This window comes from Puma concolor, chromosome A1, assembly GCF_028749965.1.
Source record: "Puma concolor isolate L17-30 chromosome A1, mPumCon1.1.hap2, whole genome shotgun sequence".
Classification (NCBI taxonomy): domain Eukaryota; kingdom Metazoa; phylum Chordata; class Mammalia; order Carnivora; family Felidae; genus Puma; species Puma concolor.
This window is the reverse complement of record NC_141667.1, coordinates 119,924,617-119,996,705: the sequence shown is the minus strand read 5'-3', so window position 1 is coordinate 119,996,705 and position 72,089 is coordinate 119,924,617.

Below are 72,089 nucleotides of genomic sequence, written 5' to 3'. Positions count from 1 at the left end.
GAATCACAGGTTTACTTCATCTTTCTTTTTTCGTCTCCCCAGCAACATGAGAAATGTGACAGCCACAATTGGGCAGCCATCTGTGAGCTTGATGGAAAGCATTGTGTGGTCTGGTATGTCTTTATACGGAAACATTAATTAATAGAATTCACTCTGGGTTCACCAACATTTAATTAACTAGATTAAACAAATTTCTATTGATTATAAAAAGTATGACAGCACCAAATTAAAGGGACTACTTGATTGTTACAATTATAAAGGCTCCATTTCATGATGATGGCTGTCTGCTAAAACCCCAAAGATGCAGTCAGGGACAAGTGAATCCATTGGAAATGACCATCACGGTTGCAAGTCTTTTTATTTCTTTTGAAGCACTCATGATGCTTCTGTGGGGGCTACATAATTATGCTGAGTGACTGGAATTGTCACTGGAATTATGCTGGGTGTGATGGAATTGGAGCAACTGATATGCTGCTTCATTTTCACCTTCCTAATTTGGCTTCCATTTAGAAATATGCAGGTGAAGGGACATTTTCTCCTAATAACTTCTCCTGAAGTTGGTGGATTTTCTGATTAAAAAAATAAAGCAGACTACTTGTAGAAAATTGGCAAAATACAGCGAAAAGTACAAAAGAAATTAAAATAACACATAATGGCTAGCATATATTGAGCACTTAATACATGCCAAGTAGAGTCCTAATGCTTTATTTTGAAAATTTTATGAATCAAATTCTCACAACATCCCTATGAAAGTGTCATTATTATTATTCACCCTGCATAGTTAAGAAATTGAAGATGTGAAAGGTAAAGTAACTTTTCCAAAATAACACAAAAAAATTACTCATAACTCCACTTTCCAAAGATAAGAACTCTTAATATTTTAATAGTTTCCCTCCCATTCATATATCTTTTCTATCACGACTAGTTGGGCAAGTTTAATACTTTATTTCTGTCCATTTTACAGCAAAATTTAGAAAGGAGATTAATAATTCCTGTTACAGAGATAACAAAACAGACTCAGTTTGATTAATATGCTCAAGGTAATACAAGTACTGTCAGAGTCAAGAATTTAACCCATGTACCTCTGACACTAAAACATACAGCCTTTCCAATATATATCACGGCCCTACTTTTGCAATATTAAAGTTACATCAGTGCTAAGATTTAAGTCTTATGCTTCTAAACACCAAGACTACACTCTGTTCATTAGGTCACTCCCACTTAAAGATTCACATTGTGTGGGGTCAAACTAGGTCTACCACCATGGGACACATTTCCCCCACACACATAGTATAGAAAAGACATCAAATAAAAGAGGGTATTATTCTAATATTGAAATTACTAGGATGAAAGTCTGAAATTTGGTTGACAAATTGTTTATTTAGTATTATTCATCTCATTTGCTTTGAAAGGCATCACCTTCAGTGCTCCCATTCACCACCACAGAGTAGTTGGAAAACTCCTTTTAGAGAAACTGTGTCCATGTGTTTTAAGAGGCTTAAGAATCTTTTCTTTTAAAAAAGCATTTCCTTTCTTAAAAAAAATTATTTATTTAAATTAAAGTTAGTTAATATACAGTATCATATTGGTTTCAGGAGTAGAACCCAGTGATTCATCACTTACCTATAACACCCCGTGCTCATCCCAACAAGTGTCCTCCTTAATGCCCATCACTCATCCAGCCCATCACGCCACCCAACACCCCTTCAGAAACCCTCAGTTTGTTCCCTGTATTTCAGAGTCTCTTATGCTTTGCCTCCCTGTCTTTATCTTATTTTTCCTTCCCTTCTCCTATGTTCATCTGTTTTGGTTCTTAAATTTCACATGAGTGAAATCATGTTATTTGTCTTTCTCTGACTTTTTTCACTTAACATTCTACACTCTAGTTCCATCCATTGTTGCAATGGCAAGATTTCATTCTTTTTGATCATTGAGTAATATTCCATGCTGTGTGTGTGTGTGTGTGTGTGTGTGTGTGTGTGTGTGTGTGTGTATCTCACATCTTTTTTATCCATTCTTCAGTCGACGGACATTTAGGCTCTTTCCATAATATGACTGCTGTGGATATCACTGCTATAAACAAGGGGGTACATGTGTCCCTTCTAATCAGTACTTTTGTATCCTTTGAATAAATACTTAGTAGTGCAATTGCTGAGTCATAGAGTATACTGAAAACTATAGAAAGCTTATGAAAGAAATTGAAGAAGACACAAAGAAATAGAAAAATATCCCATGCTCATATATTAGAAGAACAAATATTGTCAAAATGTCTATACTACCCAAAGCAATCTACATATTCAATGCAATCCCTATCAAAATAACACCAGCATTCTTCACAGAGCTAGAACAAACAATTCTAAAATTCATATGGAACCAGAAAACACCCTGAATAACCAAAGTAATGTTGAAAAGATAACCAAAGCTGGAGGCATCACAATTCTGGACTTCAAGGTGTAATACAAACCTGTAATCAAGACAATATGATACTAGCACAAAAACAGACACATGGATCAGCAGAACAGCATAGAGAACCCAGAAATGGACTCACAAATGTGTGGCCAACTAATCTTCAACAAAGCAGGAAAGAATATCTCCAAAAGACAGTCTCTTTAGCAAATGGTGCTGGGAAGACTAGACAGAAGAATGAAACTGGGCCACTTTCTTATACCATACACAAAAATATATTCAAAATGGATCCAAGGCCTAATTGTGAGATAGGAAACTATCAAAATTCTACAGGAAAAGACAGTCAGCAACCTCTCTGACCTCAGCCACTGCAACTTCTTACTACACATGTCCCTGGAGGCAAGGGAAACAAAAGCAAAAATGAACTATTGGGACCTCATCAAGATAAAAACTCCTGCATGGTGAAGGAAACAATTAACAAAACTAAAAGGCAATTGATGGAATGGGAAAAGATATTTACAAATGACATTATTGGACAAAGTGTTAGTATCCAAAATCTATAAAGAACTTCTCAAACTCGACACCCAAAAAAACAAATAATCCAGTGAAGAAATAAAAAGAAGACATGACTAGATACTTTTCCAAAGAAGTCATCCAGACGGCTAACAGACACATGAAAAGATGTGCAACATCACTCTTCATCAAGGAAATACTAATCCAAACCATGATGAGATACCACCTCACACCTGTCAGAATGGCTAAAATGAACAACTCAGGAAATAAGAGATGTTAATGAGGATTTGGAGAAAGGGGCGCACTTTTGCACTGTTGGTGGGAATGCAAACTGGTACAGCCACTCTGGATAATAGTATGGAGGTTCCTCAAAAAATTTAAAAAAGAATCATTTCTGGGTCGCCAGGGTGGCTCAGTCGGTTAAGCATCCAACTTCCTCTCAGGTCATGATCTCGAAGTTTGTGGGTATGAGCCCCATATTGGGCTCTGTGCTGACAGCTCAGAGCCTGAAGCCTGTTTCAGAATCTGTGTCTCCCTCTCTCTCCGTTTCTCCCCCACTTGTGCTCTATCTCAAAAATAAACAGTAAAAAAAAATTTAATAAAATAAAAAAGAATCTTTTCTTAATTTTTGTTAGTTACACGTTTAGTTCTTCACACCTTAAGTCATAAGGTGTACATACACTTTATTCTGCTTCTTAAATTCGTATTACAATGACTTTATGAGTATTTCTCAATATTAAAGTTTTCTAAGAAAACCTTTCAATGTTGTAAAATTATGTAATATAGTACAAAACCTGATATAATAGAGACATAATAGAGATTTAGAAAACATTTGTTGAGTGAATAAATGAATAGGGAAGTACTAAGAATTATTTCATAGGATTTTCTTAATTTGTAACTATGATAAATTACACTGTCATGAATGATGGAATGTTGAATGCATACAACTCTTTCTACTATATTTGGAAATTTCACTGAAAATGATACTGAAGGGATTTTTATGGCATAAACTTAGACCAAAAGGATAAAGAGAATAATACAAGAGATGATAGGAATAAACTTTGGGAAGTAGGAAAGTAAAAGGATGAGTAACAGCTGAGTTAATATATATGCAAATGTGAAATAAACTGGCAGTAGGAAAAATGGAAAAGCAAACCAATCCACAATGTAGACTTCACCAAAGATTCAGAAAATGGTGGCACCAGGTACCTCTTCTGCAAGTAGAAGTGAAGATCCTACCACAGACATAGTGGTTGGTTCAAAGATCCAACTGTGTACTTCCAGGTGACTGCCCTTCTCACTCTAACCAAAGATTGTATAGTAATTCTCTGGAAGGGGAGAAACAGGGAGGCTGTAGACTAGGTGGGTATCAGGAGGATGTACCATAATGAATACACACAATTTAGCCAGTTGTAGAGAACTCAGCAGAGAAGTCCATTACCTGGAAAGAGGAAATGAATATATTTGTGGGCTCATTCTCTTCCCTTGTCTTTCACTGGTCAAGGCAAGAGAGCCCCTTGGTCTCAGGTCCTGTTTTGTTAAAGGGATTGCCAAGCATAAGCACTCACACACACACAAAATATTTATTATGAGACATGGGCATCTCTGTCACTCAGCCCTGGCACAGAGCAACCCTGAACCCTCAACAGTTGCCCTTGTAGCTAACACCACACAGGCTCCGGGGAAATACTTCTCTGCAACTCTTACCCTGTTTATCATCTTTATGCAGAAGTCCATGGTGGGCCACTGCTGATGTAAGGATACAGTGCAGAGTATGACAAAACTTATCAGTAGACACACTTAGGTCAGAGAATGTAAGGGATCATTCTTCTCAGACAGCAAGAGTGGAATGGACTCTTACATGACAAATAATTATTTTCTGGATATGCTAACCATCCATTTTCCTTTGGTACCTATTCTGCATTCTTTAAGTACCTAAAAATTAATGCAGCATTTACAAGATTAATACATAGCGGTTCAAAGACATCTTGCAATAGTAAACAATATTACTTTTAAATTTGTGCCAACTCCATGTAGATCTGAATGTAACACATATGAAATATGTAGCTGATTGTTTACCTTGGCAACTAGATTAAGTTTGAGCCCTTCCAATGATAATAGTTTTGTTTAATAAAAATATTTAGTGATTTAAAGAACAAACATGGTTTCCAGAAGGGAGGTGGGTAGGGGAAAGGGTGAAATAGATGAAGGGGATAATAAGTTATCATGATGAGCACTGAGTAATGAATAGAATTGTTAAATCACTCTATTGTACACCTGAAACTAATAAAACACTGTATGTTAATTATATTTGAATAAAAAAAAGTTTTTAACTAAATTTTCTAATTTAATAAAGGTCTAAAGAAATATGTTAAGATGAGTAAATTTAATATTGATATTAATTCGTGTTTTGTTTTTAATTTTAACATAAAAATATAAATGTATATTACTTACTTTAAATAAAAGTTTTTAAAAACCTAAGTGAAAAATAATTTATTTTCCATCTCTTTACTTTTTTGACAAAATAGACTTGAGTTGTGTATAACTGAATAAACCTTATTTTTTAATCTTTTAAAACACTCATATCAGTTCACCCCAAGTTATATAAAAATCTTGATTATAAAAGATCTTGCTGAAATAAAACAAAAAAAGTATATTAATTCATAAATTATATATATATATCATTATTTTTAAAACTCCACAAAACATCACTAGTCCATCAACAAAATACCAAGATGTGTCGTGATTCTTAAATTCAGTATTTTGATATTTTATCAGTGTTAATTCATATAAGTAATACAGTTTGATTCATATTTTTCAACCCTGTCACTATAAAGGTATGCCTGTAAAGGTAGGAGATTTAACTTATTTGTTGTATTTTTTCCAAGGTTTATTGAGATATAATTGATATACATCAGGGGCCCCTGGGTGGCTCAGTCAGTTCAGCATCTGACTCTTGATTTTGGCTCAGGTCATGACCTCATGATTTTGAGACAAAGCCCCAGTTGGGGCTCCACACTGGGTATGGAGGCTGCTTGGGATTCTCTCTCTCCCTCTCCCTCTCTCTGTCCCCTGCTCATGCACATGCACCTTCTCTGCAGCAGGTACAATGGAGGCCAGGCCAAGCCCAGCCTCACCCTGAAGGAAGTTCACATAGGCGGTGGACTCTCAGTGGCAGACACAGCTAAAAGCCTTGGGTGGATGAGGCCAAATGAATTTAGGAAGACATTTGAATGGATATACTTGCTAAAGATGTTCTGCTACTCAAGGAAAAATAGACAGTATCATGTGATCTGACCCCTAACATGTCAAATCTGATCCAGCCCACCTAGTCCAGAAGCCCAAGAAATGAAGTATCATATCTCTGTGTCTACCAATATTCTGTATGTGACATTCTTACTCAATTGACCTCCACCCACACCCATCACAAGTGCACACTAGCTCCACTGGGGATATGGCAATTTGAAGTCCCAGGTCTTTTCAGGTCAGGGTAGAGCACTCTGGTTGGGATGAGAGATGACCTGAGAGTTGTGCCCCACAGTAGCTCATATGTCCTCAGCAGGGAACCTGAGTCATAGGAACAAAACCATCAGAACCAGCAGGGCCATCAGGGCAGGAAAATAGGGGAGATTCACTCAGATCCTACCAGATCTGTTTCCAAAACCACAAGAAAGAGTCTTGACCAGAGCGACGATGCATATTCCTTTACCAGGACTCCTGGCAGGGGTGGTATGAGTTCCACATTCTCAGACCTTTGTGTTTAACACACAATTTCCCTTAACCATTTCTTGCTTTAGCACTCTGTGTGTATGCTCCATCTAATTAAAGTGAGAAGTGCAGCACAGTGAAAGAGGGGTCTTTTAAAGGGGGGAGGCAGTAATAAACTCTCATAAAAGCCACCACTAACTACTCTACCGAAGAGGCATGAGCCATTATCAGACTGAGAGGGCACCGGGTGCCTCATGATGACTGATGGCCCTGTACCTACATTAGCCATTATTCTTGAAGACAACGTAGAACTCAAATGCCCAGGAGTTCTAGGATATGTACATATATATCCTGTCTGATATGGATGGGTCCATGATTTAGTGCTAACAAACATATCTCTAGGAGGAGAATAGATGTACTAATCGACAAAGATTTAAGCTGCAGAAAGAATCATCAATCTCCCCTGCTGTAATGGTCACTTTGCCTTCCTTTTTTGTAATGTGATTTTTCTAAAGATTTTTTTATTGCTTACTTTTCAGTTTTCACACATTATAATTCCAAGTTGAATTTCTTCTAAGTATATTGCAGGGTACTGCAAGCACAATGATTCAAGAGTGCTCTCATAAATTAATGCTAATTATTCTGTCACTATGTAGATCTATGTATCTACTTATCTACTTACCTACTTACATAAATAAACAGATGGTAGGTAGGTAGGTAGGTAGATATAGATAGAAATAATAGATCTGTAGATACAGACATTTTTAATTCAGGAGTTGAAAGGTATTCCTTTATCTAAGACAATGCATGTTTCCAGCCTCTATTTATTGAGCATTTAATAGTTCAGATCTCCTAGCTGAGCCTTAGCACATAGTGGGGTCTGATATATAGCTTCCATAAGGAATTAGAAAATGGATGGCAACTAAGGATTCAAATAGGATGCGAACACTTTACAAAGGCACGTGCCGTTTTTACAAAGCCGCTTTCACAAAGCCATGTTGACCACACAGATTTTTTGGTGTCATCATTCTTTTCTTTGTTTAAATTAAGAGGCAGAAGACATTTCCTGGGCCCTACTCAATCCCTGATTCCATTCAGAGGATGGAGTAGGGCTCAGGGCAGAGATAAATTAAAGTTCTGAGATCCCTTTTGTGTATAAAACTGGATCATTAGAAATTGTTCTTACATTGGGATATTAAAATATCCCTAACCTCAAAGTGCTCATGTCAAATAATAAAGCCTAATTAACTGCATTAAAATATAGTGTTTGATGCCATCAGGCTTTATTTCTCCTATGCATTTGTAGGCAAAGAGTGAGAAAATGCTGTAGGAATTAATACACACAAAGAATACTAGCAGAGGTTGGTATTCCTGAACCTCAGAAGAGAAAGGGCATTATTTCAGAACAGGGTGTACCAAGCAAAGTTCATAGGAGGTGACATCCAAATTAGATCTGAAGGATGAACGGGAGAAACGACATGAGCAAAGGCACATGAGCTTGTGTGAGTGACCATACTGAAGTGTCCATGCTGGGGAAGGGCCCAAATTAAGTATAGAAAAAAAAAATTGTGCAAGATTACAGAAGGAAGATTACTGAAGAATTAGAACTTTGTCCTGCTGGCAGAAAGGTGCCCTTGCAACTTTGGGAGCCAGTAGCAGGGAAGGTTTTAAGGAAGTGTGTTGACAATGATATGAGATAGGCCTAATAAAATCCTCAAGAATTATCTTTGATCTGGTTCTATGCTCACTAGTACAGTAGGTAATATTGATGGAGTTCTGAACAGGCCAAATACGGTGCTCAGTCCTCCTATCTCACTTAAGCTTTACAACTACACTATGAGCTTCACATTTTACAGCTCAGGGCACAAACAAAAGGTTTAGTAACTTGCCCAAATTACATGAGCAACTGGAGCAAGGATGGGAGTCAAAAATGTGTGACTCCAATGCCCATGCTCTTAAGCACAAAGCCGTCTTGCTGCCTTCAATCAGTCTTGTTAAAAAATGGCTATCCTGGGGCATCTGGGTGGCTCAGTTGGTTAAGTATCTGACTTCATCTCAGATCATGATCCCACAGTTTGTGAGTATGAGCCCCATATTGGGCTCTCTGGTGCCAGCATGGATTCACTTCGGAATCTCTGTCCCAATTTCTCTGCCCCTCCCCTGCTTGGGTGCACATGTACTCTCTCTCTCTTTCTCAAAAATAAACAAACATTAAAAGAACATTTTTTTAATGGCTACCCTGTAGCTTTCCTAAAGACAAAGGCTAGGCTAGCCAGCCAACTAGAACAGTGTCTTTTTGACAATGGTATGATACCACATTGCTTGTCATAACCCCATCACCACAGGATGGATAAATAAACAGTTCAAATCACAGCTCAATATCTGATTACTTACATAACCTTTCATCAGTTATTCAGTCTCTCTCTGCCTTAGCACATTTATCTGGAAAATGGAGATAATAGAATCTGGCTTTGGGAGTTGCTGTAAGTACAGGAACACATATAAAGTGTTTAGAAGACTGCCTGGCACACAGCATTTAATAAGTGTTTGCAACTATCATTATTTCTTTGGGGCCAATTTAATGAATTAGAAATACAGTTTTAAATTGGCTTCCTATGCAGTTTGGGTAGAGGGCAAGAATGTGATGACTCTATTCTAGTCTGTTTGACATTTATATTTTCCCTTATAATATCAACCTCTAAATTTGGAGGGCTAACAATAATCCATATTGTGGCAATTTTACCAAAGAAAATGTCACTTTTGGAAGTCATTTGGAGCAGTCAGGCACCCCTACCCAAGTGACAATCACAATGTGTCATTCCAAGGACCTATCTGAAACTATGAAAATGGTCATGATTTACATTAATGGACCAATGAATGCTTAACTACAGAGGACATAGATATTCTGTAAAATTGAACTCAAACTGTCTTTCTGTTCATGATATTGGGCCTTCTCTTCCTTCTGTACCCCCTAGCTCCATCAGTTAGGTTTCTTGACCCCACCCAAAGGCTACATTCATCTTGATATTTTCTGACACATTTCCTTATTCATCCCTGTCTCGTAGGTGGTTTCCAATAGTAGTTATGTCAAAATACGTCTTTATACATTTTGTATCACTCTCCATGACTACCCAGTAACTTTTATTCCATATTAACTAAGAAAAGAGGGAGTTGAAAGCTCCTTTCCTCTCCTTGTCTCTTTTCCCCAAACTCTCTCTAAATAAATGTTCCAATCCTCCCTCGAATGCTTTTCTATTACAAGCCTGAACATTCCAGGTCTGATCTCCATGCCAACCCTTCCTTCCTCACTGCCAGTAGTCTCTCAGTTAGGTTCTAACCTCTTCTTCTCAACTTAATTCATCTATGGGAACAACTCAGATGAGTAAGTCAAAATAGGCTAGATATATGAGGCATTAACAAATTAATGCTGGGCTTCTGGGAAGATGGCGGCATAGGAGGATGCTGGGCTCACGGAGTCCTGCGGATCACTTAGATTCCACCCACACCTGCCTAAGTAACCCCGAAAATCGCAAGACCAGCAGAATGGATTCTCCGGAGCCACGCATAGACAAGAGGTCCAGGGAAGAGGGGTAGGAAGAGCAGAGAGGCGGTACGCGCTACATGGACTGGCGGGAGGGATCTGAGCGGGGGGCAGCCTGCCGGCAAAGCAGAGCCCCCGAGTCTGGCTTGCGAAAACGGAGGGGCCAGACGGAGTGTGTTTGGACAGCAAGTGGGACTTAACATCTGGAGGTTATAAGTTAACAGATCTGCTCAGAGAACGGGAGGGCTGGAGGACAACAGGAGGGAGAGTTGTTGAGCCCCTGACAGCAGAGCGCAGCTTGGTGGGGAACAAAGGCACTCGCCAGTGCCATCTCCCTCGCCCATCCCCCAGCCGAAACCACAAAGGGAACCAGTTCCTGTCAGGGAACTTGCTTGCACTGCGCAAACACCCAACTCTGTGCTTCTGTGGATCCATCCCTCCAGTGGGTCTGACTCCCTCCCAGTGCCACAGGGCACCTCCAGAAGCCCATCACCAAAGGAAAAGCTAGCTGAGCCTGCCCTTCCTACTCCTGTGCACCTGGCCAATCCACCCCAGCTAATACGCCAGATCCCCAGCACCACAAGCCTGGCAGTGTGCAAATAGCCCAGACGGGCCATGCCACCCCACAGTGAATCCCGCTCTTAGGAGAGGGGAATAGAAGGGGAATAGACTGGCCACACCAGTCTGACTGTGGCCCCACCGGTGGGCTGGGGGCAAACATCAGGTGTGACAGCGGCCCCTCCCACCAACGCAAGTTATTCAAGACAGCACAGGGGAAGTGCCCTGCAGTTCCACACCACTCCAGGGACTATCCAAAATGACAAAACAGAAGAATTCCCCTCAAAAAAACCTACAGGAAATAACGACAGCTAACGAACTGATCAAAAACGATTTAAACAATGTAACAGAAAGTGAATTTAGAATAATAGCCACGAAGTTAATTGTTGGGCTTGAAAACTGTATAAAGGACAGCAGAGACTCTATTGCTACAGAGATCAAGGGACTAAGGAACAGCCAGGAGGAGCTAAAAAATGCTATTAATGAGCTGCAAAATGAAATGGAGAGGACCACAGCTCAGATTGAAGAGGCAGAGGAGAGAATAGGTGAACTAGAAGATAAAATTATGGAAAAAGAAGAAGCTGAGAAAGAGAGATTAAAAAATCCAGGAGTATGAAGGGAGAATTAGAGAACTAAGTGATGCACTAAAGAGAAATAATCTATTCATAATTGGTATTCCAGAGGAAGAAGAGAGAGGGAAAGGTGCTGAAGGTGTACTTGAAGAAATAATAGCTGAGAACTTCCCTAAACTGGTGAAGGAAAAAGGCACTGAAATCCAAGAGGCACAGAGAACTCCCTTCAGATGTAACTTGAATAGATCTTCTGCACAACATATCATAGTGAAACTGGCAAAATACAGGGATAAAGAGAAAATTCTGAAAGCAGCTAGGGATAAACGTGTTCTAACATATAAAGGGAGACCTATAAGACTAGGGACAGATCTCTCTACTGAAACTTGGCAGGCCAGAAAGGAATGGCAGGAAATCTTCAATGTGATGAACAGAAAAAATATGCAGCTGAGACTCCTCTATCCAGCAAATCTGTCATTTAGAATAGAAGGAGAGATAAGGGTCTTCCTAAACAAACAAAAACTGAAGGAATTCATCACCACTAAACCAGCCCTACAAGAGATACTAAGGGGGATCCTGTGAGACAAAGTACCAGAGACATCACTACAAGCATGAAACCTACGGACATCACAATGACTCTAAACCCATATCTTTCTATAACACTGAATGTACATGGAATAATGCGCCAACCAAAAGACAGAGGGTATGAGAATGGATAAAAAAACAAGACCCATCTATTTGCTGTCTACAAGAGACTCATTTTAGACCTGAGGACACTTTCAGATTGAAAGTGAGGAGATGAAGAACTATTTACCATGCTACTGGAAGTCAAAAGAAAGCTGGACTAGCCATACTTATATCATACAAACTATACTTTAAAGGCTGTAACAAGAGATAAAGAAGGGCATTATATAATAATCACAGGGTCTATCCATCAAGAAGAACAAACAATTATAAATGTCTATGAGCTAAATACGGGAGCCCCCAAATATGCAAAACAATTACTCACAAACATAAGCAACCTTATTGCCAAGAATGTGGTCATTTCAGGGGACTTTAATACCCCCTTACAACAATGAATAGATCATCTAGACACATGGTCAATAAAGAAACAAGGGCCCTGAATGATACAGTCGATCAGATGGACTTGACAGATATATTTAGAACTCTGCATCCCAAAGCAACAGAATATACTTTCCTCTCGAGTGCACATGGAACATTCTCCAAGATAGATCACATACTGGGTCACAAAACAGCCCTTCATAAGTATACAAGAATTGAGATCATACCATGCATACTTTCAGACCACAATGCTATGAAGCTTGAAATCAACCACAGGAAAAAGTCTGGAAAACCTCCAAAAGCATGGAGGTTAAAGAATACCCCACTAAAGAATGAATGGGTCAGAGGAGAGGGAACATGGTGGTGTAGGAGGACCCTGGGCTCACCGCGCGTCCTGCTGATCACTTAGATTCCACCTACACCTGCCTAAATAACCCAGAAAACCGCCAGAGGATTAGCAGAACAGAGTCGCCGGAGCCAAGCGCAGACGAGAGGCCCACGGAAGAGGGTAGGAAGGGCGGCGAGGCGGTGCGCGCTCCACGGACTGGCGGGAGGGAGCCGGGGCGGAGGGGCGGCTCGCCGGCCAAGCAGAGCCCCGGAGTCTGGCTTGCAAAAAGCGGAGGGGCCTGACGGACTGTGTTCCGACAGCAAGCGCGACTTAGCGTCTGGGAGGTCATAAGTTAACAGCTCTGCTCAGAAAGCGGGAAGGCTGGAGGACAAAGGGAAGGAGAGCTGCTGAGCCCCCTGACGACAGAGCTCAGTTTGGTGGGGAACAAAGGCGCTCGCCAGCGCCATCTCCCCCGCCCATCCCCCAGCCAAAATCCCAAAGAGAACCAGTTCCTGCCAGGGAACTTGCTCGCTCCGCGCAAACACCCAACTCTGCGCTTCTGCGGAGCCAAACCTCCGGCAGCGGATCTGACTCCCTCCTGCTGCCACAGGGCCCCTCCTGAAGTGGATCACCTAAGGAGAAGCAAGCTAAGCCTGCCCCTCCTGCCCCTGTGCACCTTGCCTACCCACCCCAGCTAAGACGCCAGATCCCCAGCATCACAAGCCTGGCAGTGTGCAAGTAGCCCAGACAGGCCACCCTACCCCACAGTGAATCCCGCCCCTAGGAGAGGGGAAGAGAAGGCACACACCAGTCTGACTGTGGCCCCAGCGGTGGGCTGGGGGCAGACATCAGGTCTGACTGCGGCTCCGCCCACCAACTCCAGTTATACACCACAGCACAGGGGAAGTGCCCTGCAGGTCCTCACCACGCCAGGGACTATCCAAAATGACCAAGCGGAAGAATTCCCCTCAGAAGAATCTCCAGGAAATAACAACAGCTAATGAGCTGATCAAAAAGGATTTAAATAATATAACAGAAAGTGAATTTAGAATAATAGTCATAAAATTAATCGCTGGGCTTGAAAACAGTATAGCTGACAGCAGAGAATCTCTTGCTACAGAGATCAAGGGACTAAGGAACAGTCACGAGGAGCTGAAAAACGCTTTAAACGAAATGCATAACAAAATGGAAACCACCACGGCTCGGATTGAAGAGGCAGAGGAGAGAATAGGTGAACTAGAAGATAAAGTTATGGAAAAAGAGGAAGCTGAGAAAAAGAGAGATAAAAAAATCCAGGAGTATGAGCGGAAAATTAGAGAACTAAGTGATACACTAAAAAGAAATAATATATGCATAATTGGTATCCCAGAGGAGGAAGAGAGAGGGAAAGGTGCCGAAGGGGTACTTGAAGAAATAATAGCTGAGAACTTCCCTGAACTGGGGAAGGAAAAAGGCATTGAAACCCAAGAGGCACAGAGAACTCCCTTCAGACATAACTTGAATCGATCTTCTGCACGACATATCATAGTGAAACTGGCAAAATACAAGGATAAAGAGAAAATTCTGAAAGTAGCAAGGGGTAAACGTGCCCTCACATATAAAGGGAGACCTATAAGACTCGTGACTGATCTCTCTTTTGAAACTTGGCAGGCCAGAAAGAATTGGCACGAGATTTTCAGTGTGCTAGGCAGAAAAAATATGCAGCCGAGAATCCTTTATCCAGCAAGTCTGTCATTTAGAATCGAAGGAGAGATAAAGGTCTTCCCAAACAAACAAAAACTGAAGGAATTTGTCACCACTAAACCAGCCCTACAAGAGATCCTAAGGGGGACCCTGTGAGACAAAGTACCAGAGACATCACTACAAGCATAAAACATACAGACATCACAATGACTCTAAACCCATATCTTTCTATAATAACACTGAATGTAAATGGATTAAATGCGCCAACCAAAAGACATAGGGTATCAGAATGGATAAAAAAACAAGACCCATCTATTTGCTGTCTACAAGAGACTCATTTTAGACCTGAGGACACCTTTAGATTGAGAGTGAGGGGAGGGAGAACTATTTATCATGCTACTGGAAGCCAAAAGAAAGCTGGAGTAGCCATACTTATATCAGACAAACTAGACTTTAAATTAAAGGCTGTAACAAGAGATGAAGAAGGACATTATATAATAGTGACAGGGTCTATCCATCAGGAAGAGCTAACAATTATAAATGTCTATGCGCCAAATACCGGAGCACCCAAATATATAAAACAATTACTCATAAACATAAGCAACCTTATTGAGAAGAATGTGGTAATTGCAGGGGACTTTAACACCCCACTTACAGAAATGGATAGATCATCTAGACACATGGTCAATAAAGAAACAAGGGCCCTGAATGAGACATTGGATCAGATGGACTTGACAGATATATTTAGAACTCTGCATCCCAAAGCAACAGAATATACTTTCTTCTCGAGTGCACATGGAACATTCTCCAAGATAGATCATATACTGGGTCACAAAACAGCCCTTCATAAGTTTACAAGAATTGAAATCATACCATGCATACTTTCAGACCACTATGCTATGAAGCTTGAAGTCAACCACAGAAAAAAGTCTGGAAAACCTCCCAAAGCATGGAGGTTAAAGAACACCCTACTAACGAATGAGTGGGTCAACCAGGCAATTAGAGAAGAAATTAAAAAATATATGGAAACAAACGAAAATGAAAATACAACAATCCAAATGCTTTGGGACGCAGCGAAGGCAGTCCTGAGAGGAAAATACATTGCAATCCAGGCCTATCTCAAGAAACAAGAAAAATCCCAAATACAAAATCTAACAGCACACCTACAGGAAATAGAAGCAGAACAGCAAAGGCAGCCTAAACCCAGCAGAAGAAGAGAAATAATAAAGGTCAGAGCAGAAATCAACAATATAGAATCTAAAAAAACTGTAGAGCAGATCAACGAAACCAAGAGTTGGTTTTTTGAAAAAATAAACAAAATTGACAAACCTCTAGCCAGGCTTCTCAAAAAGAAAAGGGAGAACACCCAAATAGATAAAATCATGAATGAAAATGGAATTATTACAACCAATCCCTCAGAGATACAAACAATTATCAGGGAATACTATGAAAAATTATATGCCAACAAATTGGACAACCTGGAAGAAATGGACAAATTCCTGAACACCCACACTCTTCCAAAACTCAATCAGGAGGAAATAGAAAGCTTGAACAGACCCATCACCAGCGAAGAAATCGAATCGGTTATCAAAAATCTCCCAACAAATAAGAGTCCAGGACCAGATGGCTTCCCAGGGGAGTTCTACCAGACGTTTAAAGCAGAGATAATACCTATCCTTCTCAAGCTATTCCAAGAAATAGAAAGGGAAGGAAAACTTCCAGACTCATTCTATGAAGCCAGTATTACTTTGATTCCTAAACCAGACAGAGACCCAGTAAAAAAAGAGAACTACAGGCCAATATCCCTGATGAATATGGATGCAAAAATTCTCAATAAGATACTAGCAAATCGAATTCAACGGCATATAGAAAGAATTATTCAACATGATCAAGTGGGATTCATTCCTGGGATGCAGGGCTGGTTCAACATTCGCAAATCAATCAACGTGATACATCACATTAACAAAAAAAAAAAAAAGAGAAAAACCATATGATCCTGTCAATCGATGCAGAAAAGGCCTTTGACAAAATCCAGCACCCTTTCTTAATAAAAACCCTTGAGAAAGTCGGGATAGAAGGAACATACTTAAAGATCATAAAAGCCATTTATGAAAAGCCCACAGCTAACATCATCCTCAACAGGGAAAAACTGAGAGCTTTTTCCCTGAGATCAGGAACACGACAGGGATGCCCACTCTCACCGCTGTTGTTTAACATAGTGCTGGAAGTTCTAGCATCAGCAATCAGACAACAAAAGGAAATCAAAGGCATCAAAATTGGCAAAGATGAAGTCAAGCTTTCGCTTTTTGCAGATGACATGATATTATACATGGAAAATCCGATGGACTCCACCAAAAGTCTGCTAGAACTGATACATGAATTCAGCAAACTTGCAGGATACAAAATCAATGTACAGAAATCAGTTGCATTCTTATACACTAACAATGAAGCAACAGAAAGACAAATAAAGAAACTGATCCCATTCACAATTGCACCAAGCATCATAAAATACCTAGGAATAATTCTAACCAAAGATGTAAAGGATCTGTATGCTGAAAACTATAGAAAGCTTATGAAGGTAATTGAAGAAGATTTAAAGAAATGGAAAGACATTCCCTGCTCATGGATTGGAAGAATAAATATTGTCAAAATGTCAATACTACCCAAAGCTATCTACACATTCAATGCAATCCCAATCAAAATTGCACCAGCATTCTTCTCGAAGCTAGAACAAGCAATCCTAAAATTCATATGGAACCACAAAAGACCCCGAATAGCCAAAGTAATTTTGAAGAAGAAGACCAAAGCAGGAGGCATCACAATCCCAGTCTTTAGCCTCTACCACAAAGCTGTCATCATCAAGACAGCATGGTATTGGCACAAAAACAGACACATAGACCAATGGAATAGAATAGAAACCCCAGAACTAGACCCACAAATGTATGGCAAACTAATCTTTGACAAAGCAGGAAAGAATATCCAATGGAAAAAAGACAGTCTCTTTAACAAATGGTGCTGGGAGAACTGGACCGCAACATGCAGAAGAATGAAACTAGACCACTTTCTCACACCATTCACAAAAATAAACTCAAAATGGATAAAGGACCTGAATGTGAGACAGGAAACCATCAAAACCTTAGAGGAGAAAGCAGGAAAAGACCTCTCTGACCTCAGCCGTAGCAATCTCTTACTTGACACATCCCCAAAGGCAAGGGAATTAAAAGCAAAAGTGAATTACTGGGACCTTATGAAGACAAAAAGCTTCTGCACTGCAAAGGAAACAACCAACAAAACTAAAAGGCAACCAACGGAATGGGAAAAGATATTTGCAAATGACATGTCAGACAAAGGGCTAGTATCCAAAATCTATAAAGAGCTCACCAAACTCCACACCCGAAAAGCAAATAACCCAGTCAAGACATGGGCAGAAAACATGAATAGACACTTCTCTAAAGAAGACATCCGGATGGCCAACAGGCACATGAAAAGATGTTCAGCGTCGCTCCTTATCAGGGAAATACAAATCAAAACCACACTCAGGTATCACCTCACGCCAGTCAGAGTGGCCAAAATGAACAAATCAGGAGACTATAGATGCTGGAGAGGATGTGGAGAAATGGGAACCCTCTTGCACTGTTGGTGGGAATGCAAATTGGTGCAGCCGCTCTGGAAAGCAGTGTGGAGGTTCCTCAGAAAATTAAAAATAGACCTACCCTATGACCCAGCAATAGCACTGCTAGGAATTTATCCAAGGGACACAGGAGTACTGATGCATAGGGGCACTTGTACCCCAATGTTCATAGCAGCACTCTCAACAATAGCCAAATTATGGAAAGAGCCTAAATGTCCATCAACTGATGAATGGATAAAGAAATTGTGGTTTATATACACAATGGAATACTACGTGGCAATGAGAAAAAATGAAATATGGCCTTTTGTAGCAACGTGGATGGAACTGGAGAGTGTGATGCTAAGTGAAATAAGCCATACAGAGAAAGACAGATACCATATGGTTTCACTCTTATGTGGATCCTGAGAAACTTAACAGGAACCCATGGGGGAGGGGAAGGAAAAAAAAAAAAAAAGAGGTTAGAGTGGGAGAGAGCCAAAGCATAAGAGACTGTTGAGAACTGAGAACAAACTAAGGGTTGATGGGGGGTGGGAGGGAGTAGAGGGTGGGTGATGGGTATTGAGGAGGGCACCTTTTGGGATGAGCACTGGGTGTTGTATGGAAACCAATTTGACAATAAATTTCATATATAAAGAATGAATGGGTCAACCAGGCAATTAGAGAAGCATTTTAAAAATATTTGGAAACAAATGAAAATGAAATACAACAACCTAATAAAGCAGAGCAGCAAATACACCCCAAACCCAGCAGAAGAAGAGAAATAATAAAGGTCAGAGCAGAAATCAACAATATAGAATCTAAAAAAACTGTAGAGCAGATCGATGAAACCAAGAGTTGATTTTTGAAAAAATAAACAAAATTGATAAACCTCTAGCCAGGCTTCTGAAAAAGAAAATGGAGAGGACCCAAATAGATAGAATCATGAATGAAAATGGAATTATTACAACCAATCCCTCAGAAATACAAGCAATTTTCAGGGAATACTATGAAAAATTATATGCCAACAAATTGGACAACCTGGAAGAAATGGACAAATTACTAAGCACCCACACACTTCCAAAACTCAAACAGGAAGAAATAGAAAACTTGAACAGATCCAAAACCAGCAAAGAAATTGAATCAGTTATCAAAAATCTCCCAACAAATAAGAGTCCAGGACCAGATGGCTTCCCTGGGGAGTTCTACCAGACATTTAAATCAGAGATAATACCCATCCTTCTCAAGCTATTCCAAAATATAGAAAGGGAAGGAAAACTTCCAGACTCATTCTATGAAGCCAGTATTACTTTGATTCCTAAACCAGACAGAGACCCAGTAAACAAAGAGAACTGTAGGCCAATATCCCTGATGAATATGGATGCAAAAATTCTCGATAAGATACTAGCAAATCGAATTCAACAGCATAAAAAAAGAATTATTCACCATGATCAAGTGGGAGTCATTCCTGGGATGTAAGGCTGGTTCAACATTCACAAATCAATCAGCGTGATACATCACATTAATAAGAGAAAAGATAAGAACCATATGATCCTGCCAATTGATGCAGAAAAAGCATTTGACAAAATTCAGCATCCTTTCTTAACAAAAACCCTCAAGAAAGTCGGGTTAGAAGGAACATACTTAAACATCATGAAAGCCATTTATGAAAAGCCCACAGCTAATATCATCCTCAATGGGGAAAAACTTTCCCCAAAGCTTTCCCCCTGAGATCAGGAACACGAAGGGGTGTCCACTCTAACTGCTGTTGTTTAACATAGTGTTGGAAGTGCTAGCATCAGCAATCAGGCAACAAAAGGAAATCGAAGGCATCAAAATTGGCAAGGATGAGGTCAAGCTTTCACTTTTTGCAGATGACATGATATTATACATGGAAAATCCGATGGACTCCACCAAAAGTCTGTACAACTGATACATGATTTCAGCAAAGTCGCAGGATACAAAATCAATGTACAGAAATGAGTTTCATTCTTATACACCAATAGTGAAGCAACAGAAAGACAAATAAAGAAACTGATCCCATTCACAATTGCACCAAGAAACATAAAATACCTAGAAATAAATCTAACCAAAGATGTACAAGATCTGTATGCTGAAAACTATAGAAAGCTTAGGAAGGAAATTGAAGCAGATATAAAGAAAGGGAAAGACATTCCGTGCTCATGGATTGGAAGAATAAATATTGTCAAAATGTCAATACTACCCAAAGCTATCTACACATTCAATGCAATCCCAATCAAAATTGCACCAGCATTCTTCTCGAAGCTAGAACAAGCAATCCTAAAATTCATATGGAACCACAAAAGGCCCCGAATAGCCAAAGTAATTTTGAAGAAGAAGACCAAAGCAGGAGGCATCACAATCCCAGTCTTTAGCCTCTACCACAAAGCTGTCATCATCAAGACAGCATGGTATTGGCACAAAAACAGACACATAGACCAATGGAATAGAATAGAAACCCCAGAACTAGACCCACAAACGTATGGCAAACTAATCTTTGACAAAGCAGGAAAGAATATCCAATGGAAAAAAGACAGTCTCTTTAACAAATGGTGCTGGGAGAACTGGACAGCAACATGCAGAAGGTTGAAACTAGACCACTTTCTTACACCATTCACAAAAATAAACTCAAAATGGATAAAGAACCTGAAGGTGAGACAGGAAACCATCAAAACCCTAGAGGGGAAATCAGGAAAAGACCTCTCTGACCTCAGCCGCAGCAACTTCTTACTTGACACATCTCCAAAGGCAAGGGAATTAAAAGCAAAAATGAACTACTGGGACCTCATCAAAATAAAAAGCTTCTGCACTGCAAAGGAAACAATCAACAAAAATAAAAGGCAACTGACAGAATGGGAAAAGATATTTGCAAATGACATATTGGACAAAGGGCTAGTATCCAAAATCTATAAAGAACTCACCAAACTCCACACACGGAAAACAAATTATCAGTGAAGAAGTGGGAAGAAAACATGAATAGACACTTCTCTAAAGAAGACATCCAGATGGCCAACAGGCACATGAAAAGATGCTCAATGTCGCTCCTCATCCAGGAAATACAAATCAAAACCACATTCAGATATCATCTCACACCAGTCAGAGGGACCAAAATGAACAAATCAGGAGATTATAGATGCTGGAGAGGATATGGAGAAACGGGAACCCTCTTGCACTGTTGTTGGGAATGCAAACTGGTGCAGCCGCTCTGGAAAACAGGGTGGAGGTTCCTCAAAAAATTAAAAATAGACCTACCCTATGACCCAGCAGTAGCACTGCTAGGAATTTACCCAAGGGATACAGGAGTGCTGATGCATAGGGTCACTTGTACCCCAATGTTTATAGCAGCACTCTCAACAATAGCCAAATTATGGAAAGAGCCTCAATGTCCATCAACTGATGAAAGGATAAAGAAATTGTGGTTTATATACACAATGGAGTACTACGTGGCAATGAGAAAGAATGAAATATGGCCCTTTGTAGCCACGTGGATGGAACTGGAGAGTGTGATGCTAAGTGAAATAAGCCATACAGAGAAAGACAGATACCATATGGTTTCACTCTTATGTGGATCCTGAGAAACTTAACAGGAACCCATGGGGGAGGGGAAGGAAAAAAAAAAAGAGTTTAGAGTGGGAGAGAGCCAAAGCATAAGAGACTCTTGAAAACTGAGAACAAACTGAGGGTTGATGGGGGGTGGGAGGGAGGGTAGGGTAGGTGATGGGCATTGAAGAGGGCATCTTTTGGGATGAGCACTGGGTGTTGTATGGAAACCAATTTGACATTAAAATTCATATATTTAAATAAATAAATAAATAAACAAACAAACAAACAAATTAATGCTGAAATTTCAGGAGCTTTTAGAACCAAAAGTTTATTTCTCATTCACTCTAAGTCCAAAGAGTGTTTGGCAGGGGCTCAGCTCTCCAAGGTTTATCAGGGACCTAGGCTGACAATTTACAACATTTTATAATGCCACAATCTCATACATGGTTTCAGGAGTTCGCCAGGGCCAAAGAAGAGAGGAGCCAGAGTGTTATCAGGGCTGCTTCCTAGCATGCAAATGCATAGCCTCCTACTCACCCACCCATTCTGCACTTAAAAGGGCTTACATTTGGTTTCATGCTCTATTGTTGCTGTCTTGAAATTCATCATTTTCTAACAAAAGGCTTCACATTTTCATTTTGCAGCAGGCCCAAAAAATTAGGTACTCAATCCAGAAAGTTGCAGACGAACTCTTCTGGCTATTCCTTCCACCCACTGATCTACACCAATGGCCAACATGCAGGCCATGTATGGCCTTGATTTTTGCAAAGGTGGCTGGCAAATGTAGTTTTCTATACATTGGTTGCTCATGAGCAAATGTTATTTTCCCTGCCACATGAAATTGTCTAAGCAATAAGCCAAATTCCACAGAAAGCTACTATGCTAAGAGTTATACAGTCTGAAAAAGGAACAGTTTACATTTTATGCAGCCAAGCATGTTTAATAATTCCTGTACACCCAGGTTCTAGATGACATGGGAGAACATGGAAAGATAGGAAGTACTTGCTTTCTAGAACCTTATATTTTTGAGTAGCATTTTTCATGCTTTAATGCACATACAAATCTCCTGAGTGAAATGGAAATCCTAACTTGATAGCTTTGAGAAGGGGCCAATGACTCTGCATTTCTGATAAGCTCTGAAGTTCTTCCAATGTTACCAGCCTACAGAACCACACTTCAGATATCAAGGTTCTAGGTAATACCATGAAACATAAAGTAACAAGAAATCAATGCAATATATAATTAAAAGTACTTCTGCCAAATACTCATCCAGTAAACAAAAAAACATTAAGTTTGTTCTGATTATTGAAAGTATTACATAAGGGGCACCTGTGTGGCTCCATTGGTTAAACGTCCTACTTTGGCTCAAGTCATGATCTTGCGGTTCAGGAGTTCGAGTCCCACATCAGGCTCTGTGCTGACAGCTCAGAGCCTGGGGCCTGCTTCAGATTCTATGTCTCCCTCTATGTCCCTGTCCCTCCCCCTCTTGTGCTCTGTTTCTTTCTCTCAAAAATAAACAAACATTAAAAAATATTTTATGAAGTTTTTTCTGTTGGAGATATTTATCTTTGAGCAAATTCGTTTTCTTTGCATTTCCAATACGCTTGCATTATTAATTTGAGAAAGGAACAAAGGGCTCTTCTTATTTTCAGGTTTATTCTTGGTCTGCTTCCATAATTGATAGTGTCAAAGAAGTTGATTAACACTCCATTTGTGAAAACCCTCTCACCTCAGAATGCACGATTTGGCAAAATCTTCTCCAGCATCTATTCCCAGACAATAGCCTCTTTGTTCTGCTCAGCCATACTATAATGGGTATTGTGGGATCCCATGAGGCAGTGTTGGCAGGCAAGAGATTGGAAGGCGGGCTTATTTGGAATAGTAGCAGGAAGGATGTATTTTCACTTCAGTAGAAGGTGGCTAGTCAACAACCTGACTAGGCAGAGAAATATTCATCTTGTTTCTGCCCCAACTCTCAGCACCTAAAAAGTTGCAGCATTACGTTACTTGGCTAACTTCATGGTTTTAAAACAGAAAAGTCAAACGGTTTACGTAAGTACCAAGGTATAGTATAGTATCAAAGAATAAACAAAATTGAGAGAAGGCATCAGCATCGTGGTGGTGTGAATTATACCTTTTTTTTCCTCCCCTTTGATTTACAATGAATCCAACTTCCATTACCACAACAAAGTTCCTTTGTGCAGCACACCAGGACACTTAAGGGATCTAACCACTGGTGCTTCAAGAAGTGGGTGAACCGGACCCTGGAGCAGGCAGCAGAACGAAGGAAATGTGGTGGAGCTGCTGGGGCAGAGGCAGTGAGAGCAGAGAAAGCAGTGGCCAGCCAGGCACTGAGCCAGCAGGACCATTCTAGCAGGGGAGAGGAAACATGAAGGAATGAGTAGGAGTCTGCCCTGTAGGCCATGTGCCCTATAGCTGTAGGGACCAGTTGCTCTCTCAGGAGATACTATGTGAATCAGGGAAGAGAAAGGAAAGAGATATAGGCAGACAAAAAGAGATGAAGGACAGCATCTCCTGCTATGTGCCCCAAGGGCAAGAGGATCACCCACAGATCTTAGGAACTTGAGGATCCTCTATAGGGCCATGGGCACACTCAGTATATCAAGTGCTAAGTACATACTCACCCCACTTGTGCCACTGCCATTTCTTTTTTTCTCTTTCTTTTTTTTTTTTTTTTCAATATGCTGGCTCCCAATCTTAGCTGGGAGTCACCTCCCTTAAGAGAGACTAAACCCTTGTGTTACAGCACCATGCTCTGGAAAATAAGGGTAGGGCTATTATCAACCTGTAGAACTCTTCAAATCAAAGTAAACAAATATTAAAGCATTGTTTACAATAGCCAAGGTTTGAAAGCATCCTAAGTGTCCATTAATAGACAAGTAGATAAGGAAGATGTGGTATATGTACACACACGCTCAAGCACACACATGCTGAAATATTACACACATAAAAAAGGATGAGATTAGGCCATTTATGACCACACGGATGAACCTGGAGGGTATTATACTAAGCGAAGTAAGTCAGACTCAGAAAGACAAATAACATATGATTTCACTCATATGCAGAATCTGAAAGAATAAATGAGGAAAAAGACAAAAAAGCAGAATCAGACTTATAAATACAGAGAATAAACTGATGGTTGCTAGAGAGGAGGCAAGTGGAGGGATGGAAAAAGGGAGTGAAGTGGAGTGGGAGATAGAGGATTTGAGCTATGGAATGAAGTCACAGGAATACATAATATACTAGTCAGTGTTATAGTAGTGTTGTATGGTGATAGATGGTAGCTACGCTTGTGGTGAGCACAGTATAACATATGAAGAGATTAAATCATGATGTTGTACAACTAGAATTAATGTAACATTGTGTGTCAACTATACTTAAATTAAAAAAAAACAATTTTCATAATGAATCAACGTAAACAAAGCCTTCTCTAAGTAAGAAAGGTGTTCACTTCTTCAAATGTAGTGGCAGAGTCACTTCTCATCAAAAGTCATGGAAAAATCTTGGTAATATGTATCACAGAAAGAAAATGACAACTTTCCAACAATCAAACCCAAAGACCGGAAATAGTGTCATCTAATGAATAAACAACTAAAAAATAGCCGTTATGAAGAAATTTACCAAGCTACAAGAAAACTCAGAAAGGTGATACAATAATCTCAGGATAAAATTAATGAGCAGAAAAAGTACTTTACCAAAAAGATTAAAATTCTAAAAATGAACCACACAAATTCTGGAGCTGAAGAAATCAGTAAGATGAAAAATGCATTAGAATGCATTGGAAGGAGAGCTGATTATATGGACGAGAATTAATGAGCTTGAGGATACAAATATAGAAATGGTGGAAAGGGAGAACTAAAATTTTTCAGGTGGAAAAGGAAAACTAAAATTTTTTAAAGATGAACATTTTTAAAACCCTATGAGAACTGTCCGACTCCATTAGAAAAGCCAAGAAAAAAAATAATGGGCATCCCAGAAGAAGGAGAAGGGAACAATGGAGCAGAGAGCATATTTAAAGAAATAATAGCTGAGCATTTCCCAAATCTGGGGAAGAAACTGGATATACAAGTCTAGGAAGCTAATAGAACACCTTATTATCTGAATGCAAAAAGACCTTCTCTAAGACCTATTACATTTAAATTGTCTAAAGTCAATGATAAAGAAACAATTTTCACGGCAGTCAAGGGAAAATAAAATGGTAACCTATAAAGGTACCCACATTAAGCTATCAGCAGATTTACCAGTAGAAACTCTATAGAGCAGTAGAGAGAGGATGACATATTGAAAATACTGAAAGTTAAAAAAAAACCTGCCAGCCACATTTCCTTCTGGCAAAATTATGTATGGAGGAGAAATAAAGGATTTCCAGACAAAGAAATACTGAGGGAGTTCATCACTCTAGACCTACCTTACAAGAAATACTGGAAGGAACTCTTCAAGTTGAAACAAACACAAAAGTATATGAAACTCTGAGGTGATAAACAGTCAGAATTAGAAAACTTTAACTATTTTCTACAATAGCATATTAAACTCTGGGGTGTCTGGGTGGCTTCGGCAGTTCATCCCATTTCACCTCAGGTTCCCGATCTCACATTTGGTGAGTTTGAGCCCTGCATCAGGCTCTCTTCTGTCAGCACAGAGCCCACTTCAGATCTTCTGTCTCCCTCTCTCTCTGTCCCTCCCCCACTTAATGCCCTCTCTCTCCCTCTCAAAATTCAACATTAAAAAACAATATAATTAATAAATTAAGAGTATTAAACTCTTAATTATAGCATAAAATCTAAAGGAAAAGAATATTAAAAATAACTACTACAACTTAGTAACAAACTCATGCATAAAAACAGGTAATTTGTGACATCAAAAATATAAAAGGGGAAGAGTAAAAGGATGGAATATTTATAGGTGAATGAAGATAAACTGCTCTCAGCAGAAAAGGGACTATTTTATCCATGAAATGCTTTATGAAAACATAGCAACCACAAAGCAGAAATCTACAGCAGAGACAATAAAAAAAAAAAAAAAGGAGACTGAGCAAATCACCATAGAAAATCATCAGCTTACAAAGGTAGAAACAGAAGGGAAAACAAACAGTGGAGAAACAAAATAACCAAAAGGCAAAAGATAAAATGGCATTAGTAAATCTTTACATATTAATAATTACCCTAAACATGCGTGGATTTAACTCACCCATAAAAAGGCACAGTAGCTGTATGAATAAAAAACAAGACTCAAATATATTCTGTCTACAGGAGACTCATTCGAGCTCTAAAGACACACATAGATTCAAAGTGAAATGATGGAAGATGATATTCCAAGAAAATGGAAATGAAAAGAAGGCAGGTGTAGCCATGCTTACATCAGATGAAATAGACTTGAAGACAAAAAGAGTACAAGAAAACAGATCATGATATAATGATAAAGGGGTCAGTACATGAAGAAGATATAATCATTGTAAATATATACACTGCCAGCAGCCAAGCACCAAAATAAATTAAGCAATGAAAAACGGATCCTAAGAGAGAAATAGTCAATACAATAATTGTGAGGGACTTCAATATTCTGCTACCCATAATGGATAAACTTTACATATAGAAAATCAATAAGGAATTATTGGAACCACACTTTAGAACAAATTGACTTAATACACATACACAGAATATTCTATCCAACAGCAGCAGAATACACATTCTTCTCAAGTGCACATGGGACATTCTCCAGCAGAGATTCTATGAGAGGTCAAAAACCAAATCCTAGCAACTTTAAGAAGATTGAAAACTACCTTTTCTAAAAAAAATAGTATAAAAACTAGATATCAACAAAAAGAGTAAAATGAGAAGATCTACAGATATATGAAAACTAAACAATACACTTCTAAGTGACACTTGGGTCAAAAATATCAAAAGGGAAATTAAAAAAAATACCTTGAAACAATGAAAATGAAAGCATAATGTATCAAATATTATAAGATGTATCAAAAACAGCTCTGAGAAGAAAGTTATAGCAATAAACACATATATTAAAAAATTGGAAAGATCTCAACAACCTAACTTTACACATCAAGTTACCAGAAAAAAAAAAAAATTAAGCCAGAGTTGGCAGAAAGAAGAAAATAATAAGGATCTAAGGGGAAATAAGTGAAATAAAACCCAGAATAACAATAGAAAGGATAAATAAAACTAAGAGCTGGTTCTTTGAAAAGATAAACAAAACTGATCTTTAACTAGACTAAGAAAAAAAATTCAAACTTAGATAAGAAAGAGGATACATTTTACAACTGATATTACATAAAAATCATAAAAGACTAGTATGAACAATTATATGCCAACAAATGAACACATTTGTGGAAGCACAGAACCTACAAGACTGATTCAAGAAAAAAAATAGAAAATCTGAACAGATCAATAACAAGTAAAAAGATCCAAACAGTAATCAAAAGTGTTCCAACTCAGAAAGCTCCAGGACTAAATGGCTTTATTGGAGAATTCTACACCACCTTTAAAAAATAATTAACATCAATCCTCCTCAAACTCTTCCAAAAAATTCAACAGGAGGGAATACTTCCAAACTCATTCTATGATGAGGCCGGTGTTACTTTCAAATCAAAACCAGCTAAGGATAGCACAAGAAAACTATAGACTAGTATCTCTGATGGAGAAACGGGAACCCTCTTGCACTGTTGGTGGGAGTGCAAACTGGTGCAGCCACTCTGGAAAACAGGGTGGAGGTTCCTCAAAAAATTAAAAAATAGACCTACCCTATGACCCAGCAGTAGCACTGCTAGGAATTTACCCAAGGGATACAGGAGTGCTGATGCATAGGGTCACTTGTACCCAAAGGTTTATAGCAGCACTTTCAACAATAGCCAAATTATGGAAAGAGCCTTAATGTTCATCAACTGATGAATGGATAAAGAAATTGTGGTTTATATACACAGTGGAATACTACGTGGCAATGAGAAAGAATGAAATATGGCCTTGTGTAACAATGTGGACGGAAATGCTAAGTGTTATGCTAAGTGAAATAAGTCATACAGAGAAAGATACCATATGTTTTCACTCTTATGTGGATCCTGAGAAACTTAACAGAAGACCATGGGGGAGGGGAAGAAAAAAAAAGTTAGAGAGTGAGGGAGCCAAACCATAAAAGACTCTTAAAAACTGAGAATAAACTGAGGGCTGATGGGGAGTGGGAGGGAAGGGAGGGTGGGGGATGGACATTGAGGAGGTACCCGTTGGGAGGAGCACTGGGTGTTGTATGGAAACCAATTTGACAATAAATTTCATATTAAAAAGTTAACAATAAAAAAAATAAAATAAAATACTTATGAATAAGTTTAACCAAGGAAGTGAAAAATCTGTACAATGAAAATTGCAAAACTTTGCTGAAAGAAATGAAAGAATACAGAAACAAACGGAAAGACATCCTGTGCTCATGAATCAAAATAACTAATACTGTTAGAATTACCAAACTACCCAAAGCTATCTACAGACTCAACACAGTCTCCACCAAAATACCAAAGGCCTTCTTCACAGAAATAGAAAAAACAATCTAAAATTTGTATGTAACTACAAAAGACTCAACTAGTCAAAGATATCCTAATGTGGGTGGAAAAGCCAGAAATATCTCACATTGTCTTTTAAACTATACTACAAAGCTGTAATAATATAAATCGTATGGTACTGACACAAAAATAGACACACTAACTGATAGAACAGAAGAGAGTCCAGAATTAAACCTCAGCATACATGGTCAACTAATATTTGACAAGACAGCCAAGAATACCCAACGGGAAAAGGTAGTCCCTTGAACAAATGGTGCTGGGAAAACTGGAGAAACACATAAAGAACAATGAAATTGGACCCAAATTTCACACCACTCACAAAAATTAACTCAAAATAGATCAGAGTCTTAAACATAAGACCTGATAACATAAAATTCCTAGGAGAAAAAGAAGGAAGAATGTCGTTACTACTGGTCATAGCAATCTTGAGGTGGTTGGGGGCAGGGGGACATGATGCCAAAAGCACAAACAAAAGAAAAGTATCAACAAATGGGACTATATCAAACTCAAAAACTTCTGCACAGCAAATATATATGTGTGTGTGTGTGTATATATATATATGTACACACATATATATATATACATATATATGTGTATGTATACATACATACACATATATATGTATATATACACATATGCGCACACACACAGAATGAAAACACAACCTATAGAACAGGAGAAAATTTATGCAAACAAAAGTCAGATCAAGGGTTAAAATATATCAAGAACTCAGTCAATCTGATACCAATAACAATAAAATCTCACTTAAAAATAGGAAGAATTAAATATACATTTCTCCAAAAAGGACCAAAATGGCCAGCAGATGCATGAAGAGATGTTTGACATCATAATCAGGAAAATGCAAACCAAAACCAAAATCAGATATGACCCCACACCTATTAAAATGGTTCCTGTCCAGGGGCGCCTGGGTGGCGCAGTCGGTTGAGCGTCCAACTTCAGCCAGGTCACGATCTCGCGGTCCTTGAGTTTGAGCCCCGCGTCAGGCTCTGGGCTGGTGGCTCGGAGCCTGGAGCCTGTTTCCGATTCTGTGTCTCCCTCTCTCTCTGCCCCTCCCCCGTTCATGCTCTGTCTCTCTCTGTCCCAAAAATAAATAAATGTTGAAAAAAAAAATTTTTTTTTTTTAAAAATGGTTACTGTCCAGAAGACAACCAATGCTGATGAGAATGTGGTGAAAAGAGAATCCTTATACACTGTTAATAGGAATTTAAATTGGTCCAACCACTATGAAAAATAACGTGCAAGTTCCTCAAAACATTAAAAATAGATCTACCGGGGCGCCTGGGTGGCGCAGTCGGTTAAGCGTCCGACTTCAGCCAGGTCACGATCTCGCGGTCCGGGAGTTCGAGCCCCGCGTCAGGCTCTGGGCTGACGGCTCAGAGCCTGGAGCCTGTTTCCGATTCTGTGTCTCCCTCTCTCTCTGCCCCTCCCCCGTTCATGCTCTGTCTCTCTCTGTCCCCAAAATAAATAAACGTTGAAAAAAAAAATTTTTTTTTAAATAAAAAAATAAAAAAAAATAGATCTACCATATGATCTGGCAATCCCACTTTTGCGTATTTACCCAAAGAAATAACAACAGCATTTCAAAGAGATGTACACAGTCCTGTGTTTATTGCAGCATTATTTGTAACAGCCAAAGTGTGAAACCCAAATGCCCATCAAGAGATGATTAGATAAAAAAATGTGGTACATATACAAAATTTTTAAAACATGAAGTAATTCTCTAAAACAGCCCCCAATTTTTAGTAGAAAGAGCGATCAGTGAATGTTGTGAGCTAATAGCACCCTAGGCTTTTCTTCTAATGGACATTTCAAAGTATTTTTAAATTTTTTTTCATGTTATTTTTGAGATAGAGAGAGAGCACCAGTGGGAAAGGGGAGCTGAAGTTGGATGCTTAAGTGACTGAGCCACTCAGGTGTCCCTCAAAGTATCTCTTTTTCAATTGAGAGCTTAATATCCTGTCCATAAGTAATCATGATGCCCTGGAGAGCACTGTAGAGTTTACCAAGCATTTTTAACTGTATTACATCATTTCATAGTGAAGAAAACATTAGAAATAGGCAGGGACCATGAGATCTTTGTCATCGCTAAGGAAAGGGAAATGCCAAGATGTCTTTGCATAGGTTGCTACTTAAGCAACTTTAATTCAGACTAATTAATATGCCACCATGGCATGCCTGGGGGCAGCCTGCCATGAACCCTATCACCATGAATTCTATCACAGTGCTCAGGGATTCTCTGGTATTTGACCAAAAAGACTGGGGTTTCCCTAATAATGTCAACTGAAGCAAGTGGTACCTACCTGTCCGATTCCCATATCTTTTCTCCAATGATACAACGTCTTCTCAAGTTGGAAACTAACCCCACCAGTGATTAAAGGTGTTTATTCATGAAACTACTTTGGTTTCTCAATGCTGAGATCTACTCCGGGTGATAAGCATGCCACCAGAGTCCAGGTGTCAGAGTATAAAGCATCTCAGCTTTTACCAGAGGATTATTTTATGTTCATTACCCCTGCAAATGTGTGTGAAATATATACCACTGTGCTTTTTGTCAATACCATTTTCATCACCACCAAAGCCAATTTAATAAGCTCAGTTCATCAGCCCTATCCCTTTGAGTACTTCCTTTCCCAAAGGGAAATATAATCCATTTTTAACCATTCACATATTTAAAAGATTCTCTTATGTGCAGTCTCAGTTCATTACAAACAAAATACGTTTTATTCTTCTGTTCCATTGACTCTGGTTACACGCTGGATTGGATTGAAGATGCAGTGTCTTATCACATTTTTAGTCAGGATATAGTTTTCCTGAGTGCTCCCGAGGCTACCTGCACCTGTATTTCCTGCCTGCACTTTCCACAAATCAAAACCTGTCCGGGCTCAACAGCTCTGTCTACAGGGACAAGTAGAGCAAAGGGTTCAACAGTGACCTAGGAGGTAGATTAGCATAAAAAGGATATTTCATACCTGGGTAATTCATACAAAGGATACACCTTTCCCAACGATCATCACAGACATTTCTCCTGATTTTGCCTATATTGCTGTGAGTAATGTTTTAAGAGCAATGCTGGGAAAATTTTATCTTGCTTTTCTTGTCATTTGTCAATAGAAAATTAGGACATATTATAGTTCAGAATAACAATACCATAATCTGGAAAGACTGAAAACCGAGGGGGAAAATGCTGACTTTTTCATTGTTTTCCTCTCTAGTTTAGAGGGTGTATAATCCAATCAAACATGTCACTTTACTCAGGTTAACTCAGTTATGGTGGGCAGGGTCATTATTATTAAAATTACTAACTACCATCTGTTGAGCATTGCCTACATGCCAAGCACTGTGATAAACACTTTCATGCATGATCTCCACTAATGCTCACTACACCCCCAAAGTCACGATTATTAGTCCCATTTTAGAGATAAAACAATTGAGGGTTAGAGAAATTTAAAAAATTGATCAACAATTTAGCTTAACAATTCAAATAAAAAGCAGACCCTTCAGGTTTCAAGCCTCCAGTTCCACAACATTACATCCTTTTAATAAGTCAATATAGCAGAGTGTTAATATTTGGCATTGACTGGAAAGAGACCTGTTAGTGATCAGAAATTTTAGGAAGACCGTTTGAACTCTCCTGTATATACAGACATTCCTTTGAAAGTAACTAAGGGGAAAGAGATGTTACATATTGACAAGAATCTGGACAAAGGCAACAAGAACTCCATTTACAGAGAAGCTAATTTAAATAGTACTTTTCTTTGCAGTTTCTTCCTGGGTAGCTGAGTATGCTACAGAAAGCAAATGAAACTGACTATTCCACCTGGTAAAAGACACTGAGTATGTGTCCCAGTTAATTGAGTACACAGTTTATACTATATAAATACTGATCCCAGGTAATTTTTAAGGCCTAACAGTATCAGTTTGAGAGCAACATGACATTTTGCTACTCTACTGACAAATCACCCTTAAAAAAGCTTTAGCTTCTCCTTCACTTGCCCCAAGGACCCTATTTTGTTACATCAGTCATAAAAAGGAAGGAGTGCCAGGGGTGTGGATACTGATTTCAACTCGTCAATTACCCCTGAGGTAAAACTAAATTTTTCGAAGCTATAATTTGCCAAGTTTTTGTCTTAAGGGAGAAATACAAATTTATCTCTGTGCTGAGAGGAGCTCTCCATCGTATAAAGCAAGGTGTGCTGCCGTCCCTTTATCATGCAAATAAATGTAATGTAGAAGGCATTGCTATGTAATAAGGGAGACAATCCAATTCAATGTGGAGAGTCCATCATGATGTGGCTTTGGATTTCATCGCCCTGAACAGGTGATCTATGTATACTTAGTTTGAGATTTTGATTGATTTTTGTGTACAAAACATTTCATAGTTTGACTTCTACTGAAGACATTTATTTTATCTGCATGTGCTTTCCCACTCTGATATATACCAATAACTCTGGGTCCTTCTTTGTGAATTGATGGAATGATTTGAAAGTGACTAAACATGTCCAAAGGATGAAAAAAAAAACTATCTCAGAATAATGCTAACCATACTAAGTTTCCTTGCCCTTCTGCAGGTCTTGTGCAAGCACTGAGCACAAGGATTATATTACATTTTCCCAAAATATCTCTCTTGTAACTAGATACTTTCCTTGAACATGAGAACTTCTTCAGGACTTGAAGGAGTAAGGCTTCAGCTCTCCACCCTGAAAACCCAGTTCCCAAGTCACTTGATAGCTTCTTTTTCATCTGATGTATTACTTCCTCTCAGACATAATGCTTTTATGGCTAAGCCAAGATGAGAAATCCACCCAACACAATCTAGAGACCTAAAAATGCAGTCACTTAACAACCACCTACACACTTTTGTGTTAGGGTATATCACCTCCAAATCCTCACCTCCTTGTCTAGTGACACAAGAAAAAGGATAGAAAGTAAATTTCAAAACTCAGGCCAATACACAATTATTTCATTAGATATTTACTAGAAACCAGCACTGTGGTTGGCATTAAGAATATAACACAGAGGGTAGGTGATGGGCATTGAAGAGGACATCTTTTGGGATGAGCACTGGGTGTTGTATGGAAACCAATTTGACAATAAATTTCATATATTAAATATATATATATATATATATATATATATATATATATATATATATAACAGAGACAAACATAAAACTTAGAAAACTTAGGAAGTCTTAAACTTTATAAGTTTATATATTTGTATTTATTGGGAAAATATTTAGTCGAATACCATATAAAACTTATATTCTACAAGCATGAAAACAAACCAAATAAAGCTTGTTTGTATATGCATAATTAACAAATAGCGGTAAGTGCCAAGAAACAATGTAAACAGAGTGCAGTCTGCCAATTAAAGCAGGGTTTCTCCTCTAGAGTGGTTCTCAGAGACGATGTGAAAAGAAGAAAAAGCAAGCACATAAATACTAGAGGGGAAATGAATACCAGCAGAAGAAATGCTAAGGCTTTAAAGCTGGAAGGGCACGCTTGAGGACCTCAAAGTTAAGACTAACTGAAGCACAGGGGCACCTGGGTGACTCAGTCAGTTAACCATCCTACTTCGGCTCAGGTCATGATCTCGCGGTTCGTGAGTTTGAGCCTCCAGTCAGGCTCTGTGCTGACAGCTCAGAGCCTGGAGCCTGCTTCTGATTCTGTGACTCCCCCTCTCTCTCTGCCCCTCCTCCACTTGCACTCTGCTTCTCTCTCTTTCAAAAATAAATATACATTAGAAAAAAGATTTAAAGAATAATAAAGAGTAACTGGAGCACAAAGAATGAGGGGAAAATGGTTTCAAGTACAACAGCAAGTTCAGCAAGGGCCAAAGCATTAGGACCCTAGCAGCCACAGTGATACGGATTTCCTTCCAAGTCCAATGGGAAGCCATGAAAGAATATACTTTTAAGTAGGCAAGTGTATGACCAGACTCACGTTGCTAAACCATTGGTCTGGTTGCTACATGGAGAATATATTTAATAAAGGATCAGAAGTAGAAGTTCTCATCAATGTCTCAGTCAGAGCTAAATATGCATCATTGAGAGAATGACATTAGTTTCCTCTCCTAGTCTCCATGAATTCCAACTCTCCTTGGAGCCAACACTATAGAGCAGGTACAAAACGCTGAATGACTCTACTTTTCAACAGAGTGGGACAGACTACTACCTTCTAATGTTTTTCTATCTCTCTTTTAACCACTCACTTAAATGGCCAACTAACATAAAGAGACAGAATAAGACTGAAGTCCAAAACCAGGAATGAATTTCATGCTAATTTAACACTTATTAAATACCTACTACTAAGTTCCAGGAACTGTGCTAGGTCCTAAAGGCTCAAATGCCTCTTTTCACAAAGAGCAAAGTAACAGGGAAGCCAGACCTAGTAAAACAAACAACTGCAACTCAAAGAGAGAAGTGGTGTTGGCTGGAGGTACTTACCGGGTGCTGGGGAATCACTGTGGACTCTCTGACAGCACTGATGGGAAGCAAGGACACTTGCTCTCTCCTTTCCAAAAACCCACCCAAGGTGGTGAGGAAAAAGACATGTCCAAAGATGTTCAGGCATTTTTCCTCCCCACCTGTGAAACAGACGGAACTCTTGAAAATAAAAATTGCACTTTCAACCCTCAAAACCAGTCTCCAAGTTGTAAACTGCATAAACTGAGATGTATTCAACTTTGTTGATGGTGAGTTACAGGAGTTCCTTAGATCTGGAACAAAACTGACTGGGGAATGTCAGGGTTCCTGCATACCTAATTCAGATTCTCCAAAAACGGAGTAGCTCTTACCAATAATTTTAGTACTACAATAAATTTGGCACTGTATATATTAAAAGTATAGCACAAGACCCAAGAGAGTATTTTTATAATAATTGTTATTGAAAGCTTATTGAATCCTTGTATACTTACCATGTACAAGATACTACTCTAAGTACTTCGCATTATCTAAGTGCTTCATAATATTATTATATTATTCAATCCTCCATCAGCTCTGTGTGTCAGTACTCATGTTAACTCATTTTAGAGATGAGGAAACTGAGGCCTCGAGAGGCTGAATAACGTCCTGAAGTTACAACTAATAATAAGAAGAGCTCAGATCAGAAGTAAAGGAGTCTGGTTTCAGGCTATAGACTATACAGAACTTATCAAGAAAACCAAGTATCTGTGGGTTCTGATTTCTTTGGTAAAATGAAAGAAGGTAAGCTGTTTATCTCATATATAAGCATTTGTGAAAAGTCACAGGGTTCAGTTCTCCTGACGATGATAGGTACTAAACCCAAAAAAATTTCCATTATAAATATATATAGTCATGATGCTTTTCTTAAGCAATGATTTATTTGATTTTAACTTTTTTAAAAATATACAAAAATACTTTAAAATAAGGAAGTCTTATAAAATGAAAATTCTATTTTTCTAAATGAAAGTAAGGTTTTCTTGCTATAGCTGTCTTGATTGACCAAAAGCCCAAATCATATTATTTCTCAGGTATAATCTCATTGAAAGGAGGAAAATTTTCCCTACAAAGTAAATGCTCTGGAGAGTGTTTCTTTCCAGCTGAGTGCTCAGAGGTGTCCTTGTCCTACTGCAAATGACAAAATAACAGAAAAGAAGAGGCATAGAAGAATCCTGAGACAAAGATCCAAGTAATTGGAGAGGTGGAGAAAACTGGTCACCTGAGAGAAGGTTATATTTTAGTAAAGACTAAGAGAAGCTTAGTTGTGTTTGGTGCCTTAGATTTTAAGGAATGTTTTCACATTCACTCTTTATTTCACAAGTGACTTAAAATATCCCTGAAAAAAAAAAAAACACAAAGATAGGATTAGACCATTTTTCTAATAAGAAACTTAAAATTGGAATAAAGTAAGTAGCTTGCCCAAGATCATACCAGTGTGAAATGAAGCCAGTATTCAGCTTTGGCTTTCCAACCTCTTTCTCTCTTATTTACCTTTCCTGTCTCCTTAATGATAAACTTTGACTAACTACATTAAATAGATTTTTCCAGTGTTCTTTTTTACTCCCTTTTTTCAAGGTGGGGGGGGGGGGAATTATCAAAACTAAAATTGGTCAAACTTTGGTTGCAGTTAGAGAATTATCACTAGCAATGGCCTATTTGGAATCTGTTTACAATTAGAACTGTCAGCTTCCCCTTCTGCCACAACAGAGTAACTAGAACCATACTAGTCCTTTCAAACCATATGAGAAATCTCTCTACAGACATTGGAAAGCAGCACATGTTCCCAGAACTCGTTAAGATTCGTTCCCAAACTGATTAACACAAACCCAGTCAAAATCCCAGTAGTTTCTTTCTGTGATTCTAAAATTGCTATGACAAGGCAAAGAACCTAGAATATCCAGGATATTTTTGAAGAAAAGCAGCACAATATTGGAGGATGTTATCACCTTATTTCAAGACTTACTATAGAGCTATAGTAATAAAACAATGTGGTATTAAAAATAGACATGCACATCAATAGAATAGACTAAGGAGTCCAGAAACAGACCCATACATATAAAGTCAATTGATTTTTGACAATCACATCAAAATAAATCAATGAGGAAAGGAATGCCTTTTTAACAAGTAGTGATTGAGCAAGTGTATACCCATATGCAAAAAATATTAACCTCAACCTCCTATACAAGAAAAGTAACAAAAATTGATCACAAAACTAAACATAAAAGCTGTAATATTTAACTTCTAACTGAAGATAGAAGAAAACCTTCACAACCTCATGTGAGGCAAGGATTTCTTAGAGAAGACCAAAAAAAAAAAAAAAAAAAAAAAAATCACCAATGGTAAAAAAAAAAAAAAAAAAAAAATAGAAGCCAATGCATTGGAGTTTTTCAAAATTAAAACAGCTGTTTTCCAAAAGACATGAATAAGAAAGTGAAAATGTAGACCAAGAACTAAGAGAAAACATTTGCAAAACATACCCTGACAAATAATTTGTATTCAAATATATGGAGCACTCTTACAATTCTAGAATAAGAAAAGATTCCAATAAAAATTGTCCAGGAATTGAACACGTACTTTCCCAAAAAAAAGTTTTTGAATGGCCAAAGGCAGTTGAGAAGATATCGCCGATCTTTAGTTATCAGGAAAATACAAATAAAAGTGACATCGAAATATCAATATATGCTCACTAAAACAGCTAAAATGAAAAAGAGTGACAATACCAAGTACTGGTGAGGGTGAGGATCCCCTCTATATTCTATATTGCCTGTGGGGATGGAAAATGGTACAACCACTGTGGAAAGCAATTGGCAGCATCATTGCATTTGATCCAGCAACTACACTCCTAGACATTTACCCAAGATAAATGAAAACACAATAGCTTTTCCATAAATGTTCGCAGCAATTTTATACGGGACAGTCAAAAACAGGAAAGAGGCCAAGGGGGCATCAATATTAGAAGGGATAAGTAATTGTGATATATTCTTACTATAGAATAGTGAGCAAAAAAAAAAAAAAAAAATATGAATGAAATGCTAAAAAGTAAATGAGTCAGCTAAGGTTCTCCAAGATGCAGATAATGTGGAACTGAACTTGAGGAGAGGCTTGCTGGGGAAAACACCTTCAGAGAAAAACGGGAGGGATAAGAGGAGGAAGCCAGACACCAAATAGCAATGGAGACCTGGCTCCTGCGAAAGAAAGAAGAAAGGAGACAAGATTGGGTAAGAAGCATTTCACACAGCTTCAGAGTGCTAAGATTTTGGCCAGACCAACAAAGAGTGCTAGAGCCTAACTTGCTAAGTGGAAATTGACGCTTGTTACCAGATAAGTCCTGCCCTAGCATCCTTGCCATGTGCCGTCACTGGCTGGGAGCAGCCTGAGAGAAGTGGGGCCTCAGCCATGAACACACTTATGAACTTGAGGCACAGCGACTGAAGCTCTTGGTCAGTTATATCCACTGCAGCAAGACAGCTGAGTGGCACATTTTCATGGCCACCATAATGCAACATGGATGCAAAAACATGAATGAATCCGGAAGATATACACTAAGTGAAAACAAGCCAGATGCAAAGACTACATAGCGTATGATTCTATTTTATATGAAGTTCTAAACCAGGCAAAACTAGTATTCATTAATATTTAGTATTATTCACTAACAATAATCACTGATATTTTATTGATAGAAATCCCATCAGTGATTAATCAGGTTGGTGGTGACAGGATAGAGACATTTGTCAGAACTCACTAAGCTGTCATGCTCAAAATATGTATATTTTAATGTATGTGTATTTCATTAAAATTCATTTACAATGTAATTTAGAATCCCAAAACAGAAAAAAAAATGTTTAACAATATTCAATAAAAACATATGTATAATATGCTTCCATTTATTCAAAATTTTATTTATTAGTCTGAAGTAAAACATTAAAACATGGTCACAAAAAAATTTAGAAGCGTTGTCGTCACCGTTTTTGATCCCTGTTGACATTCTTTCATGTTAGCTTCACTTATTAGACACCACTCTTGAGCAAGAACTTTGCTACTCTAATTTCAGACACAGATACTTCCTTACTTGCTTCCTGGCTGCAATGTTTACGCCTCTGAATCAAAGTTTGTACACCTGGACCACCTGTTAAACACATTCTTGTAACAAATCATAGGGACCTCCTGTGTTTTTTTAATTTTTAAAAATTTTTTTAAATGTTTATTTTTGAAGGAGAGAGAGACAGAGTGTGAGTGGGGGAGGATCAGAGAGAGAGGGAGATACAGAATCCCAAGGAGGCTCCAGGCTCCAAGCTGTCAGCACAGAGCCCAACGCCGGGCTGGAACCCACACACCATGAGATCATGACCTGAGCTGAAGTCGGACGCTCAACCGACTAAGCCACCCAGGTGCCCCATGGGACCTCCTGTTTTTTATGACCTGGTGACATGAAACAGCAATCTTTCTTAAAACACACACATACTCACCACATAACACATCAGTTTTTATACTCCCTGTGACCATAAATTTTTTGCCAACAAACTGATCTTTCTTGCTAGCATAACATTTGATGTGCTTGAAATAAATTTGCCCACTATACTTTGATGTTTAATACCTCATCACCTTTCATGGCTACAAATAATTTTCCTTTTTGAAATCTAGGCCAGAAGCAACGAATATTAGGTGTAACTTTTTAATTGCTTAGTATATGCCAGCCATGATACTAAGCATATTGTATCTGATTTTCAATCACAGAGAGCCTTGTTTTCAAAATAGTAGTTAACACTTGCCCAACATCAAACAGCTATTGATTTGTGGTCATAAGATATATGAATCCACATTTATTTGGCTCAAATGCTTATGTTCATAACCACTATGCCCCTGTGTTGATAGTTTTACAACATCATATATAAATCAAGGTGGTGATGTGAATAATCAGTTAAATCAGACTTTGTAATTGGGATTGAAGGAAAATTAGATACTAGTTTTATCTATAATTACCTGCATATTTTAAGTGAACGTCAAAATTGAGCCATTTTTCATAAGTTAAGCCAAAGTTTTAAATATAGGTCATGTATTTAAACATATTTCCTTATCAACTCCCTTAAGTATGGCTAGAAGAGAGGAGGAATTTTTAAGTGAGTTACAAAGTAACAGTGACTCTTATGTAACCCATTTCAAAAAGTGTCACAGGATCCATGGGCTCTTTGTCATTATTCTCACAAAAAATAACCCAGAGAGAAAGCAGTGCTTTCTAACAATATGTTAAGGTTATTTGCAAACAACTGCACTGTAAAGTTAAAGATCCTGAGATTCAGATGATAATTTTCAAAACAGTTACCACCATTTAATCTTCTAAAACAAAATGAGCTCTTGTGAAGGTCTGGGTCCCATCATTCTACTTGAGCATCTTACAGAAGAACAATCAGCAGCATAAGTAAAGGAGTTGGGTTTTTTTCCCACGAAAATCCATCCCTTTGCAATTGACATCACATGCTTTTCAGACCATATGCATTTTTTTCTGCATGAGTTTTTTTGGGAGGCCAGGGGCCAGCCACCCCCAAACACACCAAAATGGCTTATTGATTATTCTGAATTAAAGTTACTTAAGAGACATCCTTATCATCAGAGATAGGTAATTTGAAACTGAATAGACTGAATCAACAAACCTTGTTACTTTTAGTAATTTACTACCCCAGCCTAAATCTGTTTAGAATTCCTTATTAAGTGAAATTCCCAATCCTAGGTATTCTTTGTGCTATGAATTCCTCACATATTTATTGTTTCTTTGTCTTTGGTCATTTCTTAGGGTCTCGTTTTATTATGGGGTCTCTGTGCACCTGTAATTAAACTTTGGTTTCATTCTCCTATTAATCTGTCTCATGGACTTTCATTCTTAGACCAGGTGGAAGAACCTGAAAGAAAAAATTTTGTTCCCCAACCATTTCTTCTGTAAAACTACTTTTAGCAGAGACTACCTGGGATAATTATTCCCTTTTTCTCTTGCCAGAATACAAGGGAAATGTGTGTTTTGAAATGTCGCTCTTTGAAATCCCTTCAGAGAGTTTTTATGTAATGAGGACAGAAGGCCACTTCATCTCCTTCAATCTGAGCAGCACCATATTCATTTTTTCAATGTATTAGTCATCCTCATAAGCTTTCCTTATAAATAAGGGTTGCATGGCTTAGATCCATTTAAAGACCACTGGGTTGGGTCCTTTTCTTCTGTGGCATGGTAGTTAGCAAAAGAACAAGAACACAAGCATCCTGCTTGTGTACCTGTCATGCTTAGAAATGACCATGACAAAGATGGCCTTGGTCATCGTAAAATGAAAAAAGTCCTGGATGCAAGTTAGTTGACCTGATGTTTGCGGCTGGCTCATCCATTAATTATATGACTGTACACAAATTAACATATTTCCTTTAATGACCCAAAGTGTCTTCCCCTACTGATTGACAAATTTCTAACTCCAGTGTAGCAGAGGCTGTTGCTGTCCCATGCACGTAATCTGAGCCCTTAGTATTTCTATGCATGCCAGTCCATTTCCAACTACCAGAGTTTGCATCACTTTACCTGACAGTAAAGGTCAGAAATCTTGGAAATTAACACACCCCCGCCCCCGAGCACCCCATCCCCAGGAGTAGCTTTCCACCATTAGCATTCCTCCTAATCTCCCTGAGTTCCTTAACAGAGTTAACCTCTAGTTCCTCCCAAAAGCAACTAACTTCCAAATGGAAACATCAGCAACTTTGTTCCCATCCCACTCATTTCCCCACTGCCCTGGGAAAGGCTCCAAAATTAACAACTTACAGTTTACCTTTGTCTCAGACTCCGTGGAGAATCAAAACTAAAACTTCCTACATTTTAACATTTGGCCTTTAAAAAGTGAAGATAATTCCATAAAAGACCCAGTACAGTTTTAATAACATCTGCCAACTAATTTTGTGCTATTCTTTTGTTTTTTTTTTTTATTTTTAAATTAATTGTTATATGTATTCAGTCTAGAAATCAGAGTACATACAAAGAAAATTTATTTTGTGGTTTTTTTCCATTTAATAATTTTCCTACTTTGTTGGCCATACATTTGTGGGTCCATTTCTGGGTTCTCTATTCTGTTCCACTGATCTATGGGTCTGTTTTTGTGCCTGTACCATACTGTCTTAATGATTACAGCTTTGTAATACAGCTTGAAGTCCAGAATTGTGATGCCTGCAGCTTTGGTTTTCTTTTTCAACATTACTTGGTTGTTCAAGGTCTTTTCTGTTTCCATAGAAATTTTAGAATTGTTTCTTCTATCTCTGTGAAAAATGTTGGTGTTATTTTGATAGGGATTGCATTGAATGTGTAGATTGCTTTCAGTAGTATACACATTTTAAAATTAAAGAACCACTAGTAACTCCCCTCCCCCACCCAGAGATAGCTATCTTCAATATTTTGGTATATTTGGTGTATTACCTTTGACAAATCTTCAACTTATGTATCATCATGTACATATAAATATATACGAAGTCTTTTCCATGCAGTAACATATTATAAATATATTTCCATATCAGTATTTATATTTCTACATCATCATTCTAAATTTTATATATATCAAATTTTAAGATTCCAATACATTCTCTCTCTTTTGTTTTTTTACTTTGAGAGAGAGAGAATATGCAAGTGGGGGAGAGGGGCAGAGGGAGAGAGAATCTCAAGCAGGATCCACATTCAATGAAGAGCCCAACATGGGGCTAAATTCCATGTCCCTGGGATCATGACATGAGCTGGAATCAAGTGCAGACACTCAACCGAGACACCCAGCCACCCCAAGATTCTGATACTTTCTAATATATTATAATTTTTTAAACAAATTCCATGTTTTGGAACATTTTGGCTTTTTCTAATTTTTTACATCTTAATTTTTAAAATATTTTTTATTTATTTTTGAGAGAGAAAGAGACAGAGCATGAGCTGGGGAGGGGCAGAGAGAGAGGGAGATACAGAATTCGAAGCAGTCTCCAGGCTCCGAATTGTCAGCACAGAGCCCAAGGCGGGCTAGAACTTGTGAACCACGAGATCATGACCTGAGCTGAACTTGGACACTTAACCAACTGAGCCACCTGGGTACCCCTAATTTTTTACATTTTAAACTGTGCTTTAGTAGATACCCCTGCATGTTCACTTTGTATACTCTGTCAAATACTTCTTAAAAGTGCAATTTCTGGATCAAAAGGCAAGCATGATTTTAAGATACTGAATACATCATGCAAAACAGGTTTACCAAACACCCCAACTGTAGTACATACGTGTGATACCCTCATCAATGCCTGGCATTATTATGTGCTTAAAGCCTCTGTCAGTCTAACAGCTACAAATAATAGCTCCCTGTTCTCTGATACGTAATTTTGCTCGCTAATAGGATTTAATATGTTTTCATGTTTATTAAGCACTTACATTTCTTCTTTAGTTTAATTGCCTGTTTTTGTCCTTTTCTCGTTTTCTCCTATTGGGATTTTTTAAAGGTTTGCTATGCATAACAAGAATTAACCTATGCTGTCCAAGTTGCAAATCTCTTTTCCAATTTAGAAGTTCCTTTTAAACTTTGTATTGGGTTTTTCCATGTCAGAATTGATCATTTTATCTGATGGAAACAATCAACCCTCATTTGTGGTTTATGCCTGTGGCGTTACTTCAAATTTATGTAAATATAGACTTCTATTTTCCTCTAGCATTTTTCTGTTTCATTTTATTTTTTAGACTGAAATCTTTATCCATCTGGAATTAATTTTATTTTTAGGTATGAGGTAAAGATATATCAGTTTTTTATTTCAATAATTATTATTGCACTCCCACTAGGCCCTGGGGGTAAAAAGAAACAAAAAATAGCTTCTCTCCACAAGCTCAGGCTGCTGAGAAAATATATGTTCTTGTCTGTATTTCCTACTTAAGCGACTCTTATGACCATAGACTCCTTTTTGGAGGCACTTGGGGCTTTGGAATAAGATAGTCCAAACTGACCCATATGTGGAATGAAACTCTTGAAATTCACAGACTTGTAGTGTTCCTTTTCTGCAAGAATACTGAAGGAGGACTGGAGAGCCCAGGATTTAAGTCAGGACAGCTCTGACACCAACCATTTCTTAGCATCTGAGTTTAACTATCCAAGTAAAAGACCACTCTGCTTAGACGACATTGCCTGCTTCCAAGCTAACAATAACCTTCTCATTTCAGCCTCCTTTATAAACAGAGTGCAAGCTCTGCAAATGAAGTGCTTTGAGAAACAAACAACAAACAAACAAACATGTGATCTGAAAGTAAATGCTAAATGCCAGGCTAGGAGCTTTTGACTTGTGAAAAAGCAATGCTTCGAGATGGACGAAACCAAAATTACCAGCACCCCTCCACATACATTCACTCACTCAAGTGTACTCAGCCGTTTCACACACTTCCCACATGAAGCACACTGTGAGGGTAGCCGTTTTTATCCCCACTTCCAGATATAGAAACTGAGGCTCAACTACAAATGAGCAATGGAAAATCACAGTGTCTCGGGGAGTCTGTGGGTCCCGAGGCTTCTGCAGACGGTGACAAAATACATACAATTTCTCCAACAGTCCACAGCACACTCCTCTTCTTTCTGCCTCTTCGTAGCTCTGTGACCTACGGCCAATTACTCAACCTCTCAGAACTTGTTTACTTACCTTCGAAGCAAAGGGACTGAACTAGGTATTAAAAGCCCTTCAGTGCTAACACTTTGTAAGTTAATTTTCCAGTGTTAACATTCATAACTCCTCTACAGCTAAAGGTAAAAAAAAAAAAAAGAAAAAAACCTCAGAACTCTGAAAAACTCACAAGAAGTCAAGCTTACATTTGAATTGCAGTCAGTGAGAGCTTGGTGATCTTAATCTCATATTTATTGGGTTGCTCAGGTGTTCAAGATTGACAGCATTGATAGGTTCTCAAGAGAGAGTTTGAGGAGCAGGGTCACTAACACTGTCCACTGCATTAGCAACATCATTTAAGGAAACTGGTTCTCCTCCCCTTCTCCTATCTCTGCTTGAGATAAGGCACTACATTTTTTTCAGAATGGGAAGGGAATTATCGACTAAAGATAGTCTAACAGGCCTGTTCCATTTTAGGAGCTTTAAAACTAATAGCAGCTAAGAATAAGCTATAGAGGGGCTATAATGGCAACATGAGCATCAGAAACCTGGATCTCTTTTCCTAGAGCCCAGCTATTTCTACCCTGTCAGAGTAAATTATTGACAAAACCATCTGGCCCTTTGCAAGAGAACAGCCTACTCCCCGGTTCCGAGCAGGTGATACGTTTTAGTCTGTCAATGGAGAGAGAAGCTGATTTTGGTCTCAAAGCATTGATAATTTCTCTAGGCTTGCATTTCCTGTGTGTGAACTGTTCTTATCTCTAAATGCCAGAAGGGAAGAACATCAGTTTTAAGGCTGAGAAAGATGAAATAAAAAGCAAACACATTGATTGCAAGCATACCTGGACTATGGGTATTCAGTGCAGCTTGACCTGGATAAAGAACCGTATCCACATTCTCCAGAGCAAATGTGGTCAGAGCGTTCCACCCTCCACCTGTTTCTACAGCATTAAAGCTCCCGTGTCTGTATGGAGAGGGAAATGTCTGGTCCTCTGGGGGGAAGGAGAAGCTTTTCCTTTTTCTCATACCAGAGTAGATCTTCCTGGGTAGATACGGGGTCGGAGCATAAAGTGCTACATCTCAGGAAGTTTCTACTCAGCAGGACGATACTTATTTATTTCTGCTCAATGAGTCTCACCCAGGACTGGCAAAGCTGGATCTGGCTCCATTGCAAGCCTGGCCTCCAGGCTGCCGCTCCGATTTAGGAAGCTGAGTGGGAGAAAGTAAAAATGGCATTGCCATGTGCTCATTTCTGTTCCACCTCTTGGAAAGCTTTGTGAGGAGGAAATGAGTCTCAGAGGGAATGCTTGTCTGCTTGTCCCCCAGTTCACGGATGTCCATAGTCACCATGAGTGCACCATTTATACTGCCTTCCAGATCCCTTTCCTGAAAATAGCCCCCATTACTCGAAAACAAGGCGGATGCTATCAACTTAGGTTTCCTCTTTGAATTCGAACCAAATTTCACTATAGTTCAAAAATACCCTGGGTTTGTGATAAGGGCTTATGATAGCTATTTCTCTGTGTATCGAGTTTTCTTTTTCTATTTTTAGCTATTTGCACTCATTTTAGAGTTTCAGAGTACTTAGGTGAGTGTTCATTTGCTCATGCCTCTTACTAGACCCATTTACCCTCTTGAATCAACGAAAACATCCTGTTTGGGGATTTTCGGCAATTTGAAGTTATTTTTTATGATGGTATAACATTACGCATGTGTCAAAACCTATAGAACCTTATAGCATGAGCATATACAGCACATAGCATACAACAATTGTGAACCTTGATGTATGAAAATTAGAAAAAAAAGTCATTTAGTAGGTCAGGATCCCATGCATCAATGCAGACTATAAGGGAGAGAATCTAACTGTGTTATAAATGTTTGAAACAACCTCTCTGAAGGGTATAGGGAAGAAGAGGTACTAACCTAAGTAACTCTGGAAATTAGATTTTGTAAGGCTAGAGGCAAAAGGAACTATACACAAACACCGATTTCTAGTTGGTAACATTATTGCCCACGGGAGGGTAGGTAACAATTCTGACCTGCTATGTGTATACGCTGGAAAGGAACAATTAAATAAAAAGGTGGAAGATTATGGGAGCAAGGATTCACAATGTTAAAGTGAGGATTTACAGAAAAGCAAGGGAAAAGGCTAGAATGATCCACACAGTAATGGATGAGAGACCTCAAGAAGAAATCTTATTTAGCTTAATACAGATACAGACAAATACATAAATATTTACAGACACATGTTATACATGGCTTAGCATATACACATATATTTCTTAGCTGTGCCAACTAAGAGGGCCTAAAAGAAATAACATCCGATAGCAATCATCACACCTAGCATCCGGATTTTAATTTCTAATACCATTCTCTAATAAAATAAATGACAGCTCCTTGGAAAAGGGCTGATTCCAGGACTGGAGCAGGACTTATACAAGATAAATATACTTATAAATAGAGAAAGCTCCCATGCAAAAGGGTCCCCACTCCTGCCGTGGGAACTGTGCATATAGCGACTTCCTTCCAAAGAATACAGTATAGAAAGAACGAAAAAATCACAACTTTATAGTAGAGCCTTATGAACACTTGGCTAAGCATTAACATCAAAAGTAGTAAGTCACATTGGAAGTATGTACTCCTAACACAGTATGATGACAATAGCTTTTTGCCTCTGTGTTCTTCCTCCCGAAACCCACAATACCAGTCTAACCATGAGAAAAAAATTACTTTTCAGTATACGGCCATCCTATGATATAGCTGCCAGTATTCTTCAAAACTGCCAAAGTCATCAAAAACAAAGGAGAGAAACTGTCACCACCAAGAGGAACCTAAGAAGATATGACAACTAAATGTAATATAATAAGTTGGAGAGGATCCTAGAAAAGAAAAAGCACATTAGGTAAAAACCAAGGACTTTTTTTTTTTAAAGTATGGACTTTAATCAATAAAAATCTATCATGTCGATTAATTAATTATAATAAATGTACCACACTATCATAAGATGTTAAAAGTAGAGGACAGTACATGAGAATGTGCGGGAACTGTCTGAACTAGCTCTTCAATATTTCCGAAAATCAAAACCATTTTCTAAATACAGATTTTCCCCTAACAGAACCAATGCGAAAGGGAGACTTTACAATTTTAATCCAAACATATTCCACGTTTTAGATCAGAGGCACTGTGCATTTTGGGCTGAAAAATAAAACTCTGGGCAGGCGGGGAGAAATACCCTCCCAAGAACAACATCATCAAAGTCATTAGATGCCATAAACAGACCATTTATCCTGAGAGCCCCCGTGTCAGTAACTAACTCACCATCAGTTAAAGATATCAGAAAAGTAAGTGGCAACAAACAGGAGAAATAAAAATGTCATCAATAATGATAAACAGACTAGTTAATGAGACTGCAGCTTTTCATTAAATTCTCTCTACTACCACCCTTTATACTTAAGTCCATTAAAACACATTCAGTGGATCTACAAATAAAATCACAGTGTTTTCCTCTGATTCCTTTTTTTTTTTCCTGTGTTCATAATCTGGGAAAATAGTATCATGACTCATCCACGTAGCAAGCAAAGGACTTTGGGGTCATCCTTGAAAACATCTTTTTCTAAGAACTCATATCCCAGCTGGTAACAAATCTACCCATTTACCTCTTGAATATAATTCTCAAATCCTTTCATTTCTTGCACCTCCAATAACATCACAATCACCACCAACAGAACCACTCTACCATCAACTACCGTTATCTCCCACCTGAATTAATGCAATGAATTCTTAATTCTCTAAACGCATTCAGACTGGCTGTGTGCTAATCCATTCTTCACGATGCAGCCAGATTCATCTTTGCAAAATACTGAAATATTTATAATTCATTTAAAGTTTTCAATGCCTTCTCATGGTCCTTAGGATAAAGTCCAGGGACTTTAAGATAGACAACAGCGCTGTGTATGGTCTCCTGCCTACCTCTCCAGACTCCCTCTTATCTTCCGCACTCCAACCATAGGGATCTTTGCGATCCTCAAACTCACCATGCTGCCTTCTGTCCTGACTCCCCTGTGCCTGCTCTTCCTTTTTCTCTGAATGCTCTTTCCCCCTCTTAGTCCTTAGTTAACACCCACTCGTCTCTCAATATTCAAGTGGCACTTTCAAAGGACTTGTCTCCTAACTTTCAGTATCTCAAAGGCCAGATATCTTTAGTATATGCACTCTTAGAACTTCGTCCTTTGATTTCATAACACTTGGCTTGTAAAAGTATATTCATCTTTTATAATTATTGGAATTATGCTCATCTCTGTCATCAGGCTACACTACACAAGAGAGACTATGTTTAGTTACGCTGATACTCAAATATTTTCTCAATGAGTAAATAAAGCATAGGGACTTTTTCATACAGTCCTGTTAGGTAAAACACTTAAAAAGAAAATTTTAGCCAACAGGTTTTATGTGGTACAAATGATCTGAAGATACATTTACCTAAAGAGATGAAGAAGGAATTTACCCAGATAAGTCTTCTCTTTCTGTCAAAATCATGACCTGGTTGACTGACTTCCAGGAAAGGGTCAAAACTTAGACAGTTGATAATACTGTTCTTATTCTCATCTTGATAGAAGGCCAAGTTATAATCAAACTGCCTCTGAGAAAAAGAAGGGGAAGTTCACCTTCCCCTAACTTTCAGATGCTTCCCAAAGTGATCCTGGGGCTTCTCCACCAATTCTAGATGTTGACTCCTTCAGCACAAGCGTCAGGAAACTCACTAATTATGGCCTGAGCAAATAAATCTTTTGTCCTCACATAATGATAACCCAAGGCAAGAAGTTTAGGACCTTACTTGTTCAACTATACCTTCAAGGACCAGACTCTTTCTCTGGGCTCTGCAGTCCTTAGCATATTGACTTTTCTCTTTATGCTTGGCACTCGGAGGGTAAAAAAAATTGCCAAATCTGTGAACATCATTCAAATTTCAGGCAGAAAGAGGGTATAAAGAAGTTGCCTGTGTACTTTTAAATGAGGAAGGTAATTTTTCCCCAGAATCCACAGACAGATTTTTCTCATATTTTATTGGCCATAATTTGCAAACATGGACACCTATTGCTACCAAAAAAAGGGGGGGGGGGGCATGGAAAACAAGTCCCTTTAATTGGGTAGGCAAGAGAGAAGAAGGCTGGAAAGGACATTTGAATAGTCAGTCTGGAGTATCTACCATATTAATGTTTTTTTTTTCCTTTTACACATTAATTAATAATGAGGAGGGGATATACTATAGTTAGACTTCAGGAGAGAAAAAGCAGAAATGTTGACTGAGAATAGTCTTGTCCAAACTGTTTGACTATTTGTGGAGGTGCATGTGTGTGTGTGTGTGTTTACCTGATTTGACCATTATGACAGATTGATTTTAAATATAACTTTCCTAGAAATAAAGCTGCTTCCATATTTAACATGAACCTCTACTTCCTCTCCTAATAATATAAACGTCTGTCCTTCTTCTCAACCTATTAAACAAGTTGATAATATAAAGTACGTTTTGGGATCAATGTTCTCTGAAATTCAGTACCGAGAAAGTGTATTCCCTTGGACACAAAGTGTATACCTGTGCTAAATCTATAAAATCCAATGAATATTAATTGACTCTCCCCATAGTATCCTCTTACATCTGATGCTTGAACCGGGTTCTCAAGTCCAAATTTAAGAATCAAAACTCATATATACCTTTCAGCCTAGAAAAAAAACAGGAATGCAGTCTCATGGTTATGTGATTTAATTTGAACCTTTGTTACAAATCCTATGCCTATCCCAGAAGGAGAACACATTTTTCAAACTACAGACGTGCTCCTATAGCAAATCTCAAAGGTCTGTCTCTCTCTCTCTCTGTCTGTCTCTCTCTCTCTATATATATATATATATTTATATGTTTATATATTTTATATATATTTATATATTTATATATATATTATGTATATATATATATATGCCCCTCATACACATCTTCAATTAGAGAAGTAGGGAAAGAAGAAATCTCCACAGCTAACATTATGAATTACATAATTACATGCATTAAAGACTAAAATCCATATTTATAAATTTTTCTAAGATATGTTCTCTATGATAAGTGCACACACAAAAAATAAAACATACCGTGATCTGTAATTCTGTTAATGTACTTCAAGAACAATGAATATCAAATAACCTAAATGTAAGTCCTATTGCACAACATTCACTCAAATATTTACTGAGAATGCATACCAACATTCATTCAGTAAGCAATTATTAACCTCCTGCTATGTGTCAAAGGGGGGATCTCAATAAGAATAAGATAAGGAATCCCAGCCTAGTAGGTAAGTTAGTAAGCCATAACATAAATAGAACCCTACTGGGCAAGAGCACAAGCTTTAGACATACTTTGAACTCTGCTTTCCATACTGGTGACCCTGGAAAAATTAAATTTTCTGAGCCTTATTTTCTTCATCTATAAAATAGACACGATCACAGAACCTACTTCATATGTTTTGTGTGTGCATCAGGTAAGATACAGACTAAAGAGTGCTTAACATTCAGGGGCTTCTCAATCATGATAGCCTTTAATATTTTTTTAATTTTATCATTATTTACACATTCCATGAAATTTACATGAGGAAGAGAGTATAAGTCTGAAAGACATTAAAAAGGATTTCAGCACAGGGTGGTATTTGATCCGAGTGTCAAATGATTAGAGGAAATTCACTAAGGAGTTGAGAGTCAAGGAAGGTACTTCTGGACAGAAGGCACAGTGATCTATGAAGGCTCTAAGGCTTGAAATCTCACCAACTGTAGGGGAAACTAGGAAGGAGGGGAAAGGAGAAAATGTCACTATGATGTTGAGGGAGAAAGAGAATATGTCACCACAAAATGTGCCATTTTGTCATGTGGATTGTTTTGAGCTGAAGGCAATTAAGACTCAGCAGACAGAAAAAGTGTTTTACCTTTATCCATAACTGCCTAAAGAAATTCACACAGGGCAAATGTATCAGAAAGAGATCTATAACCAGAGATAACTTTTTATATCAGAAAGACATCTGCATGACATCTGCATGCAAACATCGGTTAACTAAACATTTCTTCTTCATATCTTCTTGCAAATTGTCTTACTCCCCTTTGAGGCCCCAGACCCCTACCCAATTCTCCTTTGCTGAGGACGGTATATAACCTTCAATTGCCTGTCTTAGATTTTCCTTTTTTTATGAGGCTTCTGTATAACACCAAATTAAATTTGTTTTTCTCCTGTTAACCTGCCTTGTGTCAGTTAATTATTTCCCAGCCAAAGAAACTTGAAATAAAGAAGGGGAAAGCTTTTGGGGCACCTGGGTGGCTCAGTTGGTTGAGGGTCCGACTTCAGCTCTGGTCATGATCTCACAGCTCCTGAGTTCGAGCCCCGCGTCGGGTTCTGTCCTGACACCTCAGAGCCTGAAGCCTGATTCTGCTTCTGTGTCTCCCTCTCTCCCTGCCCTTAACCCACTCACATTCTGTCTCTATCTCTCTCAAAAATAAATAAAAACATTAAAAAAAAAAGTTAAAAAAAAAAAAGAAGAAGAAGGGGAAAGCTTTCAATGGTGGTGCATAGGGAGATACTGATTGGGTTGCTTGGGACACTTTGAAATCTAGCCACAGAGGCTGGAAAATTAAAGTATATTCAATTATTTCTGTTTCGTTCTCTTGTGAGGCATCACTTACCATTCACCCTCAGTTTTTATTCATAATCTCTCTTACATACGTGTGTATGTCCACATGCACATGGACAATTTATATCTAACTGCCAAGTTCAGAAGGAATGAGGTTTGAGGGGACGACTACCACCGAACTGAGGTGATTCTAGAACTCAGCTCTATGTATAAGGTTTCTGTGATCCAGAAAGAGAGGCAAAGATTTCAATATGTGACAGCAACCCAGACAGCGATAACCCCCCAATTCCCTTATATTCTGGGCTGAGAATTTCCTGGAAGGCATTATTCTCGTTTATGACATTTAAGCCCAGAGCATTATCAATGGCCCCACTTACTGAACATGAAGAAGACATGTCTCAGGGTTCCAGACCCTCAACTCATCTGCTACACAAACACACCAAATTACACCTGTTTATATAGCCATTCGCCCTGAAAAACTAAATACTGGCTGAACAGCTACTGCAGAACAAAAAATGGAGAAAACAGCAGAAGAGAATGGCAACAGAGCTGGAGACACATCAACGCAAGGAACCCCCATTCCCCATCCTGCAAAAGGCAGTTGGCCTTATAGTACTAAGGGATGGGAACAGATTCATTGGCCTTGGGCACAGACAAAAAGCTGTGGTTTAAAAGAACAACTACTGTATAAAAGGTCCAGCTCCAGAACTCTACCCAATGGCAGAGAAACTACTGGAACATTCTGGGTCAGGGATGCTGGCAAGCAAAACAACTTACACTCCCTGTCCACCTTGACAGTGAAGACAGGAGCAGGGTCCTGATACCAAAGCTGGCCTGCCTCCTCCATGAGCCCCAGGTTCCTACTCACACCAGCCCCAGATGCACAGGGAAAAAAAAAAAGCTGTTTATTTTTGTTTGTTTCAAGTTTTTATTTAAATTCCAGTTACTTAACGTACGGTGTAATAATAGTTTCGGGAGTCAAATTCAGTGATTCAGCACTCCCTTTTTTTAAAAATTTTTAATGTTTATTTCTTCTTTGAGAGAGAAAGAGAACACAAGCAGGGGAGGGGCAGAGAGAGAGGGAGACACAGAATCCTAAGCAGGCTCCAGCCTCTGAGCTGTCAGCACAGACCCTGAAACAGGGCTCAAACTAACGAACTATGAGATCATAACCTGAGCTAAAGTTGGAAGCCTAACCAACTGAGCCACCCAAGTACCCCAATTCATCACTTCCCTATAACACCCAGTGCTCATCCCAAGTGCCCATCACCCATTTAGCCCATGCCCTTGCCCCTCCAGCAATCCTCAGTTTGTTCTCTCTAGTTAAAAGTGTCACTTGGAGCTCCTGCATGGCTCAGTCGGTTAAGTGTCTGACTTCAGCTCAGATCATGATCTCCTAGTTCGTGGGTGTGAGCCCAGTGTGGGGCTCTGTGCTGACAGCTCAGAGCCTGGAGCCAGTTTCGGATTCTGTGTCTTCCTCTGTCTCTTTTCCTCCCCTGCTCACTCTCTCTCAAAAATAAACATTAAAAATTATTAGAAAAAAGAGTCTCTCTTATGTTCTCTGGTTTAAATCTCAATGAGCATATAAAACAGCCAGCCCTAGAAGAAAGCCACAAAGTGGGGTACCTTCTGGAACTCTCTTCAGGTCAAAGGGGCTCCCGGACACGGTTTACACCCTCCCTCTCTCCTAATCCCATGAACAAGACAAGAGTCCAAGTGCCCTAACTAGTCTGCCATCTCAGTGAGCCCTAGATTTTCTGACCCAGTCCAGCCTGGACTCCATGGAGCACAGAAGAAAAGCCAGGGTAAAAGAACAACCGACATAGAGATTACTAAAATAATAAATAAATAAACTTAATAAATAAAGAAGAACCAGCATATAAAAGAGCTAACCAAAGAACTCTTCCAGATAAGAAATAAGGTGCTGGAAGTCTGTCTGGGTTGGAGAGTTTGGACAATCGATGGTTACCTCCACCCTAAAAGCACACAGCAGTGCAGGGTCTAGTCACCCTAAGTAGCCTATTGTCTCAGGGGGCTCTGGGATCCTAGCCCACACCAGCCCCAAATGTCCCAAGGCAATCACAGGGCAGTGCACACCAGGACACCCCCGAGGAGTGCTCATGACACAGAGGCAAAGCACCCTGGAATTCTTGAGACACACAGGCCTTTGGAACCTCTTGGTTGAGACCTCTTTTGGATCCAGCCACCCCATCAGGGCACCTCCTATACAGAGTGCCCTCTAACATCCACACCCACAGCAGTTTCAGCTCCAGTCACCCAGAGAGGGCACTCCCTGCACGGAGCACCCCAGGACCCCCCAGCTTGCACCTACTTTAGTCTCAGCTGTCCCGTCAGGGTACCCTCAGTGTGGACATCCCCCAGACACCCCAGTTTGTACCCACTTTAGCTTCTGCTATTTTTCCAGGGCACACTGTGCAGAGAGCCCAGGAACTACACCCACTCATGCCCTCTTCAGCTTATCTGTCCTGCCAGGGCACTCTGCCTGGAGCACCCCAGGAACCCCCAGTCTGCACCCTCGTAGGCTCCAGCCATCCCTCCATGGCACCCTCTATGCAGAGAATCTTAGAATACTCCAGTTTATACCCACTTCAACCTCAGCTATTCTGCTAAAGTGCCCTCTTTGTAGAGCCCTGAGATCCATGACTCATACCCAATTCAGCTTTGGCTACCCTACTGAGCACCCTCAGCATGGAGAACCCAAGGCCATGCTGCCTACATACTGTGTGAGTTCAAGGCCCCCTGCCAGGACAGAGGTATCCCAGCTTGCACCCACCTCAGCTTAAACTGTCCTGCCAGGGTGCCCACCGTGCAGACAAGCCCAAGATCCCCTGGCTTGCATCTACTCCAGCTTCAGCTGTTCTTCCAGGATGCCTATTACATGGAGAGCCCCAGAACGTCCTGGCCCACACCGTATCTCAGCTTCGCCCAGCCTGCAAAGGCACTCCCTACACACAGAGCCCCAGAACACCCCAAATGACATCTACTTTAGCTTCAGCTAACTTGCCAAAATGCCCTCTGTGCATAGAGCCTTGAGAGATCCCAGTTGGCACCCATTTAAGCTTCACTTGTCCTGCCATGGGTGTCATCTGCATGTAGAACCCTGGGACAGCCCAGCCTGCACCCACTTCAGCTTTAGCTGTCCTATGTGGAGAGCCCAGGTATTGCACTGACCTGTGTGGCATCGCTTTGTGGGGAGCCCAAGTACTGCATTGACTTGTGCCCACTTCAGCTTTAGCTGTACTTCCAGAGCTCCCATTGTGTGGAGAGCCACAGGACCCCTCATCTTGAACCACTTCAGGTTCAGCTGTCCTGCCAGGGTACTCTCTGCATGGAGAGCCTCAGGACCACCCCAGCCCACACCCACTTCAGCTCTGGTCAGCCCACTTGGGCAGCCCCAGCATGAAGAGTCCCATGACCGCAAGTCCATACCAGCCACAGCTGCAGACAGGCAGCAAAAGTCACCACGCACATACCACCTACAAAGGGGATGACCATACACAAGACCATTCCTCAAAGTTCCTGAGAAGTAGGTGTACCACCTAATCCTCAGAAATAAACAAAGATAGTAAAGCAAAATGGGGAGATGGGAATATGCTGCGAAAGAAAGAACCAGATAAAACCTCAGAAAAAGAACTAAATGAAATAAAGATAGACAATATGCCTGATAAAGAGTTTAAAGTAATCATTGTAAATGTGCTTACTGGTCTAGAGAAAGAATAGAACTCATACCTTCAAAAAAAGATCAAACAGAAAAAAAGAAGCAATCAGAGTTGAAGAATATAATAACTGAAATGAAAAATACTTTATAGGGAATCAAAAGTACATTAACAGACACAGAAGAATGATTCAGTGACCTGGAAGACAAGGCAATGAAAACCACCCAAACTGGACAGCAAAAAGAAAACAATTTTAAAACATGAGTATACATCAAGTATTCTCTTAGTCAACAGCAATAAAAAAAACCGATTCATATTATAAGGGTCCCAGAAGAAGAGAGGGAGTTAAAGAGAGGGGTGAAGAAAACTTATCTGAAGAAATAATAGCTGAAAGATACCCCAGCCTAGGGAAAGAAACAGACATCCAAGTTCACCAATCACAGAGAGTTCCAAACAAGATAAAACCAAGGCAGTAGAACCCATGAAACATGATAATTAAGTATCAAAAATTAAACATTAAGAGAATTTTAAAAGCAAGAGAAAAGAAAAAAGTTACATGCAAGAAAAAACCCTTAAGGCTATCAGCTGATTTTTTGGCAGAAATTTTAAGGGTGAGAAGGGAGTAGCATGATTTATTGAGTGCTGAAAGGACAAATCCACAACCAAGAATACTCTACCCAGCAAAGTTACCATTGAAAATTGAAGGAGAGATAAAGAGTTTCCTAGGCAAAAAAAAAAAAAAAAAAAAAGTTAGAGGAGTTTATCATTACTAAACCAGCCTTACAAGAAATGTTAGAAGGAATTCTTTTTAAGTGGAAAAAACTATCATTAGACATTAGAAAATTATAAATCAAAAGATATGAACTATGTCAGCATATAGAGAAAATATGGAGTAAAAAAATGTTTTTTTTTAATATATTTGAACTTAAATGACCAAATTAATATAGACTACTACATACCAAAGTATAATATATGAAACTCATTGAAACTACAAACACCAAACTTATAATGGGTGTAAAAAAGATAAAGAGGAAGAAAACCAAGCATAACATTACAGAAACTCATCAATCACAAAGAAAGAGAACAAGAAGAAACAGAGAAGAACTCCAAGACAACCATAAAACAATTAACAAATTGACAATAAGCTCATAACTATCAATAATTATTTTTAACGTAAATAACATAAATGCTCCAATCAAAAGATACAGGGTGGTGGAATGGATAAAATAAACAAAACACAAAAATGTTTATGTACTGCCCACAAGAGACTCACCTCTGATCCAAAGACACATACAGACTGAAAGTGAAAGAATAGAAAAGCATTCACCATGTAAATGGAAGCAAAATAATAATAATAATAATAAGTCAGGGCAGTAATATGTACATCAGACAACAGAGACTTTAAAACAAAGATTGTAACAAGAGACAAAGAAAGACATTACATAATGGTAAAGGGATCGATCCAAAACGAGGCTATAACAATTGTAAATATCTACACACCCAATACCAGAGCACCTAAATACAAAAGTCAGATAATAATGGATATAAAGAGTAATTTATGGTAATACAGTAATAGTAAGAAATTTTAACACCCCACTCACATCAATGGATAGATCATCCAGGCAAAAAAAACAAACAAGGAAACGGTGTCTTTGAATGACATATTAGCCTAGAGGTATATAACAGAGACATACAGAATATTCCATCCAAAACAAAAGAATACACCCTTGTTTCAAGTGCACAGGGAACATTCTCCAGAATATATCACAAGGTAGGCAACAAAAAAGACTCAATAAATTTAAGAGGACTGAAATCATACCATGCATCTTTTCTGACCACAACAGCATGAAACCAGAAAACAATCATAAGAAAAAAAAAAACTGGAAAAGAAAACAAATACATGAGGCTAAAAACAATGATACTAAACAACCAACGAACCATTGAAGAAATCAAGAAAAAATTTAAAAATACATAGAGACTAATGAAAATGAAAACACAAGGGTCCAAAATCTTTGGGATGCAACAAAAGCAGTTCTAACAGGAAAGTTTATACCAATATAGGCCTATAGCAAGAAACAAGAAAAATTTCAGATAGACAATCTAACCATACACCTAAAGGAACCAGAAAAATAATCATGTCCACCCTTAGTTGGAAGAAATACTAAAGATCAAAGCAGAAATAACTGACATACGAACTAAAAAACAACAGAAAAGTTCAATGAAACCAAGAGCCGTTTCACTGGAAAAATACACAAAAATGATAAATTGTTAGCCAGACTCATTAAGAATAAAAGGAAGAAATAAATGAAAAATAAAGAGGAGAAAGAAAACTGACACCACAGAATTGCAAAGGATTAAAAGAGACTACTACAAAAAATTATATGCCAACTAATTAGACAACTTGGAAGAAATAGATAAATTCCTAGAAACATACAATCTTCAAAAACTAAGTCAGAAAAAAAAAATAGAAAATCTCAACAGATCAATGACTAGTAACAAAATTGAATTGGTAATCCAAAATAAAAACAACACAAAGCTCCAAGACCAGATGGATTCACTGGTGAATTCTACCAAATACTTAAAGAAGAATTAATACCTATTTCCTTTCAATTATTCCAAAAAGTAGAAGAGCAATCTATTTCTTTTCAAATACATTCCACACAGCCAGCATTACCCATATACCAAAACCAGACAAAGGTATCACAAAAGAAAGGTAACTATAGGCCAATATCCCTTATAAACATAAATGCACAAATCCTTAACAAAATATTAGCAAACTGAATTCAACAATACATTAAAGGATCATTCACCACAATCAAGTGGTATTTACTCCAGGTATACAAGGATGGTTCAATATTCACAGATCAATAAACGTGACACACCACATCAAAAAAAAAAGAAGCATAAAAACAATCTGAACATCTCAATAAATGCTGAAAATTAATTGACAAAATTCAACATTAGTTCATGATAAAAACTCTTAATAAAGTAAGTTAGAGTTTTTCCTCTAATACCCAGAATAAGACAAGGATGTCCAATTTCAACACTTTTTTCAACATAGAACTATAACTCATAGCCACAGTGACCACACAAGAAAAATAACAGACATACATATTAGTTAGAAAAAATTAAACTGTCACTATTTATAGATGACATAACACTGTACATAGAAAACCCTAACGGTTCCATGAAAAACTACTGTAAGTAAGAAATAAATTTAGAAAAGTTTCAGGATACAAAATTAATACCTAGAAATCAATAGTATTTCTAAACACTAATAATGAAGTAACAGAAAGAAAATCTAAGAAAACAATCCTATTTATTACTCCACCAAAAAAGAATAAAATTCCTGGGAATAAACTTACCCGAGGAAGTCAATGACCTGTACTGTAAATATTATAACACACCAATGAAAGAAATTAAAGATGACACAGATGGAAAGATATTCCATGCTCATAGACTGGAAGAATTATTGTTAAAATATCCATACTACCCAAAGCAATCTACAGATTCAATGCAATCCCTCCTAAAATACCAAAGGCATTTTTCACAAAAATAGAATACTAAATTTTGTATGGAACCACAAAAGAGCACAAATAGCTAAAGCAATCTTGAAAAAGTAGAACAAAGCTAGAGTTATCACAATTCCAGATTTCCAGATATACTACAAACCTGTAGTAATCCAAACAGTATGGTAATGGCACAAAAACAGATACAAACATCACTGAAAGAGAATAGAGAGCCTAGAAAAATACCACAAGTAAATGGTCAATTAATCTATGACAAAGAAGGAAAGATTACACAATGCAGAAAAGACGGTCTCTTCAATAAATAAATGGTGCTGGGAAAACTCGACAGCAAACAATGAAAGTAGACCCCTTAATTATACCATATGCAAAAATAAACTCAAAATGAATTGAAGACCTAAATATGATACCTGAAGACATAAAAGTTCTATAAGAGAACCTAAGAAGTAATTTCTTTGACAATGGCTATACCAACAGTTTTCTAACTATGTCTCCCTAAGGAAAGGGAAACCAAAACAAAAATAAGCTCTTGGGACTACGTCAAATAAAAAAAAAAAAAAACAACTTTTGCACAGTAAAGGAAACCACCAATAAAACAAAAAAGGCAGCCTAATGAATGGGAGAATATATTCACAAATGATATATCCAATAAGGGGTTCATATCCAAAATATGTAAAGAAATTAAACACTAAAAAAAAAAAACTCACAAAAACTGTGCAGAGAATCTGAGTAGACATTTTTCCAAAGAAGAGATACATCGACACATAAAACCACAGACACATAAAAAGATGCTCAACATCACTAATCATCAGGGAAATACAAATCAAAACCAGAATGAGGTATTACCCCCACATCTGTCAAAATGACTAAAATCAAGAAGACCAGAAACAACAAGTGTTGGCAAGGATGTGGGGAAGAAGGAACCCTTGTGGGCTATTTGTGGGAATGTAAGCTGGTACAGCCAGTGTGTAGAACACTCTGGAGATACCTACAAAAATTAAAAATAGAAAGGTCATATGCTACAATAATTCTATTACTAGGTATTCATTCAAAGAAAATGGAAACACTAATTCAAAAAGATACATGCACTCCTATGTTTATTGAAACATTATTTATAATAGCCGAGATATGAAGGAAACCCAAGGACCTATAAATAGATAAATGATTTATCTGTTATAAAAAAAGGATGGGATCTTGCCATTTGTGACAAAATGGATGGACCTAGATGGTATTATGCTAAGTGAAATAAGTCAAGCAGACAAAGACAAATACCACATGATTTTACTCATATGTGGAATGTAAAAAACAGAACAAATGAATAAACAATGAAAAAGCAGAATCAGGGGCACCTGGGTGCTTCAGTTGGTGGAACATCTGACTCTTGATTTCACTCAGATCATGATCCCAGGGTCAGGGGATCGAACCCTGTTCCAGGCTCTGCACTGAGTGTGGAGCCTGCTTGGAACTCTCTCTATATATCTCTCTCTCCTCCTGTTCCTCTCCCCTGCTAGCTCTGTCTCTCATAGATAGATAGATAGATAGATAGATAGATAGATAGATAGATAGATAGCAGAATCAGACCTATAAACACACAGAAAAAAAACAAAGGTTGTTAGAGGGGAGGTGGATAGGGTGGTATGGCCAAAATGGGTGAAGGACGGTGGGAGATACAAGCTTCCAGTTAGGGAATGAGTAAGTTATGGGAATAAAAAGGTAGGGCACAGGGCATATAATCAAAGGTACTGTAATAGTGTTGCATGGTAGCTACACTTGTAGTAAGAGTAGAACAAATAGAGATGTTGAATCATAATGTTGTACACCCGAAACTAAAATAAGAATGAGTGTCAAATTTTAAAAGCTTTTTCAAAAAAGAGAACCCATCTGGTAGAATGATAATAGCCAACAGGTATTAAGCATTTGATATAGACCAATCGATGAATTAAGGCTTGGAATGCCTATGTAACTTAATTCGCACAACATAGCAGGTACAATTAACCCCAAATTACAAAAGAAGAAATCGAGGCTGTAAGATGAAGTGACTCTCCCAAGCTTACACAGCCAATGAGTGGCAGAACTAGAATTCCAACTCAAGTCTGTCTGGCTTAAGAGCCTAAGAGTCTCATTCACTCAGAGACTCTGGAAAAGGTAAAAGAGCCTCTTTGACAGTCATAAAGGATTTTCTCAGGTCTTTTATCCAGTATTCTAGATTCTTACTAACTTACTGACTTGTCCTTGCTATATCCAATGATCACCTTTCCACCGACCATGTGTATAATTTATTATGGTAGGTAAACACTACACATTTCCATCCTCAAGAGCAAATATCCATTTGTTTTTTACCTCAACTCCTGTGCAAAATTACTTCAATAAGACTTTTAAAATCCCAACAAAACAAATCCATCACATCGGTAGACAGATAAAGCAATAAGGGTAGATTTCTTAAGTAACCTTGACTCACAGTATACCAGAGAGAGGCATGAATAGGTGAGTCTATATAATCCTTAATAAAATCATGGATTACTGGTAAACATTTTCATTATGTCCCTTTAGAGAGACAGAGAGGATTAGGGAGATCCAATCAACTACGCAAAGTGAATTATCACACAATGTCTCCATTGTTCATTTGAGCTTCTCAAATGATTGAATAAGCTCTCCTTTTATTTGATCCTAATAAGGAAGTGTAGCTCAACTGGTGCCATTAAAGACCAAACAAAATTGACGATGGAATGAAAATCTGTTCAGTGGCTAGAATCACTAACTAGTATGTAATGAGCCTTTTTATTAAAGAGAGTGTTTAATATTCATGATTTATAATAATTAGTGATTTATTTTAAGATGGACTCGTTAGTTGGGGTTTTGTGTTGTATATTATGGCCGTAAAATTTAACGATATTTTTCTGTAAAGAGAAAAATCATCTAAAATTTTTTAAAAAACAATGTACAAGCAGAAAAACTTTTTTAAAACATGGAGAAAAAAATGCCATTGGGTTAACTACAACATGGATAGGATGGATTTTGAGCCAATCTTCTAACATATGCAGTAAGCACATATCTAATTAAGTTAATGGAAATAATAAAGTTTAAATCAAGTATTCACAAGAATTTTTAACAATTTTCTCTCTCCATGTGTGTATATGTGTGTAGAGATTGAGGGAAATAACTATATTTTATTTCCTTTCATAAGGTGATCCTGCTGATGACATTGTCTCTTAGTAACTAGTTTTTAACACATCAGGTGAGTTTAGAATACACCAGAATCTTGGGAATTTATGGAAGTCAGAGATAGCAGGTCATGCATACCTTGTTTAAAGTTCCCACCAAGAAGATGGTTGTCTAGACATTAATAAAAAGGAATCCAACAAAAAAAAACACAGAATTTAGAGGCTGGAAGTCACTGATTTAAATCCAGTTTCTGCCATTTACTAATGTTGTTAGTGAAAATAACCTCTTAGAACCGGATCTGTAAAATCTGGTAATAACATCCGTCTTACAAAATTGTTCTGAAAGTTACATGAGGTGTTAAGTACCTTGTGTAGCATGGTGTTTCATAGTAGGCATGTCAATGTTGCAATTATTACTAGTACTATAAATACTGCTATTAACAGTAAAAATACATCATGTACATATCCTATGCCAGATACTATAATGGAACCTTCAAACACAGCAACATTTTACTGTGCACAGAAACAGCTATAGTTCTGTACAGAGTGGCTTAACTGTGAGAAGATTTTTTTTCCTAACTTGGCTTAAAGTCCAAAAAGTAATTGTAATTTGAGTGTATAGGTACTGTAATGCATAACTCAAATACTAACTTATGAAATGAACATATAATCACTTAGTCTCTGAAATTATTTAACAGATCAGGCGTTGTGCCTATTTCATGGTCTTTTCTTAGCACCAAGTGTAATTTAACATTAACTCAGAATCTACGTTTCATAATATTGGGGACCTTGTCCTTCTTTGTGACTGTTACATCACCTGAACTTTGCATAATGCTTGGCACATATGAGAAAGAGTTAAACATTTATGGATGAAAAAAAAAATACATGACTAGATGGTCTTTCTGCATGATATTGCTCATATCAGCCAGTGAAGTAGAATACATTTGAAGATATGGATTTCTGATGTCATACACATCCTTACAGTGACACGGTAAGAACAACAAAAACGGAGAAGAAAAGGTCTTGGAATTTAAGAATGGGACCATCTCCTTTGGCCTTATGAGCCATATCTTTTGCAGAGATTTTATTTCAATGAGAAGACTGAATTATATTAAGGGTGAAAGTGATAAGCTCTCAGAAAAATTCAAACGCAAGAAAGCATAATGAAGCGGACATTAAGAAATCAGATAACATTTGGCAGGTTCTTAGAATGCAGCCAATATTCATAACTAAACTTTATGAATTTGTAAGATTCCAGAATGTCAGGGATATAAAAATTAAAAGATAACTAGTACTCAAGACATTAGGAGTTCACAAAGGAAATATATGCACAGAGACAAGGTCAGACAAACTAAAACTTTAGTACATGCTTGGGTTTTAGCCCCTTGCCCTTGTACACTATGCTATATTACATGGAATCCAGAGGATGCCTTTATACATTAAGAGATCTAAGGTTTCCTTTTCCCTAGGACTCAGTCTGGCTTCTGCTGGCCCTTCTAACAAGGTGGGACAAAGGATGCAGAATGGACTTCTTACAGTGATAGCAAAGGCTCAACTGTTTCGCCTCTCACTAATTATGTAAAAACAAAAACACAAACCACAAGGGATCCAGAGAAAGAGAGGACTGATTCTTTCTCAGGTGCAAACAGCTCTTAGCCCACTTTAACTCTAGCTTCACGGATGACTGTGACCAAAAGGAGAACAGATGAAAGCCAACAAATCTGAGAGATGTCACCTCCACAATGTAATGGAACTAAAACAAAGATGGTACCCAAAAGATGGAATTCCAGGGCACCTGGTTGGCTCAGTCCATTAAGCGTCCAACTTCACCTCAGGACATGATCTCACAATGTCTGAGTTCGAGCCTTGCATCAGGCTCCAAGCTGACAGTGCAGAGCCTGCTTAGGATTCTCTCTCCCACTCTCTCTCTCTCTGCCCCTCCCTCACTTGCGCTCTCTCTCTCTCTCTCTCTCTCTCTCTCATACACACACACACACACGCAAGTAAATAAAAAAATGATGGAATTGCATGATAGTGAGAATGACTCACTATTTTTGACAGTAATCCTAGGATGGAGAAGTAAAGAGAAGTCTTGATTTTACTTTCCAAATATGCATGCAAAATGCCTGAAAAACTGTGATTGACAAATCCAAGCTTCTGGAATTAAGTTTAAACTGGCCCCCTGTTTCTCTTTGTAAGCTTTTAAATTACCTTTTGAATGGATTTCCCATAAGAGAAGATTATCATAAGGGATGATGGTACTGATTCTTGCCAAAAAGGTCATCCACTCAGTCCAAACATTATTCCTAATGAGGACTGTGGGCACCTGCCCATCAAGAAACAAAGTATCCTGGCAGCAGATCTCCTAATTCCCTGCTCAGCTGTCAGCTTCCCTTCCAGATGGTGATGACGGACGGATGCACTGACCTGGACTAATCTTTAACTGATACTCCAATCCTGTTCTTTTATTGAGGATTCATTTATGCCAATTATAATCTTTGATTAAGCTTGTGCTTGACAAATGAGCCTTATTGCAAGTCTTCACTTCAGACGGGAATTTACAACTATAGGTTAGCATAATCAATACTCTGGACAGTATAATGTCAGAAACAGGATTGGCCAGAAAACCTAGTGCAATGCACCTTGTAGCATTCCATCCATCACAGCTGCCCACTAAGAATGAACCATGGTCATCCTCTATTAATCTCCCCCTGTTCTCAGATGTACCACATTCAATCAAGAGTAAGGCTGCAGGAAATGAGAGGGCCTATTAAAAAAGACACTGTTTAGAATGTCTCTGCAAATGACCACTAGGAATCTTGACAATAAAACGAAGTTTCCTTTGCTCTTCCTGGATTAGTACAACATCAATTATGACCACGTGGTAGAGATAAGATGTAGAACTGATTTTTCCAAACTCATGAAAATAAGCATGGTTTCAGAACTATTCGTGCACTCCTCTAACAAATGAAAAGTCATTCTTTGGAGCAAGCTAAAAAACTAGAAGTCTATATACTTGTGACACATCAGCCTCATAGAATACTCCTTGTTGAAGTGCTCTTTAAAGACTGTTATCAGAAGTTGCTATAAGAAAAGAAACTTTGAAATCCACTTCTGCTTCATTTTACAATGAGATCTCAGCTGGAATGAGGCTCAGGCTTGGGGATGCTAGTATGTCCAGTTATGCAACATCGTGCTAGCAGGTCATGCCCCCAGCTGCCCTTGGGCCAAAAGAACCTCATGGGAATATACATAAAGCATGTTCCTGGTAAGATTCAGTGTCATACAAGTATATTGGACAGACTGAGGCAGGAGCTTGAGAAAACAAGAATTCCTGACAGAATGGCTTCAAGTGACAAAGAAGTCACACATGCCAAGGTAGATGAAGCCTGGCACTTCTGAAGGTGTTGGGAGCACCAGTAAAACAAAGAACTATTATCGCTAGTGATAAGCCACTAACCAGTTTGAACAAAAAGAATAAGGAAAGGACCCAAATAAATAAAATCAAGAATGAAAGAGGAGAGATCACAACCAACACTGCAGAAATAGAAATAATAAGAGAATATTATGAATAATTATACTGCGATAAAATGAGCAATCTGGAAGAAATGGACAAATTCCTAGAAACATATACACTACCAAAACTGAAACAGGAAGAAATAGAAAATTGGAACAGACCCATAACCAGTAAAGAAATCTAGTTAGTTATCAAAACTCTCCCAACAAACAAGAGTCCAGGGCCAGATGGCTTTCTAGGGGAATTCTACCAAACATTTAAGGAAGAGTTAACACCTATTCTCTTGAAACTGTTCCAAAAAATAGAAACGGAAGGAAAACTTCAAAATTCTTTCTATGAAGCCAGCATTACTTTGATTCCAAAATCAGACAGAGACCCCACTAAAAAGGAGAACTGTAGACCAATTTTCCTGATGAACATGGATGCAAAAATCCTCAACAAGATATTAGCCAACCGGATCCAACAATACATTAAAAAAATTATTCACCATGACCCCATGGGATTTATAAATGGGATGCAGGGCTGGTTCAATATCTTCAAACAATCAATGTGATTCATCACATCAATAGAAGAAAGGACAAAAACCATATGATCCTCTCAATAGATGCAGAGAAAGCATTTGACAAAATACAGCATCCTTTCTTGATAAAAACTCATAAGCAAATAGGGATAGAAGGATCATACCTCTAGATCCTAAGACCCAACAGTAATATCATGCTCAATGGGGAAAAACTGACAGCTTTCTCCCTAAGGTCAGGGACAAGATAGGGATGTCCACTCTTGCCACTGTTATTCAACATAGTATTGGAAGTCAGCCTCAGCAATCAGACAACACAAAGAAATAAAAGGCATCCAAATTGGCCAAGAGGAGGTCAAACTTTCCCTCTTTGCAGATGACCTGATTCTCTTTCGGGAAAACCCAAAAGACTCCACCAAAAAACTTCTAGAACTTGTCCATGAATTCAGCAAAATGGCAGGATATAAAATCAATGCACAGAAATCGGTTGTATTCCTATACACCAACAATGAAGCGACAGAAAGAGAAATCAAGGAATCCATCCCATTTACAATTGCACCAAAACCCATAAAATACCCAGGAATAAACCTAACCAAAGAGGTGAAAAATCTATACACTGAAAACTATAGAAAGCTGATGAAAGAAATTGAAGAAGACACAAAGAAATGGAAAAAGATTCCATGCTCCTGAATAGGAAGAACAAATATTGTTAAAATGTCGATACCACCCAAAGCAATCTACATATTCAATGCAATCCCTATCACAATAACACCAGCCTTCTTTACAGAGTTGGAACAAACAATCCTAAAATTTGTATGGAACCAGAAAAGACCCCAAATAGCCAAAGGAATCCTGAAAAAACAAAACCAAAGCAGGAGACATCACAATTCCAGACTTCAAGCTGTATTACAACGCTGTAATCATCAAGACAGTATGGTACTGGCACAAGAAAATACACTCAGATCAATGGAACAGAATAGAGAACCCAAAAATGGACCCACAAATGTATGGCCAGCTAATCTTTGACAAAAAAGGAAAGAATATCCAATGGAATAAAGACAGTCTCTGCATCAAGTGGTGCTGGGAAAACCGGACAGCGACATGCAGAAAAATGAACCTGAACCATTTTCTTACACCATACACAAAAATAAACTCAAAATGGATCAAAGACCTCAATGTAAGATAGGAAGCCATCAACATTCTCGAGGAGAAAGCAGGCAAAAACCTCTTTGACCTTGGCTGCAGCAACTTCTTACTCAACACGTCTCTGGAGGCAAGGGAAACAAAAGCAAACATCAACTACTGGGACCTCATCAAAATAAAAAGCTTCTGCACAGCAAAGGAAACAATCAGCAAAACTAAAAGGCAACTGAAGAAATGGGAGAAGATACTTGCAAACGGCCTATCAGATAAAGTGTTACTATCCAAAATCTACAAAGAACTTATCAAACTCAACACCCAACATCCAGTGAAGAAATGGGCAAAAGACATAAATAGACACTTCTCTAAAGAAGACATCCAGATGGCCAACCAACACATGAAAAAATGCTCAACATCACTCATCATCAGGGAAATACAAATCAAAACCACAATGAGATACCACCTCACACCTGTCAGAATGGCTAAAATGAATAACTCAGGCAACAACAGATGTTGGCGAGGATGCGGAGAAAGAGGATCTCTTTTGTATGGCACTGATGGTGGGAATGCAAACTGGTGCAGCCACTCTGGAAAACAGGATGGAGGTTCCTCAAAAAATTAAACATAGAACCACCCTGGATCGCCTGGGTGGCTCAGTTGGTTAAGCGTCCGACTTCAGCTCAGGTCATGATCTCGCGGTTCGTGGGTTCGAGCCCAGCATCAGGCTCTGTGCTGACAGCTCAGAGCCTGGAGCCTGTTTTGGATTCTGTGTCTCCCTCTCTCTCTCTGACCCTCCCCCGTTCATGCTCCGTCTCTCTCTGTCTCAAAAATCAATAAACGTTAAAAAAAAAAAAAATAGAACTACCCTATGACCCAGCAATTGCACTACTAGGCATTTATCCAAGAGATACAGGGATACTGTTTCAAAGGGGCACATGCACCCAATGTTTATAGCAGCACTATCAACAACAACCAAAATATGCAAAGAGCCCAAATATCCAATGATGGATGAATGGATAAAGAGGATGTGGTATATATATACAATGGAGTATTACTCAGCTATCAAAAAGAATGAAATCTTGCTATTTGCAACTACGTGGATGGAACCAGAGGGTATTATGCTAAGTGAAATTAGAGAAAGACAAATATCATATGGCTTCACTCACATGAGGACTTTAAGACACAGACAGATGAACATATGGGAAGGGAAACAAAAATAATATAAAAACAGGGAGGGGGACAAAAACATAAGAGACTCTTAAATATGGAGAACAAACAGAAAGTTGCTGGAGGGGTTATGGGAGGGGGGATGGGCTATCTTCCTGGAATCATTATTGCATAATATGGTAACTAACTTGGATGTAAATTTAAAAAATAAATATTTTTTTTTTAAAAAGAGCTATTATTGCTAGGGGTCCAGCCACACTCCAGTAGGATCCCATCTCCGAAAAGCAAGCCACCTAACAGGAAAGGAATGACCTGATGGAAATTGGGAGGATCATGTGGAACTAATGAGGAAAACAGCTACCTGGGGATTCTTTGGCTTCAAAGGCAGGTGCACTGCTCTATGGGCAGCCCACAAATAGTGAAAACAGGAGGCCAGGACTGGCATCTGTAAGGTAATGAGTAGAGTGAAAGTAGACAACAGAGAAGTGGAAAATGGCAACAGTCGGTATGAAGAGTGGCCAACACAAAATTACAGGGGAGATCTTACATAGAGATTCAAGAACAACAGTGAACCAAGATCCTACACATTTCTTTCTAGATCATTATTTCTCTTTACAGTACTATTACACTAATTTTGGTCCATGAGTCTTTTTAAGAACTGGCGCAAGAGCAAATAAATATGATGTTCTTATTGCATGGTATTCACAATGGGGTCTAAACTCCATCCAAATATGATAATATCTGTGTCTTATTGTTATGCACTGTGGATGGAATCAGATAGATATTCTTAGCTCATTTCTCTCATTACCCACCTACAAGTCTGTTAAAAGGATTAAATACCAACGTAAAAACATTTTGTAAACTTTAAAATACTAATCGCAATGTTCAATTGTGCTCTTACATGAAAGACACAGGGAAACTTCTTCTACTCCAAGTCATCTTCCATATGTTTATGCTACAGTATTTGATATTGCCATACTCCTCAAAGCTTTGTTAAAACTCTAAAACCTGGGGGCGCCTGGATGGCTCCGTCGGTTAAGTGTCCGACTTCAGCTCAGGTCACGATCTCTTGGTCCGTGAGTTCAAACCCCGCGTCAGGCTCTGGGCTGATGGCTCAGAGCCTGGAGCCTGCTTCTGATTCTGTGTCTCCCTCTGTCTCTGCCCCTCCCCCGTTCATGCTCTATCTCTCTCTGTCCCAAAAATAAATAAACGTTAAAAAAAATAAATAAATACAAATAAAAAATAAATAAATAAAACTCTAAAACCTGATAGTAAAGAAAAAAGCAAATGTTTCTGAGAAAGTGGCATTGTAAATTATAATCAGTCCTTAACACCTTACTTCAAAATCACATATTGCTTAATCTTGCTAAGATGTAAAAACTGAGAAAATGAGATCCAGTACAAGTCAGTTTAGGGGGAAAGAAAAGAAGGAAAGTAGCAGTTCATGGTTCCTGAGACCAATGATCCTGTTGGGTTTCTCAGCAGGCAGCTTATGGGAATTTTGTGCCCGGTAGCAAGTAAGAAATGAAAGGAAGGAATAAGGTACAGAAAGAGTTCATGAATTCATTTGCACAATTCTGTCCATGGCTGGTCCTGCCTTATTTGTGGAATGCATCAGGAGGTGGAAACAGGAATCAAGAATACCAGTTAGTCTGTTCCATTAATCAAACTGAGAGTGACTAATAGTGTGTCTGAATAAGGACTTCTCCCATAATTAGAGACTGTGTGGTAAGTTTACATCCTCAAATATACCTTAGCTACAGTTTAGAGTAGAGGTTGGCAATAAAAACAGCTAGGGTGAGATCAACACTGGGTGGCATGGAGGAATTACTGTGTTCAGTTACATAGTGTCCAATTATGCATCCATTGTCCACAGAATGTCTTTAGAGTTGGAGGCTGGATGCCCACTAGAGAGAATACATTTGACAATGCTTAAAAGGAAAAGCAGGTACTTTGGTTTATTCTATTACAAAAGCAGTTCTAAGTACTCTCTAAATGAGGCTGGAGATAAAGACTCATACAATTTCCATCATGTTTCCCAAAGATGCCTGCCCCAGTGGGTGTCTTCTGCTGACTGTTGAGTTTCTTATAACTGCTGGCAAGAGACAGACAGATGCCAGAAACAAAGCTCTGGTCTCTGTTACGACTGGATCCATTTAATCTTATATTTAGCATTCCTTAAGGGAGAGACGTGTGTGTTAAAGGCCCCAGAAGAGCTGTCCTTTGATCAAATCTCCATACAACACCCAGAAAACTATTTTTTTAATGAAGATTAGACATCTCATTCTGTTTCACACACCCCCATAAAACCCTTATAATCTGTGGCTTTTTCCCTTTTGTCTAGCTCTTTTAAAATGACCCACAAGGCTCCTCATGATCTGGCCCTCTATGGGTCCTTCTTGAACCACTCTTTTCCTTCTTTTCTTCACTCAAGCTGCCCTCTTGCCAGGAAATCAACCTCTGTCCACTCACCTTCCTCCCCACTCCGTATCTAAAACA